This window comes from Ranitomeya variabilis, chromosome 4 (genome assembly GCF_051348905.1).
Source record: "Ranitomeya variabilis isolate aRanVar5 chromosome 4, aRanVar5.hap1, whole genome shotgun sequence".
Taxonomy (NCBI): Eukaryota; Metazoa; Chordata; class Amphibia; order Anura; family Dendrobatidae; genus Ranitomeya; species Ranitomeya variabilis.
In genome coordinates this window covers 528,552,375-528,624,463 of record NC_135235.1, presented here as the reverse complement: position 1 = coordinate 528,624,463, position 72,089 = coordinate 528,552,375, and the positions used below count along the sequence as shown (strand labels likewise).

The window sequence follows — 72,089 nt, the reverse complement described above, 5'->3', positions numbered from 1 at the left end:
GATATCATAATAGTACTTGTAAAGTCATTGAGAAAATGTCCAATTTGCCTTTTTTCAGTTTTTTTTTTTTGTGTTGTTCCAATACACACAAAGGAAATAAACATGTGTATAACAAAACGTGTAATTGCAATAATTTTCCGGAATTACAAGGGTGCCAACACTTTTGGTCATGACTGTATATTTTTAATAAATGCAAGGTTTTGGTTCATTTTGGACGCTGGCTTCGGTTTTTCCTTTCTGTGTGGCTCCTGAGATACTCACCAGTCATTAAAACAAAAGGGAAAAAGCAACTAATTGGGATTATAAATCTGCAGCATGTCCTATGTGTTGCAAAACCTTTATGGATTTTGGTCCGGATTTCACCCTTTTATTGGAAGGGTGGAATTTACAGGGAAATCTGCAAACAATTCTCATGTTATTAATGCACATTTATTTGCAGATTATTCAAAATGATTCTGAGGAAGTACTCAGTAACATGTGAAGCCGCCCTCCTCCAGAAGCTGGACACTTAGGTAGCTACACTGCATTCACCCATTTATCACCCTTTTCAATAGTTTGTTTCCCAGATTCCCATATTGATAGTTGAGAAACTACTGAGGTAACGTGAAAGCAGAACATGCGCCAGGTTCCAGGATTAGATCGAGCATTCATGAGAGCCACCTCAGTGCCCATCATCTAGAGGGGCTTGGCACTGAGCGCAGAATGCAGCAGGGGTCTGAGGGAATAGAAGCTCTTTGTCACACCTCAATGCACTTTCAACCTCATTTGCATATTGCTTCACAAAGTTAATTTCTCTGCGGTAGAACAAAGCTTTGGGGAAAAAGAAACTACAGTACACAGACTTTTATTTCATTGACAACATTGACTTGTATTTGTAACGCTAATGACGGGAGGTGCCTGAGCAGCGTTCTCTATTTAGTAGCGTTGCTAGGTCCCTGTATCCTGTGTTGTATGAGTCTGAATCTTTTCCTTTATCCTGTGATGTGTAGTGCTGATCCATGCGCCACGGGTACCCTGATGCCACTCCAGCGGTACCTAAGGCGGACATTGCTGCTTCAGTACCTGTGCCTGATGCTGCTCTGGCGGTACCTGAGCCTGTAACCACACCAGCAGGACCTGTGCCTGATGCTGCACTGGCGGTACTTGAGCCTGTAACTGCACCAGCAGTACCTGTGCCTGATGCCACTCTGGCGGTACCTGAGCCCATAACCACACCAGCAGTACCTGAGTCTGATGCCACTCTGTCGGCACTTAAGCCTGTAACTGCACCAGCAATACCTGTGCCCGATGCCGCTCAGGCAGTACCTGAGCCCATAACCACACCAGCAGTACCTGTGCCTGATGCCACTCTGTCGGCACTTGAGCCTGTAACTGCACCAGCAGTACCTGTGCCTGATGCCGCTCTGTCAGCACCTGAGCCTGTAACCACACCGGCAGTACCTGTGCCTGATGCCTCTCTGGCGGTACCTGATCCTGTAACCACACTGGGAGTACCAGTGCTTGATGCCACTCTGGCAGTACCTGAGCCTGTAACCACACCAGCAGCACCTGTGCCTGATGCCACTCTGTTGGCACCTGAGCCTGTAACTGCATCAGCTGTACCTGTGCCTGATGCCTCTCTGGCAGTATCTGAGCCTGTAACCACATCGGCAGTACCCATGCCTGATGCCGCTCTGGCGCTACCTGAGCCTGTAACCACACTGGCAGTACCAGTGCCTGATGCCGCTCTGGCAGTACCTGAGCCATAGCTCCCAACCATCCCTCATACTGCGGGACTGTCCTGATTTTGAGGCTGTGCCCTGCAGTCCTGCATGGGACTCTACTTCTCACGCACATCCAGCTGGAAAAGCAGCCGACATGCCACCTTGCATTAGGCCACACCCCCTCCGTATCCTCTTCTTCCGATGCGGTGGTTCAGAGAGCGAGAGAGGACATACTGAGGTATGTGTACGTGAGTGTGTGTGTGTCAGTGTGTGTGTGTGTGTGTGTGTGTGTGTGTGTACTGCACACATACATGCAGCTGGCCCTGCTGTGCTTACAGTACAAGGCATTATGACCAGGAGTAGTGGCAGCAGTTAGAGCAATCCAGTGCAGCCTGTTAGTCATAGGCACAGTATATATATATATATATATATATATATATATATATATATATATATATACTGTATATATATCCTTTATATACTACAGCAGTTATGAAGTGGAGCCAGTAGATAGTGGTGATGTCTGAGTGCATGCAGAGTTCGCAGAGCTGGGCTACGTTGCAATGTGCAAGATCTGTGAGGCAGCAGTGTGGACAGCGACAGGTGGTGAAATCGTTGCCTGCATTGTAAGCAGAGCTGCTGGGACACATCTACAGCCACTACTGTACACTGGCATCATCATGTGGGGCCATTATACAGTATGGAGCACTGTGTGACCATTATACAGTATAGAGCATCATGTGTGGCCATTACACTGTACGCAGCATCATGTAAGGTCATTATACAGCATGGAGCATCATGTGTGGCCATTATACTGTATGTAGCATCATGTAGGGCCATTATACAGTATGGAGCATCATGTGTGGCCATTATACTGTACACAGCATCATGTGTGGCCATTATACAGTATGGACCATCATGTGTGGCCATTATACTGTACACAGCATCATGTAGGGCCATTATACAGTATGGAGCATCATGTGTGGCCATTATACTGTACACAGCATCATGTGGGGCCATTATACAGTATGGAGCACTGTGTTGCCATTATGCAGTATTGAGCATCATGTGTGGTCATTATACAGTATGGAGCACTGTGTGGTCATTATACAGTATGGAGCATTATGTGTGGCCATTATACTGTATGCAGCATCATGTAGGGCAATTATACAGTATGGAGCATCATGTGTGGCCATTATACTGTACGCAGCATCATGTAAGACCATTATACAGTATAGAGCATCATGTGTGGCCATTATACTGTACGCAGCTGTTATGATCCTGGTGGCAAGGATCGCAAACTGACCTGCTAAGTAACAGAAATCCTTAGGACAAGCTCTGGGGATGTGGGAGCTATACTGACCGCAACCCTGATTCTATCAATACACACTGTTGTGAACTCTGTTTTCAGGCTCCCTCTTGTGGTCACTGGTGGTATGGTGTGACTTTTGCTTTGGGCTCCCCCTGGTGGCTTTGTTTGTTATCCTGCTGGTCTCTGGCTATCAGCTGGCTCGTTATCCTCTGGGAGGTTTCTATATAGCTCTGTTTCACTTCCACTTGTTGCCGGCTGTCGATGTAATCAGTGCTACTCAGATTCCTTCTGACTACCTCGCTCCCAGTCCATCCAGGACAAGCTAAGTTTTGTTTGCTCATTTTTTGATCAGCAGTGTTTATCATGTTTTCTTGTCCAGCTTGCTAAAATGTGATTCCCTCGCTTGCTGGATGCTCTAGTGGACTGAGTTTCTCCCCACACACCATTAGTTGGTGCGTGGGTTCTTGAAGTCTCAGGATGGATATTTTGTGAGGGTTTTTTATTGATCGCATAGACCCCTGCTCTATTTTCTGCTTTCTAGTACTAGTGGGCCTCTTTTGCTGAATCTGATTTCATCCCTATGTATGTGCCTTCTTCTTACTTCACCGTTAATATTTGTTGGGGGCTTCTATATCTTTGGGGATTATTTCTCTGGAGGCAAGCGAGGTCTTTCTTTCTCTTTAGGGGTAGCTAGTTCCTCAGGCTGGCTCGAGACGTCTAGGAATTTTTTAGGCACGTTCACCGGCTACCTCTAGTTGTGTTGAATAGGTTCAGATTTGCGATCAGTCCAGTTACCATCTCCCTAGAGCTTGTCCTTAGTTTATTCACTTGCTGGTCTATTTGTGATCCTCAGCCACTAAAGATCATAACAGTACAGACGGCCTATAAAGTGTTAATTGCATGGCAGAAGCAGGAGAAAAGAAGCCTTGAGAATTTTTTTTTTTTTTGTGTTGTTGCCGTGTGTCTAGCTGCTGTGCTAGCTTCTCTCCTCCTCTTAATCTTGGTGTGGCTCTGAGTTCAGCTGCTGACATGGATGTCCAGAGCTTGGCTTCCAGTCTGGATCATCTTGCTGCTAGGGTTCAAAGTATTCAGGATTTTGTTCTTCACAGTCCTATGTCAAAGCCTAGAATACCTATTCCGGAGTTGTTTTCTGGAGATAGATCTAGGTTCCTGAATTTTAGGAACAATTGTAAGTTTTTTCTTTCTTTGAAACCTCGTTCCTCTGGTGATGCCGTTCAGCAAGTTAAGATTATCATTTCCTTTTTGCGTGGTGACCCTCAAGATTGGGCCTTCGCATTGGCGCCAGGGGATCCTGCATTGCTTAGTGTAGATGCGTTTTTTCTAGCCCTTGGATTGCTCTATGAGGAACCTAATCTTGAGAACCAGGCTGAAAAAACGTTATTGGCCCTCTCGCAGGGGCAAGATGAAGCAGAGGTGTACTGCCAGAAATTTCGGAAATGGTCGGTGCTTACTCAGTGGAATGAGTGTGCCCTGGCTGCAAATTTCAGAGAAGGTCTTTCTGAAGCCATTAAGAATGTCATGGTGGGGTTCCCTACGCCTGCAGGTCTGAATGAGTCAATGACTCTGGCCATTCAGATTGATCGGCGTTTGCGGGAGCGCAAACCTGTGCACCATTTGGCGGTGTCTTCTTAACAGACACCTGAATCTATGCAATGTGACAGAATTCTGACCAGAAGTGAACGGCAAAATTATAGACGGCAAAATGGGTTGTGCTTTTACTGTGGTGACTCAGCTCATGTTATCTCAGGATGCTCTAAGCGCAAAAAAAAGGTTGATAAATCTGTCACCATTGGTACTTTACAGCCTAAGTTCATTTTGTCTGTTACCCTGATTTGTTCCCTGTCATCTTACCCGGTTAATGCTTTTGTAGATTCAGGTGCCGCCCTGAGTCTGATGGATTGGTCTTTTGCCAGGCGCTGTGGTTTTGATTTGGAGCCTTTAAAATTCCCTATTCCACTAAGGGGAATTGATTCTACACCATTGGCTACGAATAGACCTCAGTACTGGACACAAGTGACCATGTGCATGACTCCTGTTCATCAGGAGGTGATTTGCTTTCTTGTACAGTCTCTCGCATCAAGTCCCGGGACTGCCGTCGGCACTTGGGACTGGAGTGTGCGGCTGCATGTATTTCTATGCAGCCGCACACTCCAGTCCCATGTGCCAGGACTTGATGCGAGAGACTCGAGTGAGTTTCTCGCATTGAACTCGCAAGTGTGACCCAGGCCTAAATGTTATAATGGAAGTTATTCTCAAAATGTAATATTTTGGGAATAGCCTGTATAAATTTGCCTAAGGGCTTGTGCAGACGAGCAAAGCAAAGTCCAGCTCACCATGGTTGACATCTCTGGATACTCGGAGCACGGAACCGCTGTGTCAGGGCATAGAAGGATCAAGGAAGAAGGAAACATCCAGCTCAACGAGATAGTGAAAAAACGTGTCGTTCCTTTATTCACTTCAATAATATATGTGGAGGATAAAAACATCAGCAACAACAGGAATAAAAACAGTATCAACGCGTTTCTGGTGACAGAGCACCCTTAGTCATGATATCTGTTATGAGGTCCGTCTCATACCTTTATACCAAGGTCCGGTGAACACACCGGTGCTGCAGTTGATTAACACATTTAACACAGTTGTTAAAAAAAGTGAAACACATGTGAGTGCATACAAAGCAAGATATAAGACAGAACAGAAAACACAAAAACAAATGATATGGCTAGATGGGAACACACAATATTACTTACAAAATTGTAGATTATAAGAGAAGATTACTGTGAAAATAAAAAAATTTGAATTTAATTTAACACAGTTATATAAATATAATAAATTTTATCAAAAAAAAAATTTGGCATCAGATATAGGAGCAAGCTTGGTTATAAGCAATGTACGCATTGAAACCTGACTGTGCTGGCGAAAAAAAAAAAAAAGGAGAAAAAAAAAAAAAAATTTCTTTTTTAAAACGCACCCAAAAAACGCACCCCAAAAAAATAAAAAAAATAAAAATTTAAAAAACGCACCCAAAAAACGCACCAAAAAAAAAAAAACAGGGGAGGCCGAGCACTATAGTGTATATAGGGTAAAAAACCTGAAGGTTAATTCAATGAATCATATAAATAGGTTACAATGCGGGCTCTTTCATTCAAAAAAGTCCATATGGACATATGAGTGGGCTAGTGGTCAAATGCTCAGAGGTGGAAACCAGGGGGGCACCGGACCAGTGTTGTTGTATGGGGCCGTGCAAATGTCTGATTTATTCCTTGGACAGAGCCTGTCGGAGAAAAAAAATCTCAGCGTGCACGATTTGCATCCAGTATCCGGATTGCACTCGGCCATGCAAGTCAATGAGTCCGTAGGAGTCATCAGCCCACACTCGGATGACATTTTCATGGACTGACAGAATGGAGAAGATGGAGACATTCTTCTCTCTATCTTCTCCTCATCCGAGAGAATCGGATCTCACTGTGATCAGAGTGTGATTATCTGAATAGGACCAATTTCCTCAGATGAGAGATAATACGGTTGTGTGACCCCGACTTCATACGGCCCCAAAAAGCTCCCAGAAACATCCACTGTCTGCCAGAATTGTGTAACGTCCACCTCTTTTGAGGACGTGGGCTTCAGGATCGACAGTAAGCGTATGGGCCCACTATTGTTCCTCTGGCTTCTGTGTGACCTCCATTCACTTCTTTGGGACTATTGGAGTATGGCGCATGTAAAACCACCACCTCCATAGACAGTGAATGGCGCAATCACCATACGTGCACTACCACTCCATGCACCCGGGGAACAAGTAACAAGTAATATCTGGATGTGCTGGTATATTATGTTCGAGTCCCTGCGGCTGCATGATTTGCTGTGGTTAGACAGCCTCAATACATGTGGGCATTATTATTATTTATTATTATAGCACCAGTTATTCCATGGCACTTTACATGTGAGGAGGGGTATACATAATGAAAAACAAGTAGAATAATCTTAAACAATATAAGTCACGACTAGTACAGGAGGAGAGAGGACCCTGCCCACGAGGGCTCACAATCTACAAGGGATGGGTGAGGATACAGTAGGTGAGGGGAGAGCTGGTCGTGCAGCAGTTTGGTGGTTACTGCAGGTTGTAGGCTTGTCGGAAGAGGTAGGTCTTCAGGTTCTTTTTGAAGGTTTCGATGGTAAGCGAGAGTCTGATGTGTTGGGGGTAGAGAGTTCCAGAGTATGGGGGAAGCATGGGAGAAATCTTGTATGCGATTGTGGGAAGAGGAGATCAGAGGGGAGTAGAGAAGGAGATCTTGTGAGGATCGGCGATTGCGTGCAGGTAAATACCGGGAGACAAGGTCACAGATGTATGGAGGAGACAGGTTGTGGATGGCTTTGTACGTCATGGTTAGGGTTTTGTGCTGGAGTCTCTGGGCAATGGGGAGCCAGTGAAGGAATTGACAGAAGGGAGAGGCCGGGAAATAGCGGGGGGACAGGTGGACTAGTCGGGCAGCAGAATTTAGGATAGATTGGAGGGGTGTGAGAGTGTTAAAGGGGAGGCCACAGAGCAGGAGGTTAAAGTAGTCAAGGCGGAAGATGATGAGGGCATGGACTAGGGTTTTTGCAGATTCTAGGTTGAGGAATGTACAGATCCGGGAAATATTTTTGAGTTGAAATCGGCAGGAAGTGGAAAGGGCTTGGATATGGATTATCTGTTGGTTAGGGAATCCCCACATGTGTTGTATCTAACAATATCAAATCATGCAGCCGCAGGGACTCGAACATAATATACGAGCACTCCCAGATCCTCAGATGAGACGTTATCCGAGCACGTTCTCCCATCACTAATGAGCACCCAATTTTGGGCACAGCTTGCATAAAGTTGTCAACTATGGACCTCTGCAGATCATAAATCACCTATCCCAGGCCCGGATTTAGGGGTGGGCCCAAGGGGCCCGGGCCCTGGGCCACCCACCAAGCGGGGGCCTCCCACCAATATAGGGATAAATATCTCAAAACATGTAAAATACACGTCTCTTTGCTGTGAACCATTTCTAATGATAAGGACATTTAAGAAAAGAGAAACTATTGAAAGTGTAGGGACCTGGCTACGGTCTTACATCTCAGTGGCTGGCGCAGAGTGGCAGAGTCATGGCACCTGACCTGCGTCAGCATCCACTAACGTGGTTAGCCAGACTTCCTTAGTACCCTCCCTGTACCCAATGCTTAGCTTATGGCATGCGGCAGCCTTCTCCGATCCCAACAGAAATTTCTAGGCGCTACCTATTCAGCTATATGATTGCTCCCTCCGGTTAGATCAGATGAGAGTTTGTTCAGCTACCTTTGAGGAAGGAGGTGGAGCCACGATGTCGGCGCGAGAAAAGGATTCTCCGCCGCGGAGCGCGGCAGCACAGCAACAGCCTCTGATACATACAGCCCGGCAGCAGCACCTCATATATATACAGCCCAACAGCAGCTTCTAATTTATACAGCCCAGCAGCAGCCCCTCATATAAATATACAGCTCAGCAGAAGCCCCTCATATATATACAGCCCAGCAGAAGCCTCTTATACATATACAGCCAGCACAGCAACAGCCTCTAATATAGGCCGGAGTCACACTAAACCGTAATACGGACGAGTGCTATGCGATAAAAAAATCGCATAGCGCTCGGCCCAATGTTAATTTATGGTGCAGCTCCCATCATCCGATATTTTCTCGGCCGTATTCAGGATCCGAGTAAAATCGCAGCATGCTGTGATTGTCAGCGTATCTCGGCCGAGACTCGCCAATGCAAGTCTATAGGTGCGAGAAACAAAACGGATTACACACGGACCAGCAGTGTGTCTTGCGAGAAATACGCAGCGGTGTTCTATAGAAAAGCTGGTAATTCAATTGCTGGCTTTTCATTGTAAACCCCGGGTGCTGAAAGGAAAGCTGGGTGATCAGTACTTACATTGAGTTGCGGTGATGCGCCCTCTGCTGGATGAACTCATATGAACTCGAGCGTGGGAACTTTTCCAAGGCTCCAGTTCATGAGGACATCCAGCAGAGGGCGCATCACCGCGACTCAATGTAAGTACAGATCACCCAGCTTTCCTTTCAGCACCCGGGGTTTACAGGCACGAGCGAGTGCTTTAGCACAGCTCCTGCCTGTAAAATGATTTAACCCCTTCAGATGGATTTACTTCGTGGGACGTGACAGATCAACAGAAGGTATGTATATTGTTGGTTTATTATTTTGCCGAGCGAGGGTCTTCAGGTGGATTGAGAGAGCAATAAAATATTAAAACAACCTGTGTGTTTATTTCATTAAAATACTTTTTAATAATGTGTGTGTGTTTTTTTAACCCTTTCATACAATTGGATTAATAATGGATAGGTGACATAATTGACGCCTCTCCATTATTAATCTGGCTTAATGTCACCTTACAATAGCAAGGTGACATTAACCCTTCATTACCCCATATCCCACCGCTACACGGGAGTGGGAAGAGAGAGGCCAAGTGCCAGAATATGCGCATCTTCCAGATGTGCCTTTTCTGGGGTGGCTGGGGGCAGATGTTTTTAGCCACGGGGGGGCCAATAACCATGGACCCTCTCTAGGCTATTAATATCTGCCCTCAGTCACTGGCTTTACCACTCTGGCGGAGAAAATTGCGCGGGAGCCCACGCCATTTTTTTCCGCCATTTAACCCTTTATTTTAGCAGCTACAGCACCCAAATTTTGCACATACACACTACTAACATTAGTAGTGTGGAATATGCAAAAAAAAGGGGGATATGAGATGGTTTACTGTATGTAAACCATGTCTCATATCCTGTCGGGTTTGGGAAGGAGAAATGAGAAGCCGGCAATTGAATTACCAGCTTTTCACATATATCGCGCTGAATTAAATATAAATACAGAATATATATATATGTGTCTCAATTACATATATATATATATATATATATATATATATATATATATATATACTGTATATATGTTTTAACGAACATTTGAGCACATAAATCCATTAGATGTCGGTTTTGCAAGCCTGCGAGAAAATATCGCAGTATGGATGCCATACGGATTACATACGGAGAATGCCATGCGCAAAATACGCTGACACACCCTGCCTACGGATGACATACGTACCACTATTTTGGGGACTTTTCTGCATATTACGGCCGTAAAAAACGGACCGTATTTACATACGCTGAGTGTGAGGCCGGCCTAAAAACTGCACCCCTCAAGGTGCTCAAAACCCCATTCAAGAAGTTTATTAACCCTTCAGGTGTTTCACAGGAATTTTTGAAATGTTTAAATAAAAATTAACATTTAACTTTTTTTACACAAAATTTATTTCAGCTCCAATTTGTTTTATTTTACCAAAGGTAACAGGAGAAAATGGACCCCAAAAGTTGTTGTGCAATTTGTGCTGAGTATGCTGATACCCCATATGTGGGGGTAAACCACTGTTTGGGCGCATGTCAGAGCTCGGAAGGGAAGGAGTGCCATTTGACTTTTCCATGCAAAATTGACTGGAATTGAGATGGAACGCCATGTTGCGTTTGGAGAGCCCCTGATGTGCCTAAACATTGAAACCCTCTACAAGTGACACCATTTTGGAAAGTAGACCCCTTAAGGAACTTATCTAGATGTGTTGTGAGCACTTTGACCCACCAAGTGCTTCACAGAAGTTTATAATGCAGAGCCGTAAAAATAAAAAATCATATTTTTTCATAAAAATTGTCTTTTCGCCCCCAATATTTTATTTTCCCAAGGGTAAGAGAAGAAATTGTACCCCAAAAGTTGTTGTGCAATTTGTCCTGAGTACGCCGATACCCCATAATGTGGGGATAAACCACTGTTTGGGCGCATAGCAGAGCTCGGAAGGGAAGGAGCGCCATTTGACTTTTCAATGCAAAATTGACTGGAATTAAGATGGGACGCCATGTTGCGTTTGGAGAGCCCCAGATGTGCCTAAACATTGAAACCCCCCACAAGTGACACCATTTTGGAAAGTAGACCCCTTAAGGAACTTATCTAGATGTGTGGTGAGCACTTTGACCCAACAAGTGCTTCACAGAAGTTTATATTGCAGAGCCGTAAAAATAAAAAAATCATATTTTTTCACAAAAATTATCTTTTCGCCCCAATTTTTTATTTTCCCAAGGGTAAGAGAAGAAATTGGACGGCAAAAGTTGTTGTGCAATTTGTCCTGAGTACGCTGATACCCGATATGTGGGGGTAAACAACTGTTTGGGCGCATGGCAGAGCTCGGAAGGGAAGGAGCGCCATTTGGAAAGCAGACTTAGATGGATTGGTTTGACTTTTCAATGCAAAATTGACTGGAATTGAGATGGGACACCATGTCGCGTTTGGAGAGCACCTGATGTGCCTAAACATTAAACCCCCCCACAAGTGACACCATTTTGGAAAGTAGACCCCCTAAAGAACTTATCTAGATGTGTTTTGAGAGCTTTGATCCCCCAAGTGTTTCACTACAGTTTATAACGCAGAGCCGTGAAAATAACAAATATTTTTTTTTCCACAAAAATTATTTTTTAGCCCCCAGTTTTGTATTTTCCCAAGGGTAACAGGAGAAATTGGACCCCAAAAGTTGTTGTCAAATTTGTCCTGAGTATGCTGATACCCCATATGTGGGGGGAACCACTGTTTGGGCGCATGGCAGAGCTCGGAAGGGAAGGAGCGCCATTTGGAATGCAGACTTAGATGGATTGGTCTGCAGGCGTCACGTTGCATTTGCAGAGCCCCTGATGTACCCAAACAGTAGAAACCCCCAAAAGTGACCCCATATTGGAAACTAGACCTCCCAAGGAACTTATCTAGATATGTTGTAAGAACTTTGAACCCCCAAGTGTTTCACTACAGTTTACAACGCAGAGCCGTGAAAATAAAAAATCCTTTTTTCCCACAGAAATGATTTTTAGCCCCCCAAATTTATATTTTCCCAAGGGTAACAAGAGAACTTGGACCACAAAAGTTGTTGTCCAATTTGTCCCGAGTACGCTGATGCCCCATATGTTGGGGTAAACCCCTGTTTGGGCGAACGGGAAAGCTCGGAAGGGAAGGAGCACTGTTTTACTTTTCAATGCAGAATTGGCTGGAATTGAGATCGGACGCCATGTCGCGTTTGGAGAGCCCCTGATGTGCCTAAACAGTGGAAACTCCCCAATTCTAACTGAAACCCTAATCCAAACACACCCCTAACCCTAATCCCAACGGTAACCCTAACCACACCCCTAACCCTGACACACCAATAACTCTAATCCCAACCCTAATCCCAACCGTAAATGTAATCCAAACCCTAACTTTAGCCCCAACCCTAACCCTAACTTTAGCCCCAACCCTAACCCTAACTTTAGCTCCAACCCTAGCCCCAACCCTAACCCTGACCCTAGCCCTAACCCTAACCCTAGCCCTAACCCTAACCCTAGCCCTAATGGGAAAATGGAAATAAATAAATTTTTTTAATTTTACTATTTTTCCCTAACTAACCAGGTGATGAAGGGGGGTTTGATTTACCTTTATAGCATTTTTTATAGCGGATTTTTATGATTGGCAGCCATCACACACTAAAAGACGCTTTTTATAGCAAAAAAGTTTTTGCGTCTCCACATTTTGAGACCTATAATTTGGTCCACAGAGTCATGTGAGGTCTTGTTTTTTGCGGCACGAGTTGACGTTTTTATTGGTAACATTTTCGGATACGTGACAGTTTTTGATCGCTTTTTATTCCGATTTTTGTGAGGCAGAATGACAATAAACCAGCTATTCATGAATTTCTTTTGGGGGAGACGTTTATACCGTTCCACGTTTGGTAAAATTGATAAAGCAGTTTTATTCTCCGGGTCAGTACGATTACAGCGATACCTCATTTATATCATTTTTTTATGTTTTGGCGCTTTTATACGATAAAAACTATTTTATAGAATAAATAATTATTTTGGCATCGCTTTATTCTGAGGACTATAACTTTTTTATGTTTTCTTTGATGATGCTGTATGGTGGCTCATTTTTTGCAGGACAAGATGACGCTTTCAGCGTTACCATGGTTATTTATATCCGTCTTTTGGATCGCGTGTTATTCCACTTTTTGTTCGGTGGTATGATATTAAAGCGTTGTTTTTTGCCTCGTTTTTTTTTTTTGCCCTACGGTGTTCAATGAAGGGGTTAACTAGTGGGACAGTTTTATAGGTTGGGTCGTTACGGACGCGGTGATAGTAAATATGTGTACTTTTATTGTTTTTTTTTATTTAGATAAAGAAATGTATTTATGGGAATAATACATATATTTTTTTCTTTATTTAGGAATTTTTTTTTTTTTACACATGTGGAAATTTTTTTTTTTACATTTTTACTTTGTCTCAGGGGGGGACATCACAGATCGCTGATCTTACAGTTTGCACAGCACTCTGTCAGATCGGCGATCTGAGTTACCGTGCTGCAGGCTTACCAAGCGCTTGCTCTGAGCAGGCACTCGGTAAGCCACCTCCCTCCCTGCAGGACACGGATGCCGTGGCCATTTTGGATCCGGGGACTGCAGGGAGAGGAGGTAAGAGACCCTCGGAGCAACGCGATCACATCGCGTTGCTCCGGGGGTCTCAGGGAAGCACGGAGGGAGCCCCCTCCCTGCGCGATGCTTCCCTATACCGCCGGCACACAGCGATCATGTTTGATCGCGGTGTGCCGGGGGTTAATGTGCCGGGGGCGGTCCGATAGTCAGCTGACACCCGGCCGCGATCGGCCGCGCTCCCTCCGTGAGCGCGGCCGATGGCGCTTTACGTACTATCCCGTCGGTGGTCATACGGGCCCACCCCACCTCGACGGGATAGTACGTCCAATGTCAGAAAGGGGTTAACCATTTCGTACTATTGGATTAATAATGGATAGGTGTCATAATTGACACCTCTCCATTATTAACCAGGCTTAATGTCACCTTACAATAGTAACCCTTCATTACCCCATATCCCACCTCTACACTGGAATGGGAAGAGAGTGGCCAAGTGCCAGAATAGGCGCATCTTCCAGATTTGCCTTTTCTGGGGTGGCTGGGGGCAGATGTTTTTAGCCAGGGGGGGCCAATAACCATGGACACTCTCTAGGCTATTAATATCTGCCCTCAGTCAATGGCTTTACCACTCTGGCGGAGAAAATTGCGCGGGAGCCCACGCCAATTTTTTTCCGCGATTTAACCCTTTATTTTACAAGCTACAGCACCCAAATTTTGCACATACACACTACTAACATTAGTAGTGTGGAATATGCAAAAAAAAAGGGATATGAGATGGTTTACTGTATGTAAACCATGTCTCATATCATGTCGGGTTTACGAAGGAGAAAGAAAAAGCCGGCAATTGAATTACTGGCTTCTCTGATATCTAGCGCTGAATTAAAAAAAATAAAAAAATAAAAATATATATATATATATATATATATATATATATATATATATATATATATATGTGTGTCTCACTGACATATATATATATATATATATATATATATACTGTATATATGTTTTAACGAACATCTGAGCACATAAATCCATTATATGTCGGTTTTGCAAGCCTGCGAGAAAATCTCGCCATACGGATGTCACACAGATAATTTGATGCGAGGAAATCGCATCCTCGCACTGCACACGGATCACTGTTTTGGAAACATTTGGGCGATTCTCGTCCGTGTAAAACGGACCGTATTTTTATACGTTGTGTGTGTCCCCGGCCATATACAGGTAAACAGCCTCTGATATATAAAGCCCTGCAGCAGCCCCTCATATATATATGCAGCGCCCCAGAGTCCTGGTCGTCGCAGTAATGTCGCTCTTCCACCAGGGGGAGTGATATTACGTCTGATGGTACTAAAGGAGTTCACCTTGCCAGGTATCACAAGTCACACACTACACTTCACACTCCAGTCCACCAGGGGGAGCCTTGCTTCTATCTATTAGGGCACTCCTCACATACGGGTAAAACTGGTGGGTTGGATAGAAAGTTAGTCAGACGCTACCTGGGTTTTGACCCAGAGAGTTCCTGTCAGGCAGACAGGGGGAAAAGGAGGAACATCTGAGCTGCAGACAGAGGGTCCCTGTCAGGGGTGGGATCCTGACAGAGGCCAAGCACGAGATAGAAAGTTACGGAGCTGCGCCTGCCTCACGTGCGGCAGTCTCCTAAGAAAGGAGATAATACCGGGAGGAGTTCTTCCCTGAGATCGGCAGCCTCCTTCTGAGGCGCGTAGCCGGTGGCTGGAACACCGAGGGAGTAATTGACTCTACGCATTACTTCAGAGACCGGCAGGACAGTCAATTCTAAGTTGGCTGCCCAACCTTAATACCTAAGAAGACACGGTGGCAAATTGTGGGGGTCGGGGCGTCTCTAGGGTCCCTACAAACAAGCCCCAGGCTGTCTCAGTCATACGGGTTGTCCTATCCATACCATCTGGGGACAGAGAGAGAGAGAACATCAGAAACATCCACGAAAGTTGTGAGGACTATCCCGTGGTGCTCAGCAGGGAGGTACTACAACACACAGGCGCTAGTAGGAAGGCTACTGTTTTCCACCTGGCTAAGGGAACTCTGAATATGCCTTCGGACCAGCCAGACTCTGCCTGCCCTGTGAACGGTACTCTGGACTGTGGACGCTGAAGTCTTCAGTAAAAGGTAAAGAGACTGCAACCTTTGAGTCCTCGTTATTCATTGCGCCTTACATCGTCCACCATCACCACCTATACATCTGGGAGGCCCTGGGGACATACTTCACCTGTGGGAAGGTATACCATCTAGCTGCTACTCCATCACCCCAGCGGACCCCTAGCAGCGTCGGTCACCCTGACCGAATACCACAGGTGGCGTCACGAACACCAGACAAACTTTACACCTTTAATTGGACGCCCCTCAGAAGGGCCACGGACCGGGTCGGGCCACCGTGACATCCCCAAAACCGAGAGAGAGAGACCCGGTACCGAGTACCCCATTGCCCTTAACGTGGGGGCGCTCCATATACAGCCCAGCAGCAGCCCTTCATATACAGGGGTTGGACCAAATAATGGAAACACCTGGAAACATCTACAAAAGTTAGTTTAATTTGGTATAGGTCCACCTTCTGCGGCGATTACAGACTCAATTCTCCGAGGTATGGATTCATACAAGGTGTGAATTGTTTCCAAAGGAATTTTAGCCCATTCTGCAGTTAAAACACCCTCCAGTTCTTTGAGCGACGATGGCGGCGGAAATCGACATCTAACTTGAATCTCTAAAATCAACCATAAATGCTCAATAATGTTGAGGTCTGGGGATTGTCGGGCCCAGATGAGATGCTCAACTTCATTAGAATGTTCCTCGTGCCATGCTTTAACGATTCTAGCTGTATGAATTGGTGCATTATCATCCTGAAAGATGGCGTTCCCCTCCGGTAACAGTGCCCGGTACCGGGCCTCTCTGTCTCGGTTCTGAGATTGTCACGGTGGCTAGACCCGGTCCGTGACCCTGCTAAGGGGTGTCCAGTAAAAGTTGAGAGTGATAATGTGTGGTGCGGGGTGCGATGAATAACGAGGACACAGGGTTGCAGTCTCTTTACCTCTTTACTGAAGGCTTCAGGATCCTCAATCTAGAGTACGGTTAACAGGGCTGTCTGAGACCGGCCGGTCCGATGGCACCTCCAGAGTTCCCTTTGCAGGTGGAAATCTGTGCCTTCCTTCTAGCGCTTGTGTGTTGTAGTCCTTCCCTGCTGAGCACCACGGGATAGTCCTCACAACTGTTGTGTCTGTTTCTGATGTTCCCTCACAACTGATTCTGATGTTCTTCTCCGTCCCCCAGATGATATGGCTAGGACGCACCCGTATGACGGGTAGGCCTGGAGTTCTTCCGGGACCCTAGAGTTGCCCCTCTCCCACTGTTGCCCCCTATGTCTGCTTAGGTGATTTAGGTGAGACAGCCCGCCTATAACTGACTGTCCTGCCGTTGGTTTGAAGTCAGGCTTGGAGCCAGTACTTCCTCGGCGTTTCCGGCCACTGGCTACACGCCTCAGTAGGATGTTGCCTCGATCTTACAGCACGACTCCTACTGGTGTTTTCTCCTTGTTGCGTTGATCTCGTTTCTCACTCTTCACAATAAACCTCGCTTCTTGTCCTTTCTTGGGGTACCGCCGCGATGAAGTGCAGGCGCGGTCCCGTAACGTTCTTTCTGTTCGCTAGGCCTCTGTCAGGATCCCACCCCTGACAGGGACCCCCCTGAATCTTCCCCTGCAACACCCTCTGCCACAGGATGTTGCCTGGTTCCAACCCAGTCAGCTTTCTGTCTAACTTTCTATCTAACCCCCAGTTTTACCAGATTGTGAGGAGTGGCCTAATGCATAGTGCCCTTTGCTCCCCCTGGAGGCCAGACTATGAAGTGTATTGGTGTCTGTGATACCTGGTCAGGTGAACTCCTTCAGTGCCATCAGACATACCATCACTCCCCTTAGCGGCGGAGCGATGTTACTGCAACGACCAGGTCTCTGGGGCGCTGCACTCCCCCCCGGTTAAATCCAGTACTCCCGGACTGGGAAGAAAACAACAATACATGTCAGCAAAAAGACATACAATTTTGAAATGCAATAACAAGTAATAAGTAATAAGAACAGTGCTTCCCTTTATGGGAGGTAAGGACTCTTAAACGTTACAAACATAGTTAACTATTTTAAATAACAGACTATAAATAACTTCTATTACCCAGCCGGGTATTCTACTGAGTGCAAATTCTGAACAATAATTTAACATTGCCTTTAAGGACGTATAAGCTGGATCCACTAAAGGCCTACGATAAAACTTCTAAAGTATAAATTAACTTTTCTTCATCTTCCTTTCCTAAGTGCAATATTTTCTTGTTACTCTCTGATTGTCTCATGCAGGACCGCCTGTCTATCTGCCCAGGCCTACTGCCTCTTTTCCTAGTACAGTATCACTGAGCCATCTCTCTATGGCTCCTAGGAGGACTCACTCATTAACCCCTACGGGTTCACTTTCCTGTCCTCATTCTCTAACACATTATTAAACATTTCCTATAATCAACTAACTAACTACATATAACTTTTCTATGTAAAACATTATTTTTATTTATTCTCTTGCAAGGCGACATTGTATCTTAAATACAACTAACGAACATTCCCTTTAAGAGGGAGCCAAGTCTCTTTGAGGTAGTGCAGCTACTCATGCTGCCAGTCCGTGTAAACAGGAACTCCAATGCTGTTCCCAGGAACAGTTTCTTCGCAAAGAGTTCTCTTTGTTGTAAAACCAGTAGGAGGCACCTTTAAGAAGGTGCAAACTATTTACAATAAGTTTGTAATCATGCAGTGTTCATGATCCAGCAGTTCTCTGTAACAGTGATAAACAGGAAACAAAACAAAAAGGGCCAAAATAGGGATCCCGGGTAAACTAAGGGATCCCTTTAAGAGTTAACCCTAGTCGGGTTATAGCAGCGGAGAAACACAAAAAGACAAACAGTTAACTATTTACATTTTGTAAAGCATTTATGCTTACTCAGGTTCTGGCTGAGCAGGAGGTGGCCTCCTTGTCCCAGATAGGGGTTTGGGTAGCCACCGTTCTGGTCCCGACGCCAGCTGGGGCACCAGTTACCACTGCGGCCAAGCTCCCGGCCACTACAGTGGTGGTGGTAGCAACAGTGCAGGTTGTGGTCTTTACCACGGTGCAAGTTGGCGTAACCAACGTGGTCTTTGTAGTGACGGTGGATCGGTCACAGGAGGGCGTCTTCACCACAGGAAACTGCGTTGCTGGCACCTTGGTTGGGGGTATCATGGGGTCTTGTCTCTTGTGAACGTTCAGAGCGAACCACCCCTTCTCCCCAAAGTGCCGGGTGTAGGTGACCTCGTCCCCCGGGTAGAGGTCCCGGTCCAGATGACCCTCCCTCAGGTGGGACTCGACATCCCTCCGGTTGACGAATACCTCGGCGTAAGGCCCGGTTCTTTAATAAAGCCCCAGCCTCCACGGAGCTTAAAGGCGATGACGATGCCCTGCCTGCGCGGGGCCTGATGAGTGATAGGGTCCTTGCGGGCCCGGTCTTTCACTGCTAAGTCTTTCTGGTGATGGGCCTCCAGCCCGGCCTGGTACGCCTTCTCCTTCCTTTTCCACTGCCGTGCTAGCTGGGCTTGGTATTCCTCCCAGCTGAGGGCCTGCACCATTTCTCCTTCCTGGGTTGCCACCCCAGGGAACCCCATAAAGTTGGACCCGGGATTCACCCAGCGGTACAGCGTGCTCTCAGCATAGACCGCGCCCGGCAGGGTGACTGGTGAGATCGGGGGCTTCAGGCGATGCTCCATGCCTGTGGCCTGGTCCCAGGGAAGGAGGTGCTGGAGCCGATAGGTCCCAGGGGGAGGTGGCGCTGCAACGGGGCCTATCAGCAGGTCCTCTGCTAATGGGGCAGGATCGGCGGGCTTACCGGCCGGTGCAACGTCCTCCCTCGCGGCGGGTCCCACTGGTGGTGACATTGGTGGAGACGTCGGCAGCAATTCGATCAGCGGTGCGGGGACCGAGGTCGGGGATCCCTCCGCTGGCGCCTCCTGGGGTGAGGCCTTGGCTTCTACCCGCAGCTGGAGAAGCTGTTCAATTAAGTCCTCCATCCCAAGTTGCAGGAGACCCACTTCGGCTGTGGAGACGGGACCGCTACACTCCTCCGGGTAGCTGGGGGAGTTCTCCACTTCAACCCCACACTCTGGGTCTGAGCGGTCAGCCATTGCATCCTCCACGTGGGTCGCTTCCTGGTCTTTTTCCCGCTCTCTCCTTCGCGGGCGATTTCGTTTCCTCTGCCTCCGCCCACCATTGAGGATCAGGAGGCGGATCTCAGCCGCTGACGGACACGTCCTCGCTGTGCAATAATATTTAGACTGGGCGGCCATCGTCTTTCGCGCTCTCCAGCTTGTCTACGCCCACTCCACGCCCTTCTTCTTCTCCTGCGCTCTCCTTAGCGCTGTAATGGCGGCGGTTTTGGCGGGAACTTCTGGCGGCAAGTGGCAATACACACACAGTATTTGCAATAAGTCACAGTCCAAGCACAATAAATCACAGTTCCAAGGCACACATGACCTGATTCTTCAGGCTTAAGTAGATCCTGTTCGTGACGCCAAATTGGAGCGCCCCCACCGTCGCAGGGCCGAGGGGTACCCGGTACCGGGCCTCTCTGTCTCGGTTCTGGGATTGTCACGGTGGCTAGACCCGGTCCGTGACCCTGCTAAGGGGTGTCCAGTAAAAGTTGAGAGTGATAATGTGTGGTGCGGGGTGCGATGAATAACGAGGACACAGGGTTGCAGTCTCTTTACCTCTTTACTGAAGGCTTCAGGATCCTCAATCCAGAGTACGGTTAACAGGGCTGTCTGAGACCGGCCGGTCCGATGGCACCTCCAGAGTTCCCTTTGCAGGTGGAAATCTGTGCCTTCCTTCTAGCGCTTGTGTGTTGTAGTCCTTCCCTACTGAGCACCACGGGATAGTCCTCACAACTGTTGTGTCTGTTTCTGATGTTCCCTCACAACTGATTCTGATGTTCTTCTCCGCCCCCCAGATGATATGGCTAGGACGCACCCGTATGACGGGTAGGCCTGGAGTTCTTCCGGGACCCTAGAGTCGCCCCTCTCCCACTGTTGCCCCCTATGTCTGCTTAGGTGATTTAGGTGAGACAGCCAACCTATAATTAACTCTCCTGCCGTTGGTTTGAAGTCAGGCTTGGAGCCAGTACTTCCTCGGCGTTTCCGGCCACCGGCTACACGCCTCAGTAGGATGTTGCCTCGATCTTACAGCACGACTCCTACTGGTGTTTTCTCCTTGTTGCGTTGATCTCGTTTCTCACTCTTCACAATAAACCTCGCTTATTGTCCTTTCTTGGGGTACCGCCGCGATGCAGTGCAGGCGCGGTCCCGTAACGTTCTTTCTGTTCGCTAGGCCTCTGTCAGGATCCCACCCCTGACAGGGACCCCCCTGAATCTTCCCCTGCAACACCCTCTGCCACAGGATGTTGCCTGGTTCCAACCCAGTCAGCTTCTGGCTAACTTTCTATCTAACCCCCAGTTTTACCAGATTGTGAGGAGTGGCCTAATGCATAGTGCCCTTTGCTCCCCCTGGAGGCCAGACTATGAAGTGTATTGGTGTCTGTGATACCTGGTCAGGTGAACTCCTTCAGTGCCATCAGACGTACCATCACTCCCCTTAGTGGCGGAGCGATGTTACTACAACGACCAGGTCTCTGGGGCGCTGCACACTTGGTCGCCCAAAATGCCTAAATAATCTTGGCTGTTAATTCTTCCATGAAGGGATATCATTGGCCCGGCGGATCTCCACGAAATAGCACCTCAGATCATCACAGCACCTCCACGATGTTTTACGGTTGGGAGAAGGCAGTCTGGATGGAATGCTTCTTTCGGCTGTCTCCAAACGTACACTCGGCCGGAGGTCGGAAATAAGGTAAACGATGATTCGTCTGAGAATATCACATGTTTCCACTGCTCGAGGGACCAATTCTGGAGGTTTCTACACCACTCTAAACGCTTGGAAACATTTGTCATTGAGAGCATCGGTTTTCTAATTGCAGCTCTTCCGTGGAATCCAGATTTGTGCAGCTCCTGACGAACAGTTTTTGTGGAAACTGGGTTCTGTAGGTGTTCATTGAGCTCAGCAGTGATTTTCGGAGCCGTGGTCTTGCGATCCTCTCTCACAATTCGCTTTAGAGTCCGATGGTCTCTCTCAGTCAACTTTGACTTTCGGCCGGACCTGTGCTTTGCTGCGGACGTTTTTCATTCTCTTTCAAATGCAGTCATTACTTTGGAGACAGTACCTCTTGACACGCCAAGCGTTCGGGCACTTTCTGTTACACTAGCGCCTGCCATACGAGCACCAACAATTTGGCCTCTTTAAAAATCCGAGAGGTCTGCCATTGGTATCAGTTCTCATCAATGTTCTTACATTTCTGCAAAACAAACAGTTAATTTACATACACATCACATAAAACAAATAATCAACTACAAAACATTACCATATGTCACGGTATGCATGTTTATAACATGTTCGAAGATTATGATGCCAAAACGTTTCCATTATTTGGTCCAACCCCTGTATATATACAGCCCAGCAGAAGCCCCTCATATATATACAGCGCAGCAGAAGCTCCTAATATATATACAGCCCAGCAGAAGCTCCTTATATATATACAGCCCAGCAGAAGCCTCTCATACATATACAGCCCAGCAGACTCCTCTGACACATATACAGCCCAGCAGAAGCCTCTCATACATATACAGCCCAGCAGAAGCCCCTCATATATATACAGCGCAGCAGAAGCCCCTCATATATATACAGCCCAGCAGAAGCCTCTGACATATACAGCGCAGCAGAAGCCCCTCATATATATACAGCCCAGCAGAAGCTCCTTATATATACACAGCTCAGCGGAAGCCTCTCATACATATACAGCCCAGTAGAAGCCTCTCATACATATACTACATATAAAGCCCAGCAGAAGCCTCTCATACATATACTACATATACAGCCCAGCAGAAGCCTCTCATACATATACAGCCCAGCAGAAGCCTCTGACATATAGTGCCCAGCAGAAGCCCCTCATATATATATACAGCCCAGCAGAAGCCCCTCATACATATACAGCCCAGCAGAAGCCTCTCATACATATACTACATATTCAGCCCTGCAGAAGCCTCTCATACATATTCAGCCAGCAGAAGCCCCTCATACATATACAGCCCAGCAGAAGCCTCTCATACATATACTACATATTCAGCCCTGCAGAAGCCTCTCATACATATTCAGCCAGCAGAAGCTTCTCATACATATACAGCCCTGAAGAAGCCCCTCATATATATACAGCCAAGCAGAAGCCTCTCATTCATATACAGCCCAGAAGAAGCCCCTCATATATATACAGCTCAGCGGAAGCCTCTCATACATATACAGCCCAGTAGAAGCCTCTCATACATATACTACATATAAAGCCCAGCAGAAGCCTCTCATACATATACTACATATACAGCCCAGCAGAAGCCTCTCATACATATACAGCCCAGCAGAAGCCTCTGACATATAGTGCCCAGCAGAAGCCCCTCATATATATATACAGCCCAGCAGAAGCCCCTCATACATATACAGCCCAGCAGAAGCCTCTCATACATATACTACATATTCAGCCCTGCAGAAGCCTCTCATACATATTCAGCCAGCAGAAGCTTCTCATACATATACAGCCCAGAAGAAGCCCCTCATTCATATACAGCCCAGCAGAAGCCTCTCATTCATATACAGCCCAGCAGAAGCCTCTCATACATATACAGCCCAGCAGAAGCCTCTGACATATAGAGCCCAGCAGCAGTCTTTGATATAGACAGCTCAAGTTTCTACAATATACATACATATGTACATATTTTAATCTTTATCGCCCTTTCAGGACTTCAAGGGCTAACAAGGTCAGATATACTACGTGCAGGGCCGGTTTTAGACAAAATGGGGCCCTAGGCAAAAATTTAAAGTGGGGGCCCCAAATGATAACATTGCACTGTGGCCCCCATATTTTGGGCCTTATATAGGCCAGCGGTTCTGCCACTATTAGCTGTACGCAGGGGCGTTGCTAGGGTCAGAAAAGATTGGGGGCCCAAGACAAAGAATTGCCCCCAACCCCCTCTTAATTTTTTTTTTTAACTCTTCAGATAAAACAGTGCTAACTCTCTGAGAATAGATAATGTAGTAGATGTCACCTGTAGTCCTATGTAACACCACAGATAACACAGTGATAACTCTCTGAGTACAGATAATGTAGTAGATGTCACCTGCAGTCCTATGTAACACCACAGATAACACAGTGATAACTCTCTGAGTACAGATAATTTAGTATATATCACATGCAGTCCTATGTAACACCACAGATAGACATAGCATTTCAGAGTAAGACTATGTTCACATGCAGCATTTTTTCAGTAGCTTCTTTCAGCATTTTTTTCACCCGTAGAAAGCAATGAAAAAGTTTAAAAAATGCTGCAAATGTTGCAACGTTGTTTTTCACTGCGTTTTTTGTGAATAACACTAACTTTATTAAACATGTACTGTAGACAAAATGCATACTGTAAAAAAACAAACAGCAAAAGCTCTTAAGGGTATGTGCCCACAGTCAGTAAGGCTACTTTCACACTAGCGTTTACCTGATCTGCGGCGGGCTGCAGACTTCCTCCGTGAAGCCCCGCCCTCGGCCACACCTCCGCCGCTAGCTACGCCTACTTCTGCATGCGGCCCGCATGCGACCTCCGCACCTATCTTTAACATTAGGTACGCAGGTCGTGCCGCTGTATGCGGAATGCGGATGCTGCCGCATGCGTCGTTTTGACGATGCGGAAAAAAAAAATGCTACAGGCTGCGTCCTACGCTGGTCGCCGCATCGTCAAAACGACGCATGCGGAAGCATCCGCATACAGCCGCTAGTGTGGATTTCAAGAAATGTCATCTCTACTATGCGTGCACTATCACCCGCACCCCACCTGCAGAGACGGACATGGGGCGCGTCTCTCCAGGCTGCAGCATGTCAATTTATATGGCGTAGATGCGAGTCTCCACAAGAGAAATCTCACCCCTGCAATGTATAGGACGCAGGGATTCCGCACAGGTCAATGAACACACGCGGAATCACCTGTGTTCAAAACATGGCAGCACTTTGGACACAGCCAATGTCTACTGCATCCAAGGGCTGCCATTTCTGGATCCTCTGCACATACCCTAAAAAATGGGTGCTTTGAAAGCAGTGTTTTTACTGCCAAGAAAGCAGGCTTTGGCTGCAAAAAAAATGCACCAAAAACGCTGATTCCTATGCACACCTGTACTATATATGTGTATGATTTACCCTTATTATTTCACGTGGGAATTCATTTATTTCTATATAATAAATACCCTTATTCAGCAGACAATATTCCCGTCTTGTGTCATCCAGACAGTAGTGACAGGAGGTCGCCCTGTCAGATTACCAGCAGTGACTGTGGTCAGAGCCTATGCTGCTCCCTGCTGTATGTGACTGTGAAACCTGATCCTACAGCAAACAGCACAGAGCTCAGGACCACATGAGTAAATCACAGCACTGAGGGGGTCTCCAGGGGGGTTTAGGAGAGACGCTCTGGGACAGAGCAATGCACAGCATTCATTGCTGTACACCCTCTGGGCACTTCATACAGGGGCTGCAGATGCAGGGGGCCCCCTTTCTAGGTGGGGGCCCCAGGCGTCTGCCTTGTCTGCCTGTGCCAAACGCCGGCCCTGACTGCGTGAATTGGACTTTAGTGACATCATTAGTGATTTTGCAGCACACAAATCAAGGAAAGTGCCCGGATTGTAAAAAATGAATGATTTTACTTGAATTACTCTGCATAAATGATTTTTGTAAATAAACTTGCGTTCGTTTCATTTTGTGTTTTTGCATTACATATTGCAACACCTTGAAAAATGGGCCTCCCTCCAAAATGGGCCCTGGGCCATCCACCTCCTAAATCCGGCCCTGACCTATCCTAGAATAACCATGGAGGTCTATTGTCAACTATCGCCTGAAACATGATGGATCTTATTGACCAGTCGGGGGTCTGGCAGGGGGGGTTGCAGTATTTTTAGATGTAGATTACACTGTTTTTACCGAAAAACGTTAAAAGCGAAGTGTCTGTGGTCAGTTGCTATGGGTAACAGCACGGTTGCTATGGGTAACAATTTTTCTGCTTGCAGTGCACTTTTTTCACTTCCTGAACTAAACGGGAGGTGAAAGAAGGGAACTGCTGCCACCTAGCGGCGCTCCCCGGCGTTAATGTCACAGTTGCCATCGTTACGAGAGAGGCCTGCTGTGCTCTCGCGTTCTGTTCCCCGAATCACTACGATAATCTCGGGAAAGTCTCGCGAGATCAATGGGAACTCGGCAGAGGTTCCGGGTGCTGGGATCGGGGGAGCAGGCCGCGGCCGCCCGCATCGGAGGAACACCCGGGTAACAAGGCGCAGGGTGAGTGCGGGGGCACGGGGTGTGAGCGGTGCTGAGGAGGGGCCCGGCCGTATTGTCTGACCGCCATGATGGGTGACGGGGAGACGGATGGAGGTCGGTAACTGGGGGAGATGGCGGCGCACCGGGGAGCGTTAACCCTTTCTGCAGACTGGTGAGATGAGACAGTCTGCTGTTCTGTGGGGAGTTTGGTCCTGATGATACCAGCTTCTGAATGTCGTGTCTGTGAATTATAGGTGCAGTTCCCCTTTAAGAGGAGTTTCTGGTCAGGTCTGATCCCTTAGAGGGTCTTTCCTGCGTGACCCCCACATTGGGAGGCGAGTGATGGCGCTGAGGCTGCCGGGACGGGGCCTGATGGGTGGGTGTTGTGTAGGACCCTGACCATGTACCATGGGTACGTGCGGGCTCGGCGCCATCGCTGCTCGCTGTGGAGTGGGACGCACCGGACCGACCCTGTAGGATCATAGTTTGCAGGTGTCACATACGCGTCTGACCCCCATCCTCCCATCTGGGCAGGAAGCTGCGGCGCACCATCATGTGGACCCGTACCCTAAGGGGCGAGCTTATTTTGTAGGAACGGCGCCTCTTGTTTCATCTGGTATTGCACTCACTTGTATAGCACTGCGCTGCCATACCAGACCCAGCCTACAGACAAGGGGGCGCTGTTTCTAACCATAACTTTTCTAGTATGTTCACGTGTGCAGAATCCATATGTGACAGAGCTGTTCTCACCATGATGACCCCCATAAGTCACTTACATCCATTGCGTGACGCATCCGACCCCTCTGTTGGTTTCATTTTTTCGGGAAAAGTGGAATTGGCAGCACAGATATCCACTGATCCTCTAATGCGGTGTGCGCCTGTGATGAGTAGCAGATATGCCTCCTTGTGCCGCACTCCGGCAGTGTGCACTTTGGGGGGCACGGTGGTGACACACAGACCCCTATAGGGAGAGGTCAGCAGCGCTGCCCAGCTATCTTAGGCTGCGTTCAGACAGATTTTTTTTTTCATGGTGAAACCGTGCCATGATCTGCTCCTTTCGGGAGTTTTGCGTTCACTAAAGAGTTTTTGAAAAGTTTTTGAAGATTTTTTTTTTTTCCCCTGAAGTGTTTTTCGCGGCCTTGTGATTGGACGGTGACAGTTTAGAGCATTTCAAAGAAGTGAAATAGAGAGGTGGGAAATAAATCCCCCCGAAGACTGAACATGTGACCAGCTATGGACTCTTACAATAGAAATGGAGAGGAAGTGTTTAATTCCCGCAGGTGGTTTTCAGGGATTTTTTTTAGACAGTCTTGAATTGCACCAGGTTATCATGGTGACACATGTTGGGCGATGAATTTGGCACATTTATAGACTGCACAGAAGTTTACACTTTCTGTCGGTTACTTTCTCCATAAAGCTACATCCGGTTGTGCAGTTTCATGCCACAAAATTTCGGGTGTGCCCCTTCACTGTCCACTTTCTGATAGATTCTGCCTCCTTATCGAGTGTTGTGAAAAACTTGCCAAAAACGCACAGAAATTGGGGTACAAGACATAAAAGACAGGGTTTTTTTTGTGCAAATTAAAGGGACTCTGTCCCCAGGTTTGTGATTTTCATTCTCAAGGCAGCATAAAGAAGTGACAGAGGCCACGATATCAGCGGAGTCACTAAAGGGCTACCGATACAAGGTCATAATTGGGAACTTGCTTCCTACGATCAGCTTGTAAGGCAAGGACAGGCGGACAGAGATTCTGTGATCCGAGAGAATTGGGCCATTTATGCTAATGACACTGATCAGCATAGTGTTTTCAGATGGGGAGAAGATGGAGAAGAAAATTCTCCATTGTGTCCGTGCGTAGAAATCAGACTGCGCTCAGATCTCATCTGAGTGCAGTCCGATGATTTCCATGCTCATTCGCGTGCATGGCCGCATGCGATCAGATATAATCGGATCAAACTCAGACATGTGCATGGCCTCATAGAATAACATTGGTTCGACTGCAATCTGATGTTTTGTCATATGGTGGTACCATAGATTGGAATCATTGCATGAGCTGATTGGGATGCGTGAGGGAGAAATAACATTATTAACCCCTTCACCTGTATAAATGAGGTCTCTGACCTGTCTGTAAATACTTGTATTCTCCACATTAAAATAATTATGGAGCATATATTCTCTTAAAGGGCTTGTTCACTACTTTGATGTTGATGACTTATCCTTCGAATAGGTCATCCGTATCAGACTGGTGGGGGTCCGTAACATGGTATCCTCGCCAATCTGCTATTATCATCACCACCGCAGGGGGCCCGATATGTATAGCGAGGACAACCGCAACTCCGTCCTACTATTTGGTAGCTGCTCCATATTGAAATAACAGGAGATGAGCTGCAATACCTGGTGGCAGACACTAGATAATGGAGGCCGGTGCTGTGCCGTACTGCTCTGCACACCATTGTCCTTGTGGCTGATAACAGCTGATTGTTGGGTGTGCTGACCCCACTGATCCTATAGACAACCCCTTTAACCTAATGGACAACCCCTTTTACCATTGGTTAAAATTGATCCTTGATATCCAGATATATTTGATCCCTGATGCCTCTGCCTGTCACTTCTGTGTTATGTCTGAATTTACTTTTATTAATTCCATTTCATGGTAATAATCTGATATTTTTTCTTAACAGGGTCCCAGCTAAAATGAGTTCCCTCCTAGAACGCCTCCATGCCAAGTACAGCCAGAATCGACCATGGCCTGAAACTATTAAGTTGGTGCGACAAATTATGGTAAGAAAGAAACTAGAGCTCTGTAGCCTTTTTTCTGTGTCTGTGGGGCACTTGTACCAATGTTTCAGTTCTTGCAGGAGAAGAGGACGGGGATGATGACTGGAGGTCACCAGCACTTGGTGTCTTGTCTGGAAACTCTACAGAAAGCTTTAAAAGGTGAGTAGTGACCTATAGCCACTAATGCAGATTCTTCTTCTAGTAGGGCATTAATCCGACCTCTCTGCTTTCAGTGTCTTCCCTGTCGGCCATGACGGACCGTTTGGAGTCTATAGCAAGACAAAATGGGTAAGATGGAAAGTTGTGTATGGAGCTGACACTGATGTTGTACCCATGTGTGTGATTTTGTTAATGAAGCTAGTGCTATGGCTGTATAGGTCCCGGTACAACAATATAAATTAGACCTTTTTTGTAATAATTAGATGAACTGGGGCTGATAAATTGATATTTGAAGATGCATGCAAATTAGCCTGGAAGTGCATTGGGGCGTGTTGATGTACTTTGATTAAATAGACACGCCCATTATGCACTTTAAAGCTAATTTGCATGCATCTTTAAAGAGTGATTTTTCAGCACTGGCACATTGGATCATTACAGGAAAGGTATCGTTTATAATGGTCATACTCCGACTTATACAACCATAACACTAGTGTGTTGCAATATCTTTGTGATACGTCCCTTTAATGGGGCGGCCTTTTAGCTGTCACGCACGTGATGTTAAAGCTTAAGTAAAATAGGAGTGTGATGTGGATCTGTTGACTAGGATAAGTCTAATGATGTTTTGCCAAGAATACCCTGACTGTCAGTAAGGAGTGGGCCGCAGGGTGTCTACTCCGGGGTCTGTGCACAGTATAATGGTCAGGAATTCACCGCTTTGTGCCGGATGTAAAATCCATCTGAGAACTATGTTCCATGATGTGGCACCGTACCGAGCGCCAGAGATAGCAGAACGCTGCCCACGGTGCGGGAAGGTCTAGGAAGTGTTTGTGGTCCTTTTATCAATAGTTTGTTATATAGAAGTGTCAGTGTGAACAGCTAGAATGGCATGGCCAGAAAACGGATAGCCTAAGAGTGGGTGGTCCAAAATGGGATGTTCTCCAGCACCGAAGGAAAGTAATTCAAACTTCGCCTTTAATCAGATAGGATAAAAGAAAAACACCTTTTATTATACTCACCTGCCAAGCGGTCAGGTCCGAGTGTTGTCGCTGGTCTTGGTCAGTCGCCCCCCTTCTTTCTTAGATGCCGTCCTCCTACTTGCTTCATGTGGATGATGCGTCCTACATCTACGTCATCCACACAGTCTCCAGACATCGCTCTCCTGTGCAGGCGTACTTCTCTGACCGGCATAGGGTAGAGTAAAGTACTGCAGTGCCCAGGCGACGGGACAGATCAGAGAGCCCCGGCGTATGCGCATTGCAGGATTTTACTCTACCTTAGTCAGGTCAGAGAAGTACGCCTGCACAGGAGAGCGATGCCGCGGAGACTATGTGCATGGCGTACGGACTCGTCATCCACACGAAGCAAGAAGGACGACGGTGTCACAAGAAGAAGGGAGGCGCGGGAACAAGACCTGTGACGCCTGTCGGGCCGGACCACTCAGCAGGTGAGTATAATAAAAGGTGTTTTTCTTTTGTTGCAGGCCAGATCGGGGGGCTTATATACAGCATTATAGAATGTTGTATTCGAGGGCTAAAAGGTGGTGGCCGCATTTCATGGGACACGCCTGCTGACCGGTTCCCTTTAAAAGAGAAAACCCGAAATGTGTATGTATTTTAACCTATGATTTAAGGTTCTGTCTGACGTCTTTCTCTCTTGACTCTAGTCTTAAGTCGCATTTAGGTGGTAATGGCACCGAGTGTTACATCACCTCCGACCAGTTTTACCTGGAGGTTCATCTAGATCCAGAGGGGCAGCTGTCTGATGTCAAGGTTGCTCATCAGGGGGAAGACGGCCCCATGGTAAGTGTAAGCGAGGGTGTAATGGGCCAGTAAAGGCTTAGTGCTCTCCTAACATATCACAGATACAGGAAGGCTATTGGCTGTGATCTCGGACCACCCTATTTCATTATAAAGGTAGAGTACACCCCTTTCGTACGCTATTATTTTCTATATTTATAGTTTTGGAGACTTGGGGACCCTGTATTCTTGGCTGCTAGCATGGCTATATGGCTCCTTATCTGCAAAATCTGAGGACAAGGTTCATTTCTGGGGATAACATTGGGTTTACAATATCAATACGCTGTGTTCTCTGCCTCCGATGATGAAATACCAGCTAGTTGTCTGCCCGCTGTAGTATTGGAATTGAGCCCAATGATCTCTGCTTTTGCCCTTACTGGATCATTGTCAGTGTGGTAATTATTGGTTTTTGCCTTTACAGAGCAGTCCAGAACTTGTACAGCAACTAAGGTTGGTTACTTTTCATTACGAATGGATATTCAATAGTTTAGTCTTTTATTATAACATTTATTTACAGAGATTATTAACCCCATACCGACGTCAGGCGTAATAGTACGCCGATGTCGGTATCCCCCGCTTTGATGTGGGCTTTGGCAGTGAGCCCACATCTTTTCCAGCACGTCAGCTGTTTTGAACAGCTGACATGTGCCTGCAATAGCGTAGGTGCAATCGCGATCCACCCACGGCTATTAACTATAACTAGTTAAATGTTGCTGTCATTCTTTGACAGCGGCATTTAAATGGCGCATATGGCAATCGTGCCGGAAATACGCACACTGGTGACCTGCTTCACATGATCGGGGGTCATCGGTTCGTCGGCATGACAATCAGAAGTCTCCTGGAGACCTCTATGATTGTCAGTGCCGGATTGCTATGAGCACCACCCAATGGTCGGCGCTCATTAGCAAGTCAGCTACATAGAGGCGAGCTGATCATTGCCTGTATGTAGCAGAGCTGATCTGGCTATGGCAGCTTCTAATCTCCTATGGAGACTAGTGAAGCATGCCAAAAGTTAAAGAAAAATGTAAAAATATGAAAAACTAAATGTTCTAATCACCCCTTTTGCCCCATTCAAAATAAAACAAAAAATAAAATCAAACCTACACATATTTGATATCGCCGCTTTCAGAATCACCCGATCTATCAATAAAAAAAAGGATTAACCTGATTTCTAAACGGCGTAGCGATAACAAAAATTCTAACCACCAGAATTATGTTTATTTTGGTCACCCCAACATTGCACTAAAATGCAATAACGGGCAATCAAAAGAACATATCTGCACCAAAATGATATCATTAAAAACTTCAGCTGAGCATGCAAAAAAATAAGCTCTCACCCAACCCGAGATCAGGAAAACTGGAAACGCTATGGGTATCGGAAAATGGTGCAACCTTGTTTTTTTTTTTTTTTAAGCAAACTTTGGATTTTTTTTTCACCACTTAGATAAAAAAAGAACCTAGACATGTTAGGTGTCTATGAACTTGTAATCACCTGGAGAATCATAATGGCAAGTAAGTTTTAGCATTTAGTGAACCTAGCAAAAAAGCCAAACAAAAAACAAGTGTGGGACTGCACGTGGTAAAAACAATGGTGTCGTTCAAAAGTACAACTCGTCCTGCAAAAAACAAGCCCTCACATGGCCATATTGATGGAAAAATAAAAAAGTTATGTCTCTGGGAAGAAGAAGAGTGAAAAACAAAAACGAAAAAGCTCCAGTCATGAAGGGGTTAAAAAGCAATCCCCAATAATTATTTTTTAAAATATTTTTAAGATTGCCAATTATGTTGCAATGTATCAAAAATACAAATGTAGTCTTTTTCCAATCCACTGTCTGAGTGTAGCACAATGCCACCTGATGGGGTCGTGTATAGTATTCTGTTTAAAGTGCAATTGTCATTTCACCCAAAGTAAAAGCATGATCTTGCTGAACTCGTCTCCTATAGGATGTTATAACTGTATTCAGTGCACATATTAGTCTAATATGCACATTTTTTGTCCCAATTCTCATGCTTTGTGACTTGTATTCCACTATCGGTGGCCGTTTCTTCTTCACCAGCACTCTGCCAGCACTGTAAGAGCTGGAACTTCCTCACTTACCTGCATGCATTGCTGCTGCCATTGTCCATTGGCTTGCCTGGACTGAAAGTTTAGGTGGTAACAATAGTCCGTGACCATTTGATTAAAACACTCCACCATTACATATAAAGAATTGGCATCTTGGGGAAGGCTATGCTTTTCAGTTGTCCCGACACACAAAGCTCACAGCTATCTTTGGGGCAAGAAGGAAGGTGTTTAGTTATCTCATCCCTGATAACAGTGAGGTCTCGAGGTTGGACCCCTATCCATCATACTCCGATGACCTTAGACACGTTATTTCAGGCAATGTTTAAAATAACACTCCATTTTGTTGCTCCACTTTATTTTGGGATCGCACACAGATCCTGTGTCCTCCATATTAACTAGTCATTGACCGCCTTCCCTGTATGAGTGCTAGCATGGCATGGGGTTGATAGTTTACTTATTACTGTAATTTTGCCTAAGACATAATATTAAAATATATTCAAAATATAAACCTAAATTGTACAATATATGCACTGCAAATTGCATTCCTCCCCCTTTTTTTTTTCTAGGGATAAGAATTTTGAGGACTTCTCTCAGTATTTGAAGAGCCTGGTGAACCTGTACAAGATGCCAGGAGACAAGTGAGTGTCCGCTGCGTGGTGCCAGGCACATAGCACAAAGTGGTCGAATCTATCTGACTGGTTGTTGTTGTTTTTTTCTTCATAGGAAATTGTATGTAGCTCTTCAGTCTTTGGAAATGGACCTCACAAAAATGGCTGCAATGTATTGGTAAGCACAACGTCCCACGTTCTGTCTTGTCTGCAAAGTGATGAGCTGCAACAGATGCGTTTTATTAGAGATACATTTAATAACTCATGTTACGTGTGTCTTACAGGCAGGTGACCAATGCCAGCGTGTTAGACAAAATATTACAGGGAACTGTAGGGCACCTGACGCCAAGAAGTGGAGGTAATCCCTACAAAAGCAGGAGAACTCTTCTGGAGAGCTGACCTTTCTGGCTCATGATGAAATGTACCTGTTTTGTGTCCTCTTAGGCCATGTTATGAATTTAAAGTATTACGTAACGCCATATGACCTTTTTGACGATGCAACGGGAGCGACAATGACACTAAACGAAGGACATGGTGAGTAATGAATAGGAAAGTGGACTTACTAGCATCCTTCTCCAGGACATGGATGCAGCCCAGCGCGACCATGAACCCAATCTTTATTCACCCGCGCACGTGTAAAGAAAGGAGGATTCAATTAAAGGGGATATCCAGACTGAGAAGAGAAGCCTGCAGTCACCGGACTTTACTGCAGACCGGCGAATCTTGACAATGTGTGATACGCTCACTGTTCACATTATGTTATTGCCCACGTTCAGTGGTCCTGTTCGTGCTTGTATGCGGACCCCCTGCTAAACAGCATTCAGGCGTATGCATCGGTGGAATGATGATCTGCGTGCATCATTTTTAGGCGTATAAGCCTGCTGGAGGTGGACACTCAGTGGGCGTATATGCGCGGAAATGATGCCCGACAAGCACATATTGACTCTGTTCACCTCAATGGGACCGGGGAACGTGGGCAAGAACGCGATGTGACAGGGGCCTTAATGAATCGGAGCTATGACTAATACATTTAACACAAAAACCTGATTTAGACTATAGACCATTTTCTGATGACACCTTCTTTTAGGCATCATACACCGAAATACAGAGTAATTGGTAATGTGTGGAGTTTCACTTGCGTCTTCTGTGGTCGCCTGTGGTGTGGCTATTGTTGATGAATGGTGAGATTTTAGTAGAGGAATGTTTCCTGATTACGGACAACATTCTCTTCCACATACTCTATATTACAGCGCGTGTGTGAACGGGTCCTAAATTCAATATATCTTTCATATCTTCCAGTTCTCCCTCGGTCACTTGGTCTGAATGCATCGGTCACCATTGAAGCTACATCTGCAATGTACAAACTACCCATAGCTCCTCTGATCATGGGCTCACATCCCATTGACAACAAGGGGTAAGGAGACGCTCCCATCTACAGTCTATACAGTGTTAATAGGGAAACTAGGACCAGGTTTTGAATTCAGGACCAGGTTACCTCATTTAAAGCCCCATATAATTGGAGCTGTGTTTCACAATGAATGTCATGTACAAGTTAAAGGGGTTTTTTTAGTTTCAGAAAACCCCTTTTTCTTGGCTGCAGTTTGCTTTAAAAAATAAATAAAAATGAACTGTGCTTTATTTACCCTCCCCAGATCCCGCATTGACTCTCTGCTCTGTTATTGTCTGCAGCATTGACATCACATTGACAACGCTGCTGCTACTCAGTGACCTTAGCAGCTCAGAGGCTAATGCCGTCACTTCCGGCAGAGCAGCTGAGCTCAGTTATTGGCTGCAGCGCTTTTGACATATCGTCGGCGCTGCAGACAATGACAGACATCGGTAGTTGTGGCAGCGTGTGTTTTTTTTTTTTTTTTTTAAGCAAACTGCGCCCGGGGATGGGTTTTCCGATCCCAGAAAACCCTTTAAAAGGTAACGTGGTTATATTACAAGTTAATGGTTTCTCTTTGCAGAACCCCATCATTCTCCGCTATCACCAACACCAACACTGTGGACCTTCCTGCCTGTTTTTTCCTTAAATTTCCACAGCCAATTCCTGTCTCCAGTGCTTTTATCCAGAAAATCCAAAACTGTACAGGTGAGCAGAGCGATGGGGATTTATCCTTCCTCACATGTAAGCCCCCATACACGACTAATGTTGGGCTAAGCCGCTGATCTCCCCACGTTAGACCCGATGCTCTAATATGTATGAACGCGCAGGGTAACGAATCGTCGGATGAGATGACGATTGGGCATGTCCAATTTCAGACTGCCAATCACTTTGTTCTCCAGGAGATAAGCCGCCGTCAGAAATGTCTGGCTAAGGCTTTCTCATAGAGAACACAGGAACGTTAGGCTTCTCCTGTGTATGGGAGAGATGACTGTCAACCAAGTGTTGTCCCGAAGCATCGTATGTCTGACAGCCATCTAATGTGCATGGCCGGCTGTATTCCAGCAGAGATTAGTGTTCGTTATTGTATCTGTTGCCCCCTTTTACTGCTATGTACCCTGTCAGTCACACATTGTCTTGCCTTTTTTATAGGTATTCCTTTGTTTGAATCCCCACCCACCTTCTCGCCTCATTATGAGCTCGTCACCCAGTTTGAGCTGGCCAAAGATAAGGAGCCGTCACCTATGAGCCACAACATGCGATTCTATGCAGTATGTATTTTCAATGGCCTCCTATGGTTTTGTCTATAAGGTGTTCTCTAGGTCCTAAGGGGCCCATACATAGCTGAACAATGTTCATCTAATGTATAAGGAGATGTCCCTATTGACCAGATAGGGGGCAACTAATTAATCGAAAAGGTTCATCCACTGGGACTGGTAGCCATCCCTAAAACATAGCTCTGTCTGAATGGGTCTGAAGCCAAGCATATGCATCTCTGCTCCATTCATTATGTATGGGACTGCTGGAAATTACCGAGCACAGTTATCCACTATCTCCAGCAATCCCATAAAGAAAGAATGGAGCGTACACGTTCAACCTCTGACCCATTTCGGCAGAGTACTATACTTGGAATTATTCAAAAGACCCGCAATTGACACATTGTTCCCTATCGCATCTGGCTTGTGAATAATATTGATGGATTAAATCATGTTTTTTATGGTTTCATTGCAGTCTCTACCAGGTCAGCAGCATTGCTATTTTGTGAATAAAGATGCTCCCCTTCCTGATGGGAGATGCCTGCAGGGGACCCTACTGAGTAAGATACCGTTCCAGCACCCTGGACGAGTTCCCACCATCCTCAACCTCATCCGACATCAGATGGCTTGTAACACGCTGATTGGGAGCTGTGTGAAGCGTACTGTGGTTAAAGAGGGTGCGTTACTGCCATAGGTTGCATAGAAGTACTCCCAGAAGTGGAGTCCTTGTCCTTTATGGGTTTCGATGCTTCTTCAAAGGTTTTGTTTTAATATTATAGTTCATATTATTGGTGTCCTAAAAAGTGCAGTATGCATGTTTTAATCACGGTCACATTTCAACAATCCATTACAGACCCAGTTATACTGTATAATACAAATTGATTGTTATGATTTATGTTGTCATCTAAAACTAGATAAATTATATATATATTTATAATATTGGATTTGCCTTATTTAACATGCACCAGAAATTAGACCTTGTTAGTATTAGAAATACTGGATCTTCTCTTTTTCCAGCTTTTAGGACCTTCCAAGGGAGTTGTCACAAATAATCCTAATGCAGTAGATGGGTACCAGGTGCAAGCACTTGGATTAGCCCTAAAAATTGTACACATTTTGCTATATTAATTTCTCTTTTGTCTGCTCTTTAGATTGCCCTAACCTCTTGCAGTTTGAGGTTTCGCCCCTCTCGGACTCCTGTATCAGCATCTCATTTCAGCATCCGGTTAATGACTCTTTGGTCTGTGGTAAGTATTTCTTGGGCCTTGGAAAGGTTGGGAGGAGTAAACTGATATAGGTGGCAAAAATTGTAGTACCCATACGGAAATATATTTGGCTTTTTTAATTGACCCGTATCTATTATGCAATTTCTACTTAATTTTTATATTGTTACCTTGTTTTGCAGTGCCCTCTGTTGTAGAGCCGTTTAGGTAAAAATGTAGAATTGCAGCTCAGCTTCCATTAAAAGTGCTATCCCAGAATGTAATGTGTTTTTCTTTTTGGAAACCACAGTACCTACACACCCTAGAATATATGGGACTATGTATAAATTAATTTACGGTACTATGGGTCTCTTTAGTCACCTTTCTTGTCTTGGTGTCCGCATGTTTTGCATCACTGAAGAAAGTGAGCAGTCCTGCAAGACCCGACATGTGAATACTGACTTTCCAGGATCCCTGCCTGTAACATCAGTGATAGTCCCACCACCATCTTGTTGATGATCTAATGCGCAATTTCAGCTATGGCCCCAAACATGGCTGATGAGTATCTACTTATAGTTTAATGGGGTTTTCCGGGGTAAAGGTACATTTCTGCAGTCAGTCTAACAGTGCACCCTATGCACACTGTCAGGATTCTGCTCTGTTGCCTGTTTGAATGGTCATCAAGTGACCACTGACATTCGGTTTGTATACTAACATCCACTTGACAACACTCCTCATCCGCTTTTCTCAGAACATTTAGAGAAGCTGGAAAAGTTGCTAGTCTGCACGTGCCCGCCAGTATGCAAATCTCATGTGAGCAGAGTCCCGACAGTGTGCATATGGCACTCTGAAGATTCAGCAGTCAACAGATTGCAGAGGTTTAGGTTTGGCCTATAAAACCCTATTAATCTAATGAACAGATTCAGTATATGGTTCACACGGAAAATCCTCGCCGTATGACATTGTCATGATCCTACACAGATAGTGAAAGATAACCTTTCATGGCATATGGTATTTCTCCACACACTCAGCTGGAAGCTAAAGATCTACCGGTGGAGATTATGATTAGTAATGAGGACTAAACAAACGCTATAATAAAGTTGCTTTGGAAGTGATTGCTCTTTTTAGTTTATTAAAGGGATTACAATTTCACCTGTGATTGGTATATTAAAATATGACAAATGAAACAGTACTCCGCCTACCGGCAATTACATAAATCCAGCTCAGGCTGCTCCGGATGGGAGACATCTCCATTTCAGCAGAAGCAGGACCGCTGCGGCCAGTGATCGTCTGCAGTGGTCTGGTGACTTCTGCATATCATTGAGCGGCCTGCCCTGGATCCAGGTAAGTGTCAGCTGGAAAGTATTGCTCCATTTGTTTAACTAAGAATCTCAGGTGTTCGTAGAATAAACCTATATCTATACAGCTCTAGCACTCGATATCCCCTAGAAATAGCATATTGTGTCATTGTAGCCAAACCGTCCATACAATTTTAGTAGCTGTCCATGCCCTGTTCATACTCAAAGGGGGGAGGGGTCTTCTGCACGACATCCCATCTATGACCTCCATGCTCTCTATTAGGGCATATGGACAGGTTATCTATATCCTACAAACCAATGTGATGAGTTTTCTTGTAGTGCCATTGGTGATTCCAAAAGCTTATGTACCATAATGGTTTTTAGACTTTGGTGGTGTCCCTGTATAATACAGATGATGGAGTGCGTAACTAGAAGTCGACTGAACACTTGGATGGCTGGCTGCAATCTTCCCCCGGACTCAACACCACTCCCATACATATGCGTCGTCAATATGAAAAGGGCTGAAAGCCTCTGCCAGACACCTGCGACGGTGGCTTGTTTTCCTGGAAAAAAAAAAAGATCAGACATTGAAACCAGACTGGCCAATTCTCGTTAATAGCATTGGGCAACCCAGGACCGTGGGTTTGTGACCTGCCACTATAAGGCTAGACACTAAGTGGAAAAAAATGTTTTGTTTTGCTTGGTGTGCTATATCCTCTCCTCAGACACTAGGCAGCTCAGTTTATTGTCAAAGCCAGTAGGAGAGTCGCCCAAACCAGAAATCTCTAAAATAAAAACAACCAAGATCCAACATGACCTGAACCTGGGGAAGAACAACACAAAGGCCAGAAGAAAGGCATGTGTCCTCCAGTGTATTCAACCAGTCAGAGCTGATGCTTTTTTCACCTAGCGTCGAGCCTCCTACTGGCAGAGATTATACCCACCATCCTGTGTCCCCCCAATGTATTCAACAAGAAAGAAATTTTTCAGTAAGTACAAAATTCCACATATTTTCCTCATCTGCCATCGGTGGAGAGTCGTGAGGCCCCCGACGTGTTCAGTCCTGCCAGTGTTGGGGGCTGAGCCCATGTCCATCTAATGTGTATGGACATCTGAAGCCACTGTAGACATGATGTAGTCATCACTTTATTGCCCCATCACTGATTGACATTGCTTTCCATGCAGTTGTAATGGACGTTCAGGATTCCACCCATGTATCCTGCAAGCTGTACAAAGGTCTGTCTGATGCTCTCATCTGTACGGACGATTTCATCACTAAAGTGGTTCAGAGGTAAGTTATTATATGCCAGCGTCCTTTGCATTGCATGTACATAGCAGCTGAGATTTATCCCTTAGTGAATGTGAAGTTTATTCTTTATTATTTATTTTTTGTAAAGAATTGTCATGGAGTCCTGCAGCAGTCAATGTTGTGAGGGGTCACTACGGCTGACGCTGTTACTGGTGGGATTTATGTCCAGTTCTGTGAATTGTGAAGACTTCTTAACCCCTTCCCGACCTGTGACACAGCGTATGCGTCATGAAAGTCGGTGCCTTCCCGACCTGTGACGCATATGCTGTGTCACAGAATGATCGCGTCCCTGCAGATCGGGTGAAGGGGTTAACTCCGATTTCACCCGATCTGCAGAGATAGGGGGAGTGGTGCTTCAGCCCAGGGGGGGTGGCTTCACCCCCCCCCGTGGCTACGATCGCTCTGATTGGCTGTTGAAAGTGAAACTGCCAATCAGAGCGATTTGTAATATTTCACCCAAAAAAACGGTGAAATATTACAATCCAGCCATGGCCGATGCTGCAATATCATCGGCCATGGCTGGAAAACCTAATCTGCCCCCACCCCACCCCACCGATCGCCCCCCCAGTGCTCCGGTGCGCGGTCCGCCCCCCTAATAAGTTCTGTCCGCTCCTCCGTCCTCCTGTACGCTCCCCCCGTGCTCCGGTGCCCCCTCCCTGTGCTCCGGTCCCCCCCCCCCCCTGTGCTCCGGTCCCCCCCCCCCGTGATCCGATCACCCCCCCTTCATACTTACCGGGCCTCCCGATGTCCGTCCGGCTTCTCCATGGGCGCCGCCATCTTCCAATATGGCGGGCGCCTGCGCACTGCGCCCGCAGAGTCTGCCGGCTGGCAGATTCATTTCAGAAGTATTTTGATCACTGCGATATAGCCTATCGCAGTGATCAAAATGAAAAAAAAGTAAATGACCCCCCTTTATCACCCCCATAGGGACAATAATAAAAATAAATAAAATATATATTTTTTTTTTCTGCTAGGGTTAGGGTTAGAACTAGGGTTAGAATTAGGGTTAGAATTAGGGGTAGGGTTAGGGTTAGGGGTAGGGTTAGGGCATGTGCACACAGTGCGGATTTGGCTGCGAATCCGCAGCGGATTGCCGCGGATCCGCAGCGGATCGGCCGCAGATCCGCAGCGGATCGGCCGCGGATCCGCAGCGGATCGGCCGCGGATCCGCAGCGGATTGGCCGCTGAGAATTCGTAGCAGTTTTCCATCAGGTTTACAGTACCATGTACACCTATGGAAAACCAAATCTGCTGTGCCCATGGTGCGGAAAATACCGTGCGGAAACGCTGTGTATTTTCCGCAGCATGTCAATTTTGTGTGGATTCCGTAGCGTTTTACACCTGTTCCTCAATAGGAATCCGCAGGTGAAATCCGCACAAAAAAACACTGGAAATCCGCTGTAAATCCGTAGGTAAAACGCAGTGCCTTTTACCTGCGGATTTTTCAAAAATGGTGCGGAAAAATCTCACACGAATCCGCAAAGTGGGCACATAGCCTTAGGGTTAGGGTTGGAATTAGAGTTAGGGTACCGTCTCACAGTGGCACTTTGATCGCTACGACGGTACGATCTGTGACGTTCCAGGGATATCCATACGATATCGCTGTGTCTGACACGCAGCAGCGATCAGGGACCCTGCTGAGAATCGTACGTCGTAGCAGATCGTTTGGAACTTTCTTTCGTCGCTGGATCTCCCGCTGTCATCGCTGGATCGTTGTGTGTGACAGCTATCCAGCGATGCGTTCACTTGTAACCAGGGTAAACATCGGGTTACTAAGCGCAGGGCCGCGCTTAGTAACTCGATGTTTACCGTGGTTACCAGCGTAAAAGTAAAAAAAAAAAAAAAACGTACATACTCACATTTCGGTGTCCTTCAGGTCCCTTGCCGTCTGCTTCCCGCTCTGACTGTCTGCCGGCCGGAAAGTGAGAGCACAGCACAGCAGTGACGTCACCGCTGCGCTCTGCTCTCACTGTACGGCGGCACTCAGTCAGAGTGGGAAGCAGATGGCAAGGGACCTGAAGGACACCAAAATGTGAGTATGTACGTTTTTTTTTTTACTTTTACGCTGGTAACCACGGTAAACATCGGGTTACTAAGCGCGGCCCTGCGCTTAGTAACCCGATGTTTACCCTGGTTACCCGGGACCTTGGCATCGTTGGTCGCTGGAGAGCGGTCTGTGTGACAGCTCCCCAGCGACCACACAATGACTTTCCAACGATCACGGCCAGGTCGTATCGCTGGTCGTGATCGTTGGTAAATCGTTATGTGAGACGGTACCCTTAGGGTTGGAATTAGGGCTAGGGTTGGAAATAGGGTTAAGATTAGGCTTGTGGTTAGGGTTAAGGATAGGGTTAGGGTTGTGTTGGGGTTACAGTTGTGGGTAGGGTTGGGATTAGGGTTAGGATTAGGGTAGGATTTAGGGTTACGGGTGTGTTGGGGTTAGGGTTGTGGTTAGGGGTGTGTTGGGGTTAGGGTTGTGATTAGGGTTATGGCTACAGTTGGGATTAGGGTTAGGGGTGTGTTGGGGTTAGTGTTGAAGTTAGAATTGAGGGGTTTCCACTGTTTAGGCACATCAGGGGTCTCCAAACGCAACATGGCGCCACCAATGATTCCAGCCAATCTTGCGTTCAAAAAGTCAAATGGTGCGCCCTCCCTTCCAAGCCCCGACGTGCGCCCAAACAGTGGTTTACCCCCACATATGGGATACCAGCGTACTCAGGACAAACTGGGCAACAACTATTGGGGTCCAATTTCTCCTGTTACCCTTGCAAAAATAAAAAAATACTTGCTAAAACATAATTTTGAGGAAAGAACAATTATTTTTTATTTTCACGGCTCTACGTTATAAACTTATGTGAAACACTTGGGGGTTGAAAGTGCTCACCACACATCTAGATAAGATCCTTTTGGGGTCTAGTTTCCAAAATGGGGTCACTTGTGGGGTGTTTCTACTGTTTAGGCACATCAGGGGCTCTGCAAATGCAACGTGACGCCCGCAGACCATTCCATCAAAGTCTGCATTTCAAATGTCACTACTTCCCTTCCGAGCCCTGACGTGCGCCCAAACAGTGGTTTACCCCCACATATGGGGTACCAGCGTACTCACAACAAACTGGGCAACAAATATTGGGGTCCAATTTCTCCTGTTACCCTTGTGAAAATAAACAATTGCTTGCTAAAACATCTTTTTTGAGGAAAGAAAAATGATTTTTTATTTTCACGGCTCTGCGTTGTAAACTTCTGTGAAGCACTTGGGGGTTCAACGTGCTCACCACACATCTAGATAAGTTCCTTCGGGGGTCTAGTTTCCAAAATGGGGTCACTTGTGGGGGGTTTCTACTGTTTAGGCACATCAGGGGCTCTGCAAACATAACATGATTCCCGCAGACCATTCCATCAAAGTCTGCATTCCAAACCGTCACTACTTCCCTTCCGAGCCCCGCCATGTGCCCAAACAGTGGTTTACCCCCACATATGGGGTATCAGCGTACTCAGGAGAAACTGGACAACAACTTTTGGGGTCAAATTTTTCCTGTTACCCTTGGGAAAATTAAAAAATTCTGGGCTAAAAAAATATTTTTCAGGAAAGAAAACACATTTTTTATTTTCACGTCTCTGCGTTATAAACTTCTGTGAAGCACTTGGGGGTTCAAAGTGCTCACCACACATCTAGATAAGTTCCCTTGGGGGTCTAGTTTCCAAAGTGGGGTCAATTGTGGGGAGTTCTTACTGTTTAGGCACATCAGGGGCTCTGCAAACGCAACTTGACGCCCGCAGAGCATTCCATTAAAGTCTGCATTTCAAAACGTCACTACTTCCCTTCCGCTCCCCGATGTGTGCCCAAACAGTGGTTTACCCCCACATATGGGGTATCAGCGTACTCAGGAGAAACTGCACAACAACTTTTGGGGTCCAATTTCTCCTGTTACCCTTGGGAAAATAAAAAATTGTGGGTTAAAAAATCACTTTTGAGGAAAGAAAAATAATTTTATATTTTCATGGCTCTGCGTTATAAACTTCTGTGAAGCACTTGAGGGTTCAAAGTGCTCACCACACATCTAGATTAGTTCCTTGGGAGGTCTAGTTTCCAAAATGGGGTCACTTGTGTGGGAGCTCCAATGTTTAGGCACACAGGGGCTCTCCAAACGCGACATGGTGTCCGCTAATGATTGGAGCTAATTTTCCATTCAAAAAGCCAAATGGCGTGCCTTCCCTTCCGAGCCCTGCCGTGCGCCCAAACAGTGGTTTACCCCCACATATGGGGTATCATCGTACTCAGGACAAACTGGACAACAACATTTGGGGTCCAATTTCTCCTATTATCCTTGGGAAAATAAAAAACTCCGGGCTAAAAATCATTTTTGAGGAAAGAAAAATATTTTTTTATTTTCATGGCTCTGCGTTATAAACTTCTGTGAAGCACCTGGGGGTTTTAAGTGCTCACTATACATCTAGATTAGTTCCTTGGGGGGTCTAGTTTCCAAAATGGGGTCACTTGTAGGGGAGCTCTAATGTTTAGGCACACAGGGGCTCTCCGAACGCAACATGGTGTCCACTAACGATTGGAGCTAATTTTCCATTGAAAAAGTCAAATGGCGCGCCTTCCCTTCCAAGCCTTGCCGTGCACCCAAACAGTGGTTTACCCCCACATATGAGGTATCGGCGTACTCAAGAGAAATTGCCCAACAAATTTTAGGATCCATTTTATCCTGTTGCCCATGTGAAAATGAAAAAATTGAGGCTAAAAAATTTTTTTTGTGAAAAAAAAGTACTTTTTCATTTTTTACGGATCAATTTGTGAAGCACCTGAGAGTTTAAAGTGCTCACTATGCATCTAGATAAGTTCCTTGGGGGGTCTAGTTTCCAAAATGGGGTCACATGTGGGGGAGCTTCAATGTTTAGGCACACAGGGTCTCTCCAAACGCGACATGGTGTCCGCTAACGATGGAGATAATTTTTCATTCAAAAAGTCAAATGGCGCGCCTTCCCTTCCGAGCCTTGCCGTGCACCCAAACAGTGGTTTACCCCCACATGTGAGGTATCAGTGTACTCAGGAGAAATTGCCCAATACATTTTAGGATCCATTTTATCCTGCTGCCCATGTGGAAATGAACAAATTGAGGCTAAAAGAATTTTTTTGTGAAAAAAAAAGTACTTTTTCATTTTTACGGATCAATTTGTGAAGCACCTGGGGGATTAAAGTGCTCACTATGCATCTAGATAAGTTCCTTGGGGCGTCTAGTTTCCAAAATGGGGTCACTTGTGGGGGAGCTCCAATGTTTAGGCACACGGGGGCTCTCCAAACGCGACATGGTGTCCGCTAAAGATTGGAGCCAATTTTTCATTGAAAAAGTCAAATGGCGCTCCTTCGCTTCCGAGCCCTGCCGTGCCCACAAACAGTGGTTTACCCCCACATATGAGGTATCAACGTACTCAGGACAAATTGGACAACAACTTTTGTGGTCCAGTTTCTCCTTTTACCCTTGGGAAAATAAAAAAATTGTTGCTAAAAGATCATTTTTGTGACTAAAAAGTTAAATGTTCACTTTTTCCTTCCATGTTGCTTCTGCTGTTGTGAAACACCTGAAGGGTTAATAAACTTCTTGAATGTGGTTTTGAGCACCTTGAGGGGTGCAGTTTTTAGAATGGTGTCACTTTTGGGTATTTTCAGCCATATAGAACCCTCAAACTGACTTCAAATGTGAGGTGGTCCCTAAAAAAAATGGTTTTGTAAATTTTGTTGTAAAAATGAGAAATCACTGGTCAAATTTTAACCCTTATAACTTCCTAGCAAAAAAAAAATTTCTTTCCAAAATTGTGCTGATGTAAAGTAGACATGTGGGAAATGTTATTTATTAACTATTTTGTGTCACATAACTCTCTGGTTTAACAGAATAAAAATTCAAAATGTGAAAATTGCGAAATTTTCAAAATTTTTGCCAAATTTCCGTTTTTTTCACAAATAAACTCAGAAATTATCGACCTAAATTTACCACTAACATGAAGCCCAATATGTCACGAAAAAACAATCTCAGAACCGCAAGGATCCGTTGAAGCGTTCCTGAGTTATTACCTCATAAAGGGACACTGGTCAGAATTGCAAAAAATGGCAAGGTCATTAAGGCCAAAATAGGCTGGGTCATGAAGGGGTTAAAAGAAGCAATCAAGGCTGCAATGTCAGGAAGCATATACAGTGTTTTGCCTTATTTTTCAGACTAGAAGACACACCTTACCTTAAGAGACACCTCAGATTGAGACAGCAGAAAATAGGAAAAGCATTTTTCTTATTAATTTAGCTTCCTTGGTGGTGTAAAGTGGAGGGGTTATTATCACTCATTTTAATGTACTACGGTAGAATAGAGAAGAAATCTATTGTTTGTTTCTCTGTACTGTATATTGTACATATGCATATATAGACAGAGTTCTGCTACATACGCAGAGATAGACACACAGCTCTGCTACATATGTACATATAGATACACACAGCTCTGCTACATAGGCATAAATACATACACACAGCTCTGCTATACATGCATATATAGACACGGCATCTTCTACATATGCACATATAGGCACACACAGCTCTGCTACATGCACACTACATTCACATATAGACACTCATCTCTGTACATAAACAATTATATACACACACGCTATTCATTACCACATCTTGCCGTTCCTGAGTGGTACCCGAATGGAGGCTGCACCATCTGAGCAGCTGAAGGACTTTCCACACAATTAACTCAAGGACCTTTCAGGTTATGAAACATTCTTGAATTAAAGGGGTTTTCCCCATGAACAAAAGTTCATTTTATTCACTAGACCTTGGAATGAAAATAAGGACACAATTGAAAGTGATTTAAAAAAATGTTCCTGTGCTGAGATAATCTTATACATGTGCCCCTGCTGTGTACTGTGTAATGGCTGTGTGTGACCGTACAGGGACATGGTCTGGTCATACCACAGCTCCTGGGCAGGGGGAAAGCAAAAGAGTTACAGACATTACAGCAGGGGATAAGCTGTATTATTTTTTTTTCTTTTTCTTTGTGAGGTAAAACATTTCTCTGCCCGTTATTAAGCAATGTTTTACCTCACAGAAACAACTGAGATCCCATGCTGTACTGTCAGTATATTCTTTTGCATCCTCCCCTGCCCAGGAGCTGTGGTATGATCAGACCATGTCCCTGTACGGTCAGACACAGCCATTACACAGTACACAGCAGGGGCACATTTATCAGATTATCTCAGCACAGGAACATTTTTCTAACACATCAGTTGTGGAACATATTATTATTCTAAGATCTATTGATTAAAATATTCTTTTATCAAGATCTAGTGAATAAAATGAACTTTTTTTCATGGGAAAACCAAAACCCCTTTAATCAGCTGGACGGTCCTTCCCCTGCTCAGTTGGTGCAGAGCAGGAAAGGAAGCTTACCGGGACCTCAATGGAGGCTGCACGAACTGAGCAGGTGAGGGACCGTCCAGCTGATTAAAGGGGTTTTCCCATGAACAAATGTTCATTTTATTCACTAGATCTTGATAAAAGATAAAAATATATTTTAGATAGATCAGTGTACGGCAAGTGTAGAGCAGTTCTCCGTGATCTGTAAGGACGCTGTGTCTGTGTTCGCCGTCACAGGAAGTTGCCTCCAGACTATTAGACAAAAGCACTTTTTATTTTTTAGCAAAAGTTTTTCTTGTTAGGCTACTTTCACACTAGCGTCGTTTGTAATATGTCGCAATGCGTCGTTTATGAGAAAAAAACGCATCCTGCTAAGTTGTCTGCAGGATGCGTTTTTTACCCATAGACTTTCATTAGCGACGCATTGCGACGTATGGCCACACGTCGCAACCGTCGTGCGACAGTTGCGTCGTGTTTTGGCGGACTGTCGGCACAAAAAACGTTACATGTAACTTTTTTTGCGCGTTGTGTCCGCCATTTTCGACCGCGCATGCGTGGCCGAAACTCCGCCCCCTCCTCCCCAGACATTACAATGGGGCAGCGGAAGCGTCGTAAGACTGCATCCGCTGCCCACATCGGGCATTACTTTCACAACGCGCATCGGGCCGACGCTAGTGTGAAAGAAGCCTTAAAGGGAATCTGTCACCCCAAAATTCGCCTATAAGCTGCGGCCACCGTCATCAGGGTCTTATCTACAGCATTCTGTAATGCTGTAGATAAGCCCCCGATGTAACCTGAAAGATAAGGAAAACAAGTTATACTCACCCAGGGGAGGTCTCGGTGTGGTCCGGTCCGATGGGCGTTGCGGTCCGGTCCAGGGCCTCCCATCTTCATACGATGACGTCCTCTTCCTTGCTTCTTGCTGCGGCTCCTGCGCAGGCGTACTTTATCTCACCTGTTGAGGGCAGAGCAAAGTACTGCAGTGCGCAGGCGCCTAGCCTCTCTGACTTTTCCTGATGCCTGCGCACTGCAGTACTTTGCTCTGCCCTCAACAGGTCAGATAAAGTACGCCTGTGCAGGATCCGCGGCAGGAAGCAAGGAAGAGGCGCTGGACCCGGACCGCAACGCCCATCGGACCGGACCGCACCGGGACCGCCCCGGGGTGAGTTTAATCTAACTTGTTTCTCTTATCTTTCAGGTTATATTGGGGGCTTATCTACAGCATTACAAAATGCTGTAGATAAGCCCTTGAGGCTGGTGGCTGCAGCTTATAGGCGAATTTTGTGGTGACAGATTCCTTTAAAGAGTAAAGGTACCTTCACACTAAACGACTTTGCAGCGATAACGACAGCGATCCGTGACGTTGCAGCGTCCTGGATAGCGATATCGTTGTGTTTGACACGCAGCAGCGATCAGGATCCTGCTGTGATATCGCTGGTCGTTGGTTAAAGTTCAGAACTTTATTTGGTCGTCAGATCGGCGTGTATCGTTGTGTTTGACAGCAAAAGCAACGATGCCAGCGATGTTTTACAATGGTAACCAGGGTAAATATCGGGTTACTAAGCGCAGGGCCGCGCTTAGTAATCCGATATTTACCCTGGTTACCATTGTAAAAGTAAAAAAAAAACAGTACATACTCACCCTCTGATGTCTGTCACGTCCCCCGGCGTCTGCGCTGCTGCTCAGAGCTTCCTGCACTGAATGTGTCAGTGCCGGCCGGAAAGCAAAGCACAGCGGTGACGTCACCGCTGTGCCCTGCTACTGCTGGCGCTTACACAGTGCAGGGAAGCGGACGCCGGGGGACGCGAATGTAAGTATGTAGTGTTTGTTTTTTTACATTTACACTGGTAACCAGGGTAAACATCGGGTTACTAAGCGCGGCCCTGCGCTTAGCAACCTGATGTTTACCCTGGTTACCCGGGGACTTCGGGATCGTTGGTCGCTGGAGAGCTGTCTGTGTGACAGCTCTCCAGCGACCACACAACGACGAAACAGCGACGCTGCAGCGATCGGCATCGTTGTCGATATCGCTGCAGCGACGCTTAGTGTGACGGTACCTTAAAGGTACCGTCACATTAAGCGACGCTGCAGCGATATCGACAACGATGCCGATCGCTGCAGCGTCGCTGTGTGGTCGCTGGAGAGCTGTCACACAGACAGCTCTCCAGCGACCAACGATGCCGAAGTCCCCGGGTAACCAGGGTAAACATCGGGTTACTAAGCGCAGGGCCGCGCTTAGTAACCCGATGTTTACCCTGGTTACCAGTGTAAATGTAAATAAAACAAACACTACATACTTACATTCCGGTGTCTGCCGGGTCCCCCGGCGTTTGCTTCCCTGCACTGTGTAAGCGCCGGCCCTAAAGCAGAGCGGTGATGTCACCGCTGTGCTTTGCTTTACGGCCGGCACTGACACATTCAGTGCAGGAAGCTCTGAGCAGCAGCGCGGACGCCGGGGGACGTGACAGACATCAGAGGGTGAGTATGTAGTGTTTTTTTTTTTACTTTTACAATGGTAACCAGGGTAAATATCGGGTTACTAAGCGCGGCCCTGCGCTTAGTAACCCGATATTTACCCTGGTTACCATTGTAAAACATTGCTGGCATCGTTGCTTTTGCTGTCAAACACGACGATACACGGCGATCTGACGACCAAATAAAGTTCTGGACTTTCAGCAACGACCAGCGATATCACAGCGGGATCCAGATCGCTGCTGCGTGTCAAACACAACGATATCGCTATCCAGGACGCTGCAACGTCACGGATCGCTGTCGTTCTCGTTGCAAAGTCGTTTAGTGTGAAGGTACCTTAAGTCTAATAGTCCAAAAAACTCTGTAATAACTATAACTGTAGGGAGAGCCGAGGTATCAGTATTATATATGGCGCAGGTTTGCATTGTATTAAATAACACCTCCGTTTTAATGTTGCTGTAATGTCCTTTGACGCTCTCTTCAATTAAAGGGGCTGATGTCTCCTCCACCTGTCCCTGCCACAAAATCTCCACAGCCCTGGAGTTCAGTATTATACACTGTGTGCAGAATTATTAGGCAAGTTGTATTTTAGAGGTTTATTTTTATTATTGATCAACAACTATGTTCTCAATCAACCCAAAAGACTTATAAATATCAAAGCTTAATATTTTTGGAAGTTGGAGTGGGTGTTTAGATTTGGCTATCTTAGGAGGATATCTGTTTGTGCAGGTAACTATTACTGTGCAGAATTATTAGGCAACTTAATAAAAACCAAATCTATTCCCATCTCACTTGTTTATTTTCACCAGGTAAACCAATATAACTGCACAAAATTTAGAAATAAACATTTCTGACATGCAAAAACAAAACCCAAAAAAATGAGTGACCAATATAGCCACCTTTCTTTATGATGACACTAACAGCCTTCCATCCATAGATTCTGTCAGTTCCTTGATCAGTTTACGATCAACATTGCGCGCAGCAGCCACCACAGCCTCCCAGACACTGTTCCGAGAGGTGGACTGTTTTCCCTCCCTGTAGATCTCAGATTTTATGAGGGACCACAGGTTCTCTATGGGGTTCAGATCAGGTGAACAAGGGGGCCATGTCATTATTTTTTCTTGAGACCTTTACTGGCCAGCCACGCTGTGGAGAAGTTGGAGGCATGTGATGGAGCATTGTCCTGCATGAAAATCATGTTTTTCTTGAACGATACCGACTTCTTCCTGTACCACTGCTTGAAGAAGTTGTCTTCCAGAAACTGGCAGTAGGTCTGGGAGTTGAGCTTCACTCCATCCTCAACCCGAAAAGGTCCCACAAGTTCATCTTTGATGATACCAGCCCATACCAGTACTCCACCTCCACCTTGCTGGCGTCTGAGTCGGAGTGGAGCTCTCTGCCCCTTCCTGATCCAGCCTCTGGCCCATCCATCTTGGCCACCAAGAGTCACTCTCATTTCATCAGTCCATAAAACCTTTGAAAAGTCAGTCTTAAGATATTTTTTGGCCCAGTCTTGACGTTTTATCTTATGTTTCTTGTTCAAAGGTGGTCGTTTTTCAGCCTTCCTTACCTTGGCCATGTCCCTGAGTATCACACACCTTGTGCTTTTTGTTATTCCAGTAACGTTGCAACTCTGAAATGTGGCACAATTGGTGGCAAATGTCATCTTGGCATCTTCACGCTTGATTTTCCTCCATTCATGGTCAGTTATTTTGCGCCTTTTTTGCCCAACACGCTTCTTGCGACCCTGTTGGCTATTTGCCATGAAATGCTTGATTGTTTGGTGATCACGCTTCAAAAGTTTGACTATTTGAAGACTGCTGCATCCCTCTGCAAGACATCTCACAATCTTGGACTTTTCAGAGCCCGTCAAATCTCTCTCCTGACCCATTTTGCCAAAGGAAAGGAAGTTGCCTAATAATTAAGCACACCTTATATAGGGTGTTGATGTCATTAGACAACACCCCTCCTCATTACAGAGATGCACATCACCTGCTTTACTTAATTGGTAGTTGGCTCTCAAGCCTGAACAGCTTGGAGTAGGACAACATGTATAAAACGTATCATGTGATCAAAATACAACTTGCCTAATAATTCTGCACACAGTGTAGTAATTGCTAATGGTGTATTTACACTGAAAGATTACAGCTAACAATTGACCCTAGGAACTCTATTTCACGATAGTCGTCCAGTGTAAACAGGCTGCGGATCACCAGATGAATGAACAAAACGCTCTTTCGTCTGGTGAAATAATCGTGTGTGCTGCACAAAAGATCATCGTTCTCAGTTTACATCTTCAGTGTAAACAGGACTTGCACTAAAAAGAAGAATGACGGCTATTTATTACAGATCGCACTATACGAATCATTAAATGCAGTCTGCCTGAGTTAACAAGCTTTTAAAGGTAATCTGTCAGCAGGTTTTTGCTATGTAATCTGAGGGCAGCATTAGGTAGGGGCTGAGAAACTGATTTCAGCGACCCCACTTATTAGGATATGTGCACACTGTCAGTAAACGCTGCGTGCTGGACGCTGCGTACTTCTGCAGCGTCCAACCCGGCAGTGGCCGAATGTTACAGCATAGTGGATGGGATTTCAAGAAATCCTATCTCCACTATGCGTGCACAGCCTCCCGCGGCTTACCTGCGGAGACAGACATGTGACGCATCTTTCCAGACCGCTGCATGTCTATTTCTCTTGCGGAGACTAGCAAGAGTGTATTGGACTCGGTGAATTTGCACGGTTAGGTGAACACATGCAGATTCACCTGCGTTCAATAGACGGCAGTGGTTTGGACACAGCAAGCATGCGCTACATTCAAAGCGCTGCCACTTCCGGAGCGTGGGCACATATCTTTAGGCTGAGTGCTGTTGTTTCAATACAATGAGTGTTTTATCAGCAGTAGATTATCACTGCCCATACTTGTGCCCGCGTGAGACCTGGTCCACCTCCTTTGATTAGCGGCTTATTGTTAATAAACAGAAAGCTGCTAATCAGTGTTGGAGGGGTGGTGTTAGCTTTCTGAACCCTGTTACAGCTACCTCACCCAGTAAACTAAGTGATACATCACTGGAATCGGGGATTCTTTCTCTACATTATGCTGCTCTCAGATGGGCAGATGGAGTAGAATAAATCTGGTGACAGATTCCTTTTAAACGATAGCTGATCGGTAAATATTTTCCATTTTGGCAATTGTTTAATTCCACAAATCAGTTAATGCCCACCTTAAAGAACTGGAGGGTAAAAGGTGCCATCGAACTGAAGGAAGAGAGCAAGGCTTTTTACTCCAGGACACACAATTATTCTGTTCCTCAGCCCTCTAATCCTAGCTTCCTGACAATTTCAAGTCCATTCAAAGGGGTTGGCCACTTAATCTTTATTCTAGCAAATATGTTGGGGGCGTGATTTTAGTGGGACCTAATAATCTATAAGTATGACAGGTTCTCCTCCTGCACTTATTAGTGAGGCTTTCCGCCATCCTGGCACAAAATGGCAGCTAATTGAGCATGTGACCAGACCTGACCATTGGCCTCCTCCAATTAAAAAATAGCTTTAAAAAAGAGTGTTTTTTTCGATTGGAGGAAACAAACCAGTAACTATGATGAGAACAGCCTCGCTGTGCAGCCTGTAAGGAAGGCGGCTGCAGCAAGTGCAGGAGGAGAACCTGTAATACGTATATATTAGTCACCAACACATCTGTTAAAAGAAAAGTACCAACAATTAGAAGCGATCGGATTGCTGCTCTGTGTATTAACCCCTCATCTACTCTGTGCCGCTCCCAGGAAGTCTTAGTCTAGTGAGTCCAGCGCTCAGACCTGAATTACACGAGGTGTGTTCTTTACATGGAATATAATGTTTGTGACGCCTTGACTGTATCTGTAGTAGGAGATCTACACGCGCTGCTGCTTGGAAAAACAATGGATTTTTTTTTTATGACAACCCATAAATTACCTTAAGAAATGTCAAGGTGAAAAATGAATTCTGTTCCCTCTTGGGATTGGTATTTATGACCTGCAGGATGTCGGAGCCATGCTCTATTACTAAATGACATTCCGTTCTTGTTGCTCATCAGTCAGTAATGCTGGAAAAGGGTGTTATACAGGTTTATCCTGAGCGATGGAAAGCGTCCGCCTTCCCTGCCGTAATAATATGTTATATTATGTTTTATTGGTGCCTGTAAATCGCTGCAACACACAACTGCCACATGTAGAGCTGACAACTGAGGCCAATCTACCATCACTACACAATGTTTTTTAGATCCTACCTCTGAAAATCCTGGCACCGCACAACAGGGCTAGCTTAAGCCTAATCACCATAGCGTAGAGATGATCGGCTCAGTGATCAGGCTTTGCTGCCTGACTTTCATGCTTTTGGTTCCCAGGTGCTTCTAGTGTGAAATGGCCCCTCAAAAAGCGGCATAATCCAGCAGCAAAAGAGTTAAAGCTCACAAATTAGTGACTGTTGTGTTTCAAGAGGGAAAAATGTACACATTTGTTGGCTGCAACCACCTTTATTTATGGCATACAGTGCAGCTACACCGGAAATGCGTGTTTTTTTTTTCCCTGATTTTTTTTTTTTTAACATGCTTAATAAAAATTTGGAGTTTTAAAGCAGTTTTGGGCGTTTTGGAGAAAAGTTTTCAGTTGCTCTGCTTGACAGACTGGCGACTCATGACAGCATGCATTGTGCGCGCTCTCACGTTCCCCATGCGAGCTGCAGTCACATGACAACATGTATGCATTTTGCGTACTTGCGCTCATATGCCAACAAAACTCTTCCTGCTCCTATTCCCTTCTATTGAAAGAAGCCGAATGAGTCTAGTTGCCATGTGACGACAAGTATATGAATCGTAAAGATGCAGTCACGACTAGGAAAACAGAGGGATCGTGACACCGTGCCTTGTGCCGTCTGCAGACTTGGACAGAAGTAACCGCTGACTTTTTTCCCAAGCCTGCACAATGCCTGGATTTTACCATTTCATTTTTGGACTATCTGTCTGAGCTAGTTGGTCCATGAGTAAACATGGACTACGCACAGGATGGATGCTGAAGCATCTAATAGTCGCTGCTTTTGGTTTGGTGAATGGAGTCCCTCCCCAAAAATGTTTTTATCTACTATTCATTGCATAAATCTGGATGTTGTAACAGACTGCAGAAAGTTAAAAAAAAACTTAAAGGAAATATCTGGAACTTTGTTAAAATAAAAAAAACTATGCCTAAGCACTAACAGGCAAGTAGTTGCTACCTACCTGCCTATTGTGCCCAGCACCGTTCTTTGCCTCTGCCGGCGATTCAGCTGCCTCTGCTGACGTCACGTCATCGGAGTGACAGTTTCTTTTCCGCCTTCCTCTGTTGACGGGGCGAGACTGCCAATGTCATGCTGATTGACAGCCAGCTCCCCCAAACAGCATGATGTCGGCAGTCCCGCCCTGTCAATAGAGCAAGTTGGAAAAGAAACGGACACTCTGACAATGTGACGTCAGCTGAATTGCCAGCAGGAGTGGTCTGTGATCGCTCTGTCCTGGTTGCAGAACTTCACTGAGCACAACAGGTAGATAGCAACTACTGTGATTAGGCACTTTTTTTTTTTAAACAAAGTCCGGAATAACCCATTTAAAGGAAAAGTACAGCGCAAGGGTATATTTGCAATACATTTTTACTGAAAATTTTCTTTTTTTCCAGTTGGAAGTCCTCTTTTATTCTGGTACATAATTCTTTTTTTCTGAATGGATAAGTCACTCACTTTTATATTGATGTGTGTTTATCTTGCATTGAGATTTGCGTGCGGTACTTATGTATTTTTCTTCTTTTTGTTACATAGGTGCATGTCTATTCCTGTGACTATGCGAGCCATTCGTAGGAAAGCTGAGACCATCCAGGCTGATACTCCTGCATTGTCACTTATTGCGGAGACCGTGGAAGATATGGTGAAGAAAAACCTTCCTCCGGCCAGTAGTCCAGGCTACGGAATGACCACTGGTTCCTCTACCTTAATTACAACCCCAACCAGCTCATATTCTTCAGGAACCATGACCGCTCTTTTCAACATGAATAACATTGGCAACATGGGTATGAAAGAGCGCCATGACTCCACAGGGCATGGAGATGACTACAATAAAGTAACACAGAATCCCATACTAACCAGCCTTCTTCAGATCACAGGAAATGTGGGTGGAAATATAGGCTCAAGTCCCACACCGCCCCATCATACCCCACCTCCTGTTTCTTCTCCAGCTAGCAATACTAAAAACCATCCCATGCTAATGAACTTGCTCAAGGACAACCCAGCACAGGACTTCTCAAGTTTATATGGCAGTAGCCCTCTTGAAAGACAGAATTCTTCTGGATCTCCTCGAACAGACCTAGGGCAATCAGGAACTGGAAAACCAAAGAAAAAGAGACCTAGGACAGATAAAATGAAAAATCAAACTGAAGATGACTTTCAAAGGGAGCTTTTCTCCATGGATGTGGACTCCCAAAACCCAATATTTGATGTAAGCATGGCAGGTGATGCCCTGGACACACCTCATATTACACCAGCACCAAGCCAGTGTGGCACACCCCCTACAGTGTACCAGCAGCCAATGTCTCATGCCCAGTCTGGTATGCAAAGAATGGTGAGGTTGCCTAGTACTGACACCATTATTCCAGACGTTACAGATATACTCTCCGACATAGCAGAAGAAGCTTCAAAGCTTCCAGGAGCTGGGGACGATTGCCCCAATCTTGGTACTCCTGTCAGAGACTCTTCTAGCTCTGGTCACTCTCAGAGCACCCTGTTTGACACAGATGTGTTTCCGGTAGATGGTGCAGGTGGTGGAGACAATCCCTATGCAGATGCTGCTGATCTCATTGCAGAGGCACATGGAAGCCCAAATAGTGACTCCTCTAATAATTTCTTCAACAGCATGGATTTTAACCCAGAATTACTGAACAGTCAAAGCGGTTTTGCAGATGACTTCAATGATGAAAGCAGCCAGAGCGACGATCATGATTTTTCTGGGCAGGACTTTTCTGGGCAGGGGCTATCACTGGGTGTAGTTTCAGGAATTCCTGTTGATGGGAGTGAAGGCAAGTACAAGGTAGGGCAAGCGGCTGAAACAGTAGATTTTAGTATTATTGGAAGTGGCAAGGGGCTGGGTGGGGTGGATATTCTTGAATCGCATAGTAGAAGTCAGAGCCCTTTACTTGGAGATTTGACAAAAGACCGACCCCAAAAACAGAGGATGAAAGAGGGAAGCAATGGGGGTGGGAGTGGAGGAGGAATAAGTGGGATCCAAGGTTCAGGCCTAGATTCAAAATCAGGAAAGCGCAGCAGAACACCTTCTAGTGATGGTAAAAGCAAAGAAAAGCCACCCAAACGCAAGAAAGAGTCTGAAGGAAAATCGCCCTCACATATTGCTAATCGCCCATTTACCCCACCCACTAGTACTGGTGGTTCAAAATCACCAGGAACATCAGCAAGATCTCAAACTCCTCCTGGAATGGCCACTCCTCCAATACCGAAAATCACCATTCAAATTCCCAAAGGTACGATGAGTGTTGGGAAGCCAACTTCTCATAGTCAGTATTCAAGCAGTGGTTCAGGAAATTCATCGAGTAGCAGAAGCCATCATGGACACTCCACATCATCTTCCTCTTCTGCCTCAGGAAAAATTAAGAACAGCAAGTCCGATGGGTCATCTGGAATAAAGATGAGCAGTGGAGGAAGTGGATTGTACACTGGTCCAGCTGGATCAGGGGGTAGCCAGTCTAAAAGTGGCTCTCAGTCACTAGGCAAGCAAGGATCTTCTCCTATTACTAAGCATGGGTTAGGAAGTGGAGTCAGTAGTTCTGTAAGTAGCAAGACTAAACCACAGGGAAAACCATCTGTGTTAATGAACCCCTCTCTTTCCAAGCCAAATATTTCTCCTTCACACTCCAGACCATCTGGAGGCTCTGACAAGTTATCTTCCCCAATGAAACCAATGCCAGGGACGCCACCTTCTTCAAAAGCCAAGTCGCCTATTGGTTCAGGGGGTTCTCATTTGTCAGGGGGAGGTTCAAACTCCACAATGAAGTCAACATCTGGTCTAGTTTCTTCAGGATCTCTTTCACAAAAGCCAAACTCCTCCTCTTCTTCATCCTCTTCTTCATCGTCCTCATCCTCTTCATCGTCGTCGTCCTCTTTTTCAGGTGGCTCCAATGTTTCCCAGAACCTTCATGGTAGCTCCAAAGGGAAGTCTCCAAGTAGAAATAAAAAACCCTCATTAACAGCTGTTATAGATAAGCTCAAACATGGGGTGGGGACGGGAGGTCCTGGTTCAGAGGATCCTATGGAGGCTCCTGGTGGGGGAGGGAACTCAGGGGCCCCTAGTCATGGAATGTCCTCAAAACATGGACTTGTGGGAGGCGAATTTCCTGTTAAGCGTGAAAAGAGTGAGAAAGACAAATCAAAAGTTTCAGTCTCTGGTGGATCTTCTGATTCATCCAAGAAAGGTGACTCAAAAGGCTCAGGAAGTACTGGAGTAGCCAAAATTATTATCAGCAAGCATGATGGAGGGTCACCAAGTATCAAAGCAAAAGTAACCCTGCAGAAGCCTGGAGAAGGGGGTGGGGATGGGTTAAGGTCACAGATTCCTAAGAGCTATGGTTCACCCTTGATCAGTGGTTCGACCCCGAAGCATGAACGCTGCTCCCCAAGCCACAACAAATCACCAGCATATACCCCACAAAACCTGGACAGTGAAAGTGAATCAGGTTCTTCTTCAATTGCTGAGAAATCTTATCAAAATAGTCCCAGCTCAGATGATGGAGGAGGCGGCCGTACGCAGCCAGAGTACAGTGCAGAAAAGCACAAAAAGCATAAAAAAGAAAAGAAGAGGTTGAAGGACAAGGATCGAGAAAAGAAGAAGTCCTACAGTATGAAGCCTGAAAGTTGGTCCAAGTCACCAATATCTTCAGACCCTACAATATCCATGGGTGGTGGCTCCCTCTTATCTTCGGAAAGAGCAGCCCGTCCAAGCCCAGGTTTCCTAATCAATGAAGAGGATGACTTAATGGATGTGGCTCTACTAGGGAACTGAACTTTGTAACAGGACCTAGATCGAGTGCAGTGGCTTATGTGTGCGGTTTCAGTTATAGGTTTGTTCCTCTTGCTGCTGGTAGGTCTAGATTCATCTGGCAGTAGATAGGATCCATTATTTTATTTTTATCAGTCCCATTTTAAATATAAGTTATAACGAAGAAAAAGGCTATGTAATGAGTTTTACCACTTTTTAATTTAGTGGACTTTTTACCTTTGCACAGTGGAGGCAGCTACATTATGGGCTAAGCTTCAATACAATGCTGTGTATTAGTTTGAGCTCCTTATTCTCTACCCACTTTGTATTAATTGTATTATGGCTACGACCACCTTGTGTAGGTGAAGTGTGCACGTTAAAATAGTTGAAATGAACGTCAGTATTTAAACAGAAAATAGTAAAGGCACCAGGTTTGGTGTAGCTTTTAAGAAATCCGTTGATAGAAAGACATTGATGGTGAGAATGTGTTACATGAATGTACATAACAGAACTGATTTTGATAGAGACCTGTAAGGATTACACACATAGGTTTGTAAGGCTTCTCTTCTGCAGTTGTGTGCTTCACACAAACTAAATTCAGCTTTGATTTAAAAAAAAAAAAAAAAATGCCTTATTTTTTAAGCATCCCATTCACCTATTTGTAATTCTGATTTATTTGTAATAATTCTATTTTAAAAAAAAGTTTACATTTTATTTTGTGTAAATACCCCTTTCCTATATGTAAATAATTTTTCCTGAATTTTTTTTTGTCATCATACTCCAAAAAAAAAAAAAAACTTTTGAAAAGAGTTCAGGAAATGTTTATTATGGAAATAAAATGTTTGGCATAAAATTTGTTTCAGTGATATATTTATTTTTTAATCAGTAAACTCCCTACTGTCCCTGGGTGTTTGCCTTCAATAGCTTTAACTCTGCTGTTTAGCCTCCTCCTGAAATTCCTGGTGGTTAATGATGTGGGTTGAGTTGCTAGAGTTGGCAATTACCCTCAAAGCCTTAAAAAGTTCCAACGGGAAGGATGTCTTTTTTTTCTTATTTTATGGTCTTCCAGACTTAGGCTTGGCAAGAACATAGTCTGTAGTAATCGTTTTAGGTGACCCCAAGAGAATGTGGAAACATGAGCAGAGACTGGATTTTAAGTTCTGGCACTGTGACATTGAAGTCCTTCTGAATCACCACCATAATGTTGGGTTGACTAGCAAGCAATAGAAAAGGTGCTGAAGTAACCTCAATATATGGTAGTACAGGGTGCTTTCCATCCCCCTTCTTTCTTGGTAGACGTCTTTTGATTATGTAATACTTGGCATTTGGAAGCTTTAGTAAGGTAAAGGTAATCATTTCAGGAATAAGTCTAAAGTACCATATTTGTATTTGGGCTGTTTATAAGGTTTTGGCATTGATTAAACCAATTTGTTTCGATAGCTACTTGCCATCATTAAGATAAACCTTGGGCCCTATTTAGGCTGGTGTTATTCCGTTTTTGGGGGTTGCATTGCCTTGGGGCAGTCATACTGTATTTTGCACCCTTCATCCCCAAAGGATGTTTTTGTGAGTCATTTGTATTCTTCAGAGTTTTGGGATCTTCATGGTTCTAGTGTGAATAGAGCATGTGGCCCAAAGTTAGTGTCTTAATTAATCAGCAGATGTTGATGTAGGCTTTTATCATTTGCGTGAAACAAAATCTGATTACTATGAACTTGTGAATATACAATAGCTTCCAGCAGAAAGTATTTAATTCTTAAGGATTGAGCAGGTGTTTTGCCCTATTGACTTTAACCAGCCTAAATCAAAAGATTGTTAGTTTAGACTAGGATCCAAGGGGTAACATTTCTCCTCGCAGAGAGTGACTTGTTAAGCATGCTGAGATGAAGAGAATTTTAAGCCTCAAAGCTCCTCTGGGAAATACGCAAATTGTCTCTTCAGAGAGGAAGAAGACTAGAACTCTAGTGCCACCTATTGGAAGTAGCAATCCTATAAGTCATTATTGACCCTTTAATGAGCCTTGTCACATGACTAAGGATAAAAGCCAAAACTAGAATCTCAATTTGCAGACACTGTTTCGGGGTACTGCCCCTCGTCAATGCAAAGTGTGAGATCTGGTTTGGCTGGGTGACCTCTCACTATTTGCATAGTTTAGACTAAAAACTTTTAGGGGTAATTAAATTTTCAGATTTCTGTATAATGTGGTGTTGTACAGTCTGACTTTTTCAGGTTAAAGGGAAAAAAAAGTTGTAGTTTCTGTAGACAAGATATCCAGATACTTATTTGATAGACCAAAATAAATCTTCCATAATGCTTGCCAGGTCTTACAGTTAGGACAGTCTGTGTTAATTTTGAAATTGTTTTTTTTTCTTCATTATGGCGCCAATATTTGACATTTTTGGACTAATCCATTAATTATGGGACCAATGTAGATCAATTAAAGCCCTACCTTTATTTTAATCCTAAAGTTTGAAATCAGACTCGTTAAGTTTCTGCTCTTTTCAGTTCGCTATCTCTTACCTCTAGCTGTATTATATTTTGGGCCTCCAGATTGATTGTAAAAAGAGGGTTCTTTATGTTGCACAATTCGGTCGTTCAGTAGCCTGTTTACGGCTTTGGATGCACCCCAATAGATTGTTCAGTGCTTGTAGGCTGCCATTGTTCTTGGTAGCACAAGTCCTATTTACACAGGATGATGTGCTGCCGAGAACTGTGATCTTTTGTATAGCACAAAAGATCATTTCTCCTTCGCCTCATTGGGGGACACAGACCATGGGTTGTATCCTGCTTGCCACTAGGAGGCTGACACTAATGGTTTTTTGCCTGTTCTTTTAAGTTGACATGTTGTACTCTTCTATGTCGTTACTATTTGTTCCTACTGCTTTTGCCCCGAACTGATTCTCTGGGAGCCAGCAGGAGGGTGTATACTGCAGAGGAGGAGCTAACTTTTTTTGTGTTAACTTAGTGTCAGCCTCCTAGTGGCAGCAGCATACAACCCATGGTCTGTGTACCCACGGTATGTGTCCCCAATGAGTGGCTCAGAGAAAAGGATTTTACGGTGAGTACACAAAAATCCCTGTTTTACCCTATAAATGAGCATTTTGCTCATTCGTCAGGTGAATGGCATGATTATCGGGAAGCGAACATTAGTAGGAACGTTCATACGTGATAATTGTGCAGTGCAAATGGGTCTTAAGTTGTACTTTTACTTGCTTAAGATAACATTTCAATACTTTATGCTTCAAAATGATTGAACTGTTATCACGCTATCCTCTACAGTGATGTTTTTGAGATCACGAAGGTTCATATGATCCTATATAGCGTAAAAACAGGATAAGCGTAGACTTGACTTTGTAGGCTATACTTTTTTTTTTTCTTTCCTGATGTATATTGGTTACTGTACGTGTGTGAATGTGTGTGTATGTAGAGTGGCTAATCAGACCTTCACTAGTTTACCCAGAGAAGAGGCAATTATAAAGATCTAAAGAACGTTGGCAATTCCATGGAAAACAACAATTCTATCCCCTCTAATATAAAGACAAATAAATAATCCACATGAAAGAAGACAATATTACTATTGATCTGACCACCGAAGAATCTTTAAAGGATAAAAGAAACAATATTTGGAAAGAGCACCAGGACTAATGTACAAGCTGACAGTAACAATGGCCTCTTCCGAGCAAGGTTTGATTTAGAGCTAAGTGAATAGGTAGGAAGATGTGAAGGGATGTAGGATTCTTAACGTGGGCTTATTTTAGTGGGAACTGATTTGTACTATCCACAGGTCTATTATATTTAGTGTTAAGTGTAACTATCCACTTTACATGTGGTTGGATTTTTGAAACTAAGCTGTTTAATATTATATCCCCCATGTCTGTGTACTCCAGTTTAGAAGGAGAGAAGATATTCTCCATTGAGTGGAAAATCTGACGGTCTAGTCATTTCAGAAGATGGTTTCTCTTGCGAGAGCGATGGAACTTGGAAGATTGTCGGGGAAAACTACTGAGACCTTGAAGTGGATTCTTTATTTTCCTACCACTCCAGTCAAGCCCAGCATCCCTCTGCTTCAGAGCAGCAACTCATATTACAAAGTGGACTGAAGAAGACATCGAGGCCAGAATGTTGTAGATAAAACTAGAAAAGTGAACCTTCTAGGACTTCTACATTACCAGTTCTGACTACCGAGAACAGTAAGTCAGACCAGACAAACAACTAGTAATTTGTTATATCATCAAGCCAGAATGGATGTACGGGTACAAGACCTAGTCATACTTGACAGACCTCATTCTCTTTTTACTGGAAAAAGTATGCCTTTTGTGGTCAACTTACAATCTAGCTGATTTTGAATAAGAAACACCTCTAAGAAGTATATGGGTCAAAAGAATCTCCAGAATAGGTGGATTCGTGGAGAATAAACCACAATGTCTGCTCTTCAGAGAAACAAAGATGGTTGTTAATAATCTGAACCTACAGCTACAAGGACTTTAAATACCAACTCATAAGGTGGCCCAAATACTACAGTTCACACACACATGGACAGAATGACTAAAGACATCATTCCTCCCAGACCAATCCAGAATACTTTGAAATTGAATATAATGGCCACTAATGATGTGGATATTGTGATGGTGCAAGTGGAGACAATTTATGCGTGCTAGTACAGTTCTACTTCTGTATGGGTTTGGGATTTTATGCCTTGGGTACATATTGCATTTCACCATTCTTGTTGCATAACCAGCAGTGGATTTTTTTAAAGGATTTGACTTAGAGACGTTAATATTGCTACTAAAGTAATATGTATAGGTGGTATATGGCTGTCTTTATTACAGCAGTTTGTTTACATGTTATTGCTATATACAGTAGTTATATATCTATCTACTTTGCCATGTTTGCTTCCACAATGAACACATGGTTGTAGTGACTGACAAGACTTAAAATATATATATTTTTTTTTATAATTTGTGATTTTTAGAAATATTTAATGAATGTTAACTGTCGTAGCTTCAATATGATTTACATTTTTCTTTTGAATATTTTCATTAGGCCCATTGTTACAATGCCACTTTTTTTGGGAGTGTGATGTTGCCTTATTATGCACTTTTTGTACACTGTGGCTTCAGATTCTATCATTTCGAGAGAAATGGACAAGTAGGATGCAGACTTTATAGTAGATATTCTACCTTTTCATTATTGATAGTCAAAATTAAGGATATGTCTTATTCTTAAAGCATGTGGTTTTTATAATGTCAAATGACAATAAATGTTTGCTACTGTCTTAACATTGAAGAACAGTCATATTCTGTTGCTGTAGTCTCAAAATCGATCCTTCTTCAAGGGGCAAATTTCACACTCGTAGTCTTATTCAGAGACCATGGGTGGTAGGAGTAGGTAGAATGTTTGTCTTCTGATGCTTCCATTGGATGTCATAAGAAGGGGCATCATAAAACTAAACATCTCCCATACACAGGCATGTGGCTCATTTTGGAGAGAGATTTATCTAACCCCAAAACTGAACTGACTGATTTCTATCTATTAATGTGAGATAAAGACTGGAGCAATTACCGTAATAATTTTCCATTCAAAACTTAAAAGTGCCATCATGTTGACCAACGCAGGCGAGTTGGGTGCTTAAGTCTTTTAAAATAATTAATGTACGATGTAGGATTATTCATATTGGGTGGAGCCACCAATATCTTCTGATACACAGGCCAATTCTCAGTTTAATACTGGACCAAAAAATTGGGCTGTGTATAACCAGCAAAATACATTTGTGCAACTACCTACAGAAAACCAAATTTAAGAACATTTTTCTGGACTGGACTGTTTTTTTTTTGTTCCGTAAGGCTCTCATACATATCAGATAACTTTTTGGCTGAACCTGTCATTATCGGAGGAATCGGCCTACAATCCAATGTGTATGAGGCCCTTCCGACTCTTGCCCGATGGATGAGACACTGCTAGAAGAGTCTGGTAGCCTCTCAAGTAGAAGACAAGTGCTTGCCCTGTGCATGAGGGTCTCTGAAGAAATCGCTGTCGGCTGACATCTATCACATTTGTATGAGGGCTTTAGTCTGGTGCTCTATTAATTTACCTAATCCTACTGTAAATATCAGTCCAAGAAATGAAATAGCTCAAGAACGGCTCACTTTTGGTCATTACGATTGTGCAGTGGACTTCCTCTTCGCACAGTACCAACAACTGTTTTGTGCCGGCTTTTAAAACTGCTTATAACTTACGAATGAGCAGGGCCTCCTTCAATCAATGGAGTGTCTGTTCTTACCAACCTCATCCCATAGACCATTAGCCAAAATGTTGAGCTGAGTTCCCAGATTGGCAGCATAGTTTGGCTTTGTTGGTCCACAGGCTGTCAGTGAAATAGATTACCACTGGTTTTAGTGGATACCCTGCAGTGTTTTGCTTCCTCACGATAACCCCTGATCACAGTACTGAGACTTTGAGCACGTTATCCCTCATTGTAGTTGACTGCGGCGACCTTCACTGCCTACTGAAGTAATTCATTATATCCCAAGAAGCGTTGGATGCAACCAAATGTATAAATGTCATTTGATCCTAGTATGTACAACTGTTTTCTACTTGTTTGGCTCAAATCACATCCAAGATATTTTGAAGAGCGCATGAAAATGCTAGATTATATATTTTATTCCAGATGCGCATCCATAACTTATACCTCTCAGATCCAGCAGTGCTTCTTGCCTCCTGTGCATTAATTTAGATGGAAAGTTATAGAATGGACTGTATATCTTTGATGTGTGTGCCCCCTGATGCATAGTTCTCGCCTAACCTCATGTGAGGTGTACCTCTGAATCTATCACAGTTTATTGCACTTTGTTGACCTGGTTATGTGGATGTATAGATAAGGACTAATCTCAGGGTATCCTGTTCTGTGCCTTGTGTACAATAACCGTAATCACCTGTCATCATGCACCTTGTCGAAATTGTCCCTGCATTTCATGCAAGCTCCGGCGCTGGGCCCACATGTTTTCCGGCACATGACAGCCTATTTCATCAGCTAACGTGCCCCTAACAGGTGCGGGTGGAATCACAATCCACTTGTGACTGTTAACATGTTAATTGCCACTGTTAATCTCTGACAGAGGCATTTAACATGGCGGTAGCGGAAGTGCCTCGCTAATCCCGCCCATTGGAGCCACTGTTACATGATTGTGGTGCGCCAATAGGTTGGCATGAGAACCTAGGGTCTGCAGGAGATCCTTCTGGTTGTCATTGCTGCTTTGCTATGAGTGCCGCCCAGTGGCTGGTGTTCATAGCAGATGATCGATTCTGGTACACATAGCAGAGATATAGCCCTGCTATGTGTAGCACAGGAGGTCTGAGTATCGCATCTTCAAGTCTCCTAAGACTATTGAAGCAGGTAAAAAGTAGAAAAAAAATGTTCTTAAAAATGTTAAAAAAAATATAAAAGTTCAAATCACCCCCTTTGCCTCATTGAAAATAAAAAATACACATATTTGGTATCGCTGTTTTCAGAAATGCCATAATTAATCCGATCGGTAAATGGCGTAACGAAAAAAAATCAAATCTTCAAAATTACAGGGTTTTTTTTTGTCGCCACAACATTGCAATAACAGGCAATCAAAAAATCGTATCTAATCCAAAATGGTATGAATAAAAACATCAGCTCGGTGCAAAAGAAAATAAGCCCTCACCCAGCCCCAGATGCCCAAAAATGGAGATGCTACCGATCTCGGAAAATGGCTCCATGTTTTTTTTTGTTTGTTTTTTTTGCAAGCTTTGGATTTTTCACCACATAAATACCAACCGTATTGTATAGGTTTATTTTTTTATCTATGAACTCGTAATGACCTGCAGAATCATAATGGGAGGTCAATTTTAGCATTTACATGTATGTGTACATGGTAAAAAAAACCAAAACACTGTGGAATTGCACTGTTCTGCAATTTCACCGCACTTTGAATTTTTTTTCCCATTTTCCAGTACATGATATGGTAAAACCAATAATGTGGTCCAAAAGTGCAACTCGCCACGCAAATAACAAGCCCTCACATGGCGATATTGACTAAAAAATAAGTTATGGCTCTGGAAAGAAGGGAAGCAAAAAACGAAAATGCAAAAATGGAAGATCCCAAGCTTGTGAAGGGGTTAAAGTCTTGTGATCACGCCATCATTAGCATTGTTTCCTGCAGACAGTCAATCCTTACAATGCAGAAGGTGGTAGGCTATGTGAGAGATGAGGCTTATAGAGATTGTGACTTCGACCAGGTTGCAGCGTCATAGCTGGACTTTGAAGGAAACAGTAGTGTTAATGTGGATCCAGTAGCACTGTAAAGTTGTTTATTACTGGAGGTACAAGGGGTGTTCAGTAAGTTATCTATCCCAGCATGTTCTGTCAGTGTTAGAGAGTTGAGATGAGCGAATTTGATCTGGTCCTTCCTTATTCGGCAAGCTAAAGCGCTTACCTAATAGGCTGCAGCGGGGACCCGGCTTCCTGGATCTCTCCGGCTGATCAGCTGTTCGGCTCAGCAGCTGAATGTGTCCCGGCTGAGTGACAGTCAAAAGACATGCATGGAGAGCCCAACACACAGGCTCTCCATGCATGTGTCATGATTGTCACTCAGCCGCGACACATGCAGCTGCGGAGCCGAACAGCTGATCAGCCGGAGAGATCCAGGAAGCCAGGTTCCCTTTTCAGCTTATTCGGTAAATGCTATAGCTTACCGAATAAGCAGGGACCCGATCAAATTCGCTCATCTCTATTAGAGAGCTGAGCTTTTCTGTGCATGTTGAGATATGTCTGGAAATGCATCAGACACAATAGAAGCTGTCTGATGAAGCACTGGATGTGACAGGATGGCAAGTGCAGTACATTGTGGATCTGCAAAGAAAGTGAGGGATTTGGAGCTTCATTCCATGATTAAATTCCTTACAAAAAAGAAGCCTAAAGAAATCCATGAAAGCATGATGCACCTTCCTACTACCAAGTGAGTTTTAAGCCAAACATTTGACATGGGGTAGAGAATCGATTGAAGATGACCCCCATTCAGGACCACCTGTCTAAGCATCTTCAGAGGAAATGTGGCGTAAAAATGGAAGCCGTGATTTTTTTAACATAATCTGACCAAAGTCAGTGCTATAGTTCATGAATTAGGCATTTCAGTTGGCACGGATTCCAGTATCATTCATGATGTCCAAGGTCAGTTTCAGGTGGGTGTCACAAATGTTGACACCTGAGCAAAAAACATGTTGCCAGCAATTTATCCAAGAAAATGTAGACATTCTTAGAGAAAACCCAGTGGACTATTATTCTCAAATTATTACAGGTCAAGAATCATGGGTCCTCCACCATGATGCCTCAACCAAAAGAAGAGTCTATGCAATGAAAGCACAAGGGGTCACCAATACCAAATAAATTTTGTGTCTAGCAGTCAGCTGAAAAGATCATGGCAACAGTCTTTTGGGATACAGAAGGTGTTTTATTACCAGAATTCATGCAACACAAGACAACAATCACTGAATAAACCTACATGAGGCAAAGAGAAACGCAGTGGGAAGTTGTCAGCAGGTGTGTTGCTGCTTCATAACCATGCACCAGCTCACAAGTCTCGCAAATCTCAAGCTGTGATCAGGGACTGCGGCTTCCTGGAGCTTAACTATCCACCCTACAATCCAGATCTGGCTGCCAGTGATTCTATTAAGGAACCTGAAGAAATATCTGGGTGGGAAATTACTTCCAGATCATGCAGTCAAAGAGGCAGTAACCGGGTTCTTGAAGCAGCAAGAAGACTCCAAGTCTGAGTGCTGGAGGTGAATTGGAATAAGTGTGTTGAAGGCAATGGGGATTTACATTGAAAAGTAGTAAATTTAATTCTCAGAAAATATTGGTTTTATATTCGGCTAAATGATTGAACATGCCTTGTACATTGGAGGGTTTAGTAGAATGATCGCTTCAACAATATTTAATACTATAATCTATATCATGGTACTATAAATATTAGAAATGGATGTTTTATAAATCTTACTGACATGCTAAGGAAAGAAAAATCAGTGTGAATCCTAGGGTATGATGTAGAAGTTAAAATCTGAAGAATTTCCTACATGCTTTCCAATATTTCTAATTACAAGTTGAAGTGGGAAAACATGGGAGAGGGTCCTGCTTATAGAAAGTAAGAAAACCTTTCCCAAACTGGAGCCGGTTCCTAAAGAAATGTTAGTGTGATATCGAAAATGAAAAATAAAAATGATCATTTTGCTTTTCTTTCTCTATCTGGGCTAGCATCAGTAAAAGTCAAAATTGGAAGAAACAGAAATGGAAGCAATGGGTTATTCTGTGCTGTCTTGAAGAAAGAAAGAAGGGATACGGATCCAAGTTTAGGCGATCTAATCGCGTTTCAAAGTTTTACAATTTCTTCCTCATGACAAGCGACGATATAGTCACAAACAACACAAGCGGAAATAAATAGACAAGGTATTCAAATAAAGGTGCGTAAAATGGGATCAAACAGGATCATATGACCACGTCGTAACATTTTACATGCAGGTTAAAACAGTTGGCAAATTGTAAGTAAAATTGTGAAAAAACAAATATGGAAATCAAGAAGATCATAGCATTACAGTTGGGCAAAAATAAACAAAAAATGGTGAACGGGAAAAGTATACATATAAAGTTAGTGGAATTGAACTGGTCATGGAGTAATCATTCAAGATGAGAAGAGGTAAATGAATGTTGGTCTGAGCCACATGAGTATTTGGAATTTTTGTTCATATGTAGGAATGTCGACAAATAGTAAGCAAAGAATAAAAGTAAAGGAATCAAACTTGTGACAGTGTTTTTTAATAGCGGGGAGGTGTATGAATGTTCATATGAGCTACACGGGAGTTGGGGATTTTTATCTATTTTTACAGAGAGATAATAAATACAAGTGATAAGAAAATAGATGGGCATCTGCAAATAATGAAACTACAAAGAAAAAAACAGGCTATAGTTATGGTGTACTGAGTAGATGACTCAATAAATGTAGTCGAAACGTAGGGGATTCACATATAGATGATTTTATGCCTCTAAGTTCCGAGTCCTAAGTTCAGTGTAGAAGAAAAAAGAATATAATTATATTCTCACTAGATGGTGGCCCGATTCTAACGCATCAGGTATTCTAGAATATGTACAGTACTATATAGCACAGCCCACGTAGCATATAACACAGCCATGTAGTATATTGCCCAGCCACGTAGTATATAGCTCAGAGATGTAGTATATAACACAGCCCATGCAGTATATAACACAGCCCAAGCAGTATATAACACAGCCCAAGCAGTATATAACAGCCCACGTAGTATATAGCAATGTAGGCACCATATCCCTGTTAAAAAAAAAAGAATTAAAATAAAAAATGGTTATATACTCACCTTCCGGCGGCCCCCGGATCCAGCCCAGGTGTTTAGCAATGCTGCGGCGCCTTTCCCGCTCCTCGCGACGCTCCGGTCCCAAGAATGCATTGCGGCAATAACATGATGTAGCGGTCTCGCAAGACCGCCACGTCAATGAGGCATTGCATTCTTTGGGACCGGAGCGTCGCCAGGAGCAGGAAAGGCGCCGGAAGGTGAGAATATAATGATTTTTTATTTTTTTTAATTATTTTTAACATTAGATCTTTTTACTATTGATGCTGCATAGACAGCATCAATAGTAAAAAGTTGGTCACACAGGGTTAATAGCAGCGATAACGGACTGCGTTACACCGCATTATGCCACGGTGTAACGCAGTCCGTTTAACGGAGTGCTAAACCGCAATGGGGGCACTGACTGGAGGGGAGTAGAGAGGGGGCAGTGACTGGAGGGGAGTAGGGAAGGGCGAATTCGCGGCCGGACTGTGCCCATCCCTGATTGGTCGCAGCTGGCAGGCCGCGATTAATCAGCGACGCGGGATTTCCGTGACAGACAGACGGAAGTGACCCTTAGACGATTATATAGATAGATAATAACAGTTGATTCGAGTGCACGGACACTGACTCCTAGAGCAAAACTGAAAGCGTAGGAGAAAGAAGCGCTCGTGCAGAGACGGTGAGTTATACTAGAGTACACTCAGAGCCGAAATCCCCCCCCAGTCATCAGCGTTCACAAGCGTGGGAAAAAAATTAACCACGAGTCATCGTCAAGAACCGCTATATACGCTGGCTGATTCAGGTCCCAGCACCTGAACATACAACACTCAAGTATAGGGCGGAATACCTGGTGGACCGATGTGGCTCAGACCAACATTCATTTACCTTTTCTCATCTTCAAAGAATACTCCATGACCAGTTCAATTCCACTATCTTTATTTTTTGTATACTTTTGTCTTTCACCATTTTTTTTTGCTTATTTTCGATCAATGTTCTTGATTTCAATATTGTTTGTTTTTTCAGAATTTTACTATTCTACTTGCAATTTGCCAACTGTTTTAACCTGTAGGTTAAATGTTACGGCGTGGTCATATGATCCCATTTTACACACCTTTATTTGAATGCCTTGCCTGTTATTTCTGCTCTTGTTGTTTGTGACTATATTGTGGTTTGTCCTGAAGAAGAAGTTAAAACTTGGAAACGCGTTGACAATGAAACCGCTTAAACTTGGATCTGTATCTCTTCATTTCTTTCTCCACGGCAGCACAGAATAACTTATTGCTTCCATTTTTGTTTCTTCCAATCACCATCGTGGGTCAGTAGCAGCCTTTAAACTCCTTCAGTGGTTGTGTGCACACAACCACACCAGGTGAGCACCACTGGGCATCTTCTTTTAATACTCTATTATCCCAGATAAGACCTTATTTGCGCTCTTTTATCCTTTCCAGCATTTGTCTCTTCGTCATAAGTCACAATTGTTTCAATCACACAAGGTAAATGGGCCTAAAAATGTAGATACTCCAGCAAAACTTTTTCTTCTGATCACATATACATCCTTCTTCCATTTGGTGCATTGTTTCATTTTTTTCTTTAGGTACGCTGTCACATTTTGCTGATTCACCTCCGACAGCTCTGTTGCATTGGGTAAATGTGTATTTGGTTTCATATCTCTATCATTTTTCTTTTGTGCGTTAGTTGCCAGCTGCATTATGACAATTTATATCCGCTGGCCAAGAACAAGATTGAAATTTGATATATTAGTTAAGGAATTACTGTGCAGATTCTCAAGTGTTGAAGTTCTGAAGCCTAACTCCATCCAATTCTTATACATTAGGGAGTCGTCCAATCCGTCCAAAATCAGTGGGTCCTGCAGACGTTTATCCAGACATATTCTTCTACCATTCTGAAATTAGACAGGGTAAGTTGCACGGGCAA

At 44.6% G+C, this 72,089-nt stretch overlaps 1 protein-coding gene across 1 annotated transcript; it reads left to right on the top strand.

The window, feature by feature from the left end:
• Positions 1-25,889: 25,889 nt before the first annotated feature.
• MED1 (mediator complex subunit 1) lies at positions 25,890-59,618 on the top strand. The gene is made up of 17 exons (XM_077252336.1): positions 25,890-26,021; positions 28,683-28,782; positions 28,860-28,938; positions 29,013-29,067; positions 30,602-30,737; positions 31,156-31,184; positions 33,366-33,437; positions 33,523-33,585; positions 33,692-33,765; positions 33,852-33,941; positions 34,707-34,821; positions 35,378-35,502; positions 35,947-36,065; positions 36,526-36,727; positions 37,202-37,297; positions 39,736-39,841; positions 55,556-59,618. The coding sequence occupies exons 2-17, from the start codon at positions 28,696-28,698 to the stop codon at positions 58,797-58,799; spliced, it is 4,692 nt and encodes a 1,563-aa protein (XP_077108451.1). The 5' UTR covers positions 25,890-26,021; positions 28,683-28,695; the 3' UTR covers positions 58,800-59,618.
• The last annotated feature ends 12,471 nt before the right edge of the window (positions 59,619-72,089 follow it).

What these genes read in the sequence shown, in the direction of transcription:
- MED1 (XM_077252336.1), top strand. Translation starts at nt 28,696, where the DNA reads ATGAGTTCCCTCCTAGAACGCCTCCATGCCAAGTACAGCCAGAATCGA. An exon ending in TCTATAGCAAGACAAAATGG is followed by an intron (nt 29,068 to 30,601) that starts GTAAGATGGAAA and finishes TCTTGACTCTAG; the next exon opens with TCTTAAGTCGCATTTAGGTG. An exon ending in CCTGACGCCAAGAAGTGGAG is followed by an intron (nt 33,766 to 33,851) that starts GTAATCCCTACA and finishes GTGTCCTCTTAG; the next exon opens with GCCATGTTATGAATTTAAAG.